Genomic DNA, 65,478 nt, shown 5'->3' on the forward strand with positions numbered 1-65,478 from the left:
CTCTGGTTTTCTCCAGGCTTTTGGTTTTCCTGAAACACTTAAACCTGTCACGTACTTAAATTAGCATAGTTGTTAATAGTACGTAAAGCACAAACAAACCTAATAGGAACGAGGCAAAATATTGCTTCTATTGCGAAGCAATCGACAGTCCCCCACCTCTAAACTTCAAGAGCAGCTAGTACAGTTGTTTGTTAATGGCAATGTATAAAGCAACTTTATAAATCATACACATTTGTTAATGGCAATGCATAAAGCAATTTTATAAATCATACATGTTTGTTAATGGCAATGTATAAAGCAACTTTATAAATCATACATGTTTGTTAATGGCAATGTATAAAGCAACTTTATAAATCATACATGTTTGTTAATGACAATGTATAAAGCAACTTTATAAATCATACAAGTTTGTTAATGGCAAGGTATGAAGCAACTTTATAAATCATACAAGTTTGTTAATGGCAATGTATGAAACAACTTTATAAATCATACCTGTTTGTTAATGGCAATGTATAAAGCAACTTTATAAATCATACACGTTTGTTAATGGCAATGTATAAAGCAACTTTATAAATCATACATGTTTGTTAATGGCAATGTATAAAGCAACTTTATAAATCATACATGTTTGTTAATGGCAATGTATAAAGCAACTTTATAAATCATACATGTTTGTTAATGGCAATGTATAAAGCAACTTTATAAATCATACATGTTTGTTAATGGCAATGTATAAAGCAACTTTATAAATCATACATGTTTGTTAATGGCAATGTATAAAGCAACTTTATAAATCATACATGTTTGTTAATGGCAATGTATAAAGCAACTTTATAAATCATACATGTTTGTTAATGGCAATGTATAAAGCAACTTTATAAATCATACATATTTGAAATGGAATTATTGTTGTACACACCTGACTTTTGTTATTAATGTCGATGTCCATCTATGAAATTATTTGCAAAATGCTGGTACATTTATGCTTAATCAACCTACAATTACACGTGTGAGATTGTATCGTACCGTATTTCAGGTTGGTATTTCATTGTACCGATTGGATCCTGGTTTTGTGTATACAATTTACCGGATTTACTATAATGAGCTAGAAATTGTCACCGATTTGTGTTTTCCTGTTTGTTCGTAAGTGATTTGTGAAGACGATATTCAATAAATGTTAAAGATGCCGTAAATACTCAGGATTTTCTGGTAATGGTCGTGTGAGCGATACTGTAGTGGTCAGGTTGCCTGTCAGTGCGTCCTATCGGGTACAGCGTGTACTGTAACAATGCTGTCATAAACTTGATCCGTGACGTGGAATATTGTTGATAGTTGTACATTGCGTGCCTTAATACAATCAAAACAATTGTTCCGTGAGAGTCAAGGAAACTAATAAATTATCTAAAGAGATATTTGTCACATTAATTATCGAATTAGGGAGGAACATTATGGAAGTATTTACACTCACGGTACAACACCAAGAGCACCAAAGTGTGAATAAAACCGTTAGAAGCACTCACAGGTGATAACAAGGGGAGGGGTTGGTATCGGGTTCAATACTCAGATTGTCGTCTCTGTCTACCATGTACATGTAACTCAACAACACGTCCAACCTGTGTCTCAAAATAATAACTCTTCCAACTAGTCTTACTTTACCAAAAAGATCTCCTCTATTGCTGAATATCGGAAAGTTTATTAAAAAGATAGTAATTCATTACAACATATTTTATAGGTTTCGTTCTTGTTCCAAAATTCGTTGATGGTTACATATTACATTTGAACATTACAAAACATTCGAAAATGGTCTCGGGTGAGTGGCAAAAGTATGAGCTGAAGTATTTGCAACTGTAAGATTTACCTTGAGAACTTAGAATAATTCAAAGTACTCACATACCACATTCTGAACAAAACAGGATAAATACCTGATACGAAACAACATTTAACGTGATCGTATTTTGGTTAGACCATTAGCATAGCTAGTAAAACCAAACCTGTGCGGTTTTTGTTTAGAAATGTCGAAACGTCTCCGAGTCTATCCGATTTCAGAAGAGGTCTCTAAATTATTCTGATTAAACATTTCCTAATAAATGCAAAATTAGTTGTTAAATATGATATGGTTTAGTGAATATTAATACGATTATTTCATGTAAAATACAAATCTACCTCATTATTAAAACACAAGTACAAAGTACAAACTCACAGTTGATACGAAAAGGCAACTTCAGCAGCTAAATAGACTCAAAAGGAACCGATATTGTGGACACGACCAAAAAGTGGAAACCAAGTGCCAAGAGAGTGTAGCCATTTCCCACACCATACATTGTACACGGAATGGTACCTTCCCTGAACAGCGGAATCCAAGACATACGGGTCAAACTCTCAAAATAACCTATGTGTAATTTGCGAGAAGGCTGTAAATTGTTTTACATAGGTGTGGGTGTGTGTGCTTCAAATTATTGTTATTATAATGAATATATTATAATACTAATTAAACCGGAAACTGGATCAAATTTCCGGATTTTTTTTTTTTTCATTTTTCACTACAAGACCGTGATAACAAGAGTGCGAAAAATAGTACATGAAATGGAAATAAATTGTTTTAAGAAATAAGAAATATGAGAAATAAATTGCAATGTGGGTTGTAGCTATAGGCAGCTCATCCCCAGACAACACACGAATGATGTATATATATGCCTGAGTAATTAAATATGTTTTACAAAAAGAAAAAGAAAAAAAGATGACGTTTGTTGTGTAATTGTTTTTGATGTATTCCACGTTTTTTGTTTCAAAACTGTAGGTCAAGGTCAAGACAAAAATGATAAACTGAATCTTTTAGACGTGATTTATGTTGGAGAATTTTAAAGGATAATATGATTAATCAAATTTCTCTGGAAAATCTCAAGTGTTTGTGTTTAATTCCATATTTGATTACTGACGCTACGTTATAATCCGTGTCTCATTATGATTGAAATCGGTCTTTCGCAGAGGTGAATATTATGTTTCAAAGCTTAGGAAGTGGGTTTGTTAAAAAAAAAAAGAACAAGAATCAGCATTACTGCATTGTCTGTGTAAGGAATTTTGTACAGTTTAGGGATACAATTTAGGAAAGCACTATATCTGTATAAGTCATTGTTCGGTATGATAAATAATGCGTGTATAGATAGAAAGTGTCCATAGGAAGAACAGCCTACCAACATCGTCTTACAACCGAGCCCCCCCCCCCCCCTTTCCCCTCTGCTGTCAGATTATACAAAGTGTTCACAGACATTTTTTTTTAAAGACAACGTTGATAGAGGAGGTTGAGACAGCTGGTGCGGTATAAATATCTCAGTCAGGTCATGTACAACATACTGGTTTTTAACATACTCAAATTTGCTCAACTAGGACATTCGAAATTTTGAAATTGGGAGCGTTATGATTTTGCGCGCGACTTATGGTACATGTACTTTGTCAAAGTTTCCGATATCATAACGGCAAATTTAGGCTGCTCTAAAATACTAATTTGCTATAACTTTCTAGTAGAGGATTAGTGCTAATTGTTGCAGGTATAAAAAAACACTATTGTCGTAATAACATCTTTTGTTTGGCAATTCACAATTTTCCGTGGACCTTAACTCAAACATTTTTTAGATCTGTGCAAAACTTTATTTAATCCAGCAAGAGATTTTGAGTTCAAATTGAAACAACAATTGTATATATTTATTGTCATTTAAAATGTATATCGGGAGAAGGCGTTGGTAAGTTGTTATAACTTGTGCCTAATCCCTTGTCTATTTTTGGCAAAAAATATATTTAAACTAAAAGGAACATTTACTGTTAACATTGTTTTATCGTAAATAATTAAAGAGGCCCTTTTTAGCAAAACAAATACATATTAGGGTGCGTAATACCGCTCAATGTTTACAAATACAAAACTAAATAACACGCACTCCTCCTGTGAATGTTATTAAGGAAAGTGTTTACATTGAAGGTTGTCACACATCATCACCCAAACCACCGCCAAGGAGCCGCACAATATAGGTCCGACCTTCCGCACAATATAGGTCCGACCATCCGCATAATATAGGTCCGACCTTCCGCACAATATAGGTCCGACCATCCGCATGATATAGGTCCGACCTTCCGCACAATATAGGTCCGACCTTCCGCACAATATAGGTCCGACCTTTTCCTGGCTTGCTTCAAATACAAGCATTGCATGACATTTTAATTATACCTTGGACATTATGACTAAACTATACTTGATGGGACATGAATTTATCTCCTTTGGTGTCAATGTATGTCATTTCAACACGATCGATAGCGGCGTTGCACGAATGTACAATATACAGACTGCATAGCTTATTGCGTCAACAGAGAATATATTTATTTTTACTTCATGATGAGACATGACTGAACTACCAATTCGGCTTAAGAGTGAAACAGAGGCAGACATGACATGAGCGCTGTAAAATGGTTACTTACCTAGCATTGAGACAACATGAGAAATTGATGCGTATCTCAATGAGTGACAGCGTGCTGATAATATATACATACATCTATCTATGCATAAAAACACCATATGTTGAAATGTAACGTATGAGATTAAATACAGACACATGGCCATGAACGTGTCGGAAAATAAGACTGGATGTGTCGGAAAATTAGACTGGATGTGTCGGAGAATAGGACTGGATGTGTCGGAGAATAGGACCGGATGTGTCGGAGAATAGGACTGGATGTGTCGGAGAATAAGACTGGATGTGGCGGAGAATAAGACTGGATGTGTCGGAGAATAAGACTGGATGTGTCGGAGAATAAGACTGGATGTGTCGGAGAATAAGACTGGATGTGTCGGAAAATAAGACTGGATGTGTCGGAGAATAAGACTGGATGTGTCGGAGAATAAGACTGGATGTGTCGGAGAATAAGACTGGATGTGTCGGAGAATAAGACTGGATGTGTCGGAGAATAAGACTGGATGTGTCGGAGAATAAGACTGGATGTGTCGGAGAATAAGACTGGATGTGTCGGAGAATAAGACTGGATGTGTCGGAGAATAAGACTGGATGTGTCGGAGAATAAGACTGGATGTGTCGGAGAATAAGACTGGATGTGTCGGAGAATAGGACTGGATGTGTCGGAGAATAAGACTGGATGTGTCGGAGAATAAGACTGGATGTGTCGGAGAATAAGACTGGATGTGTCGGAGAATAAGACTGGATGTGTCGGAGAATAAGACTGGATGTGTCGGAGAATAAGACTGGATGTGTCGGAGAATAAGACTGGATGTGTCGGAGAATAAGACTGGATGTGTCGGAGAATAAGACTGGATGTGTCGGAGAATAAGACTGGATGTGTCGGAGAATAAGACTGGATGTGTCGGAGAATAAGACTGGATGTGTCGGAGAATAAGACTGGATGTGTCGGAGAATAAGACTGGATGTGTCGGAGAATAAGACTGGATGTGTCGGAGAATAAGACTGGATGTGTCGGAGAATAAGACTGGATGTGTCGGAGAATAAGACTGGATGTGTCGGAGAATAAGACTGGATGTGTCGGAGAATAAGACTGGATGTGTCGGAGAATAAGACTGGATGTGTCGGAGAATAAGACTGGATGTGTCGGAGAATAAGACTGAATGTGTCGGAGAATAAGACTGGATGTGTCGGAGAATAAGACTGAATATGTCGGAGAATAAGACTGGATGTGTCGGAGAATAAGACTGGATGTGTCGGAGAATATCACCGGATGTGTCGGAGAATAAGACCGAATGTGTCGGAGAATAAGACTGGATGGGTCGGAGAAAAAGACTGANACACCATATGTTGAAATGTAACGTATGAGATTAAATACAGACACATTGCCATGAACGTGTCGGAGAATAAGACTGGGTGTGTCGGAAAATAAGACTGGATGTGTCGGAAAATAAGACTGGATGCGTCGGAAAATAAGACTGGATGTGTCGGAGAATAAGACTGGAGGTGTCGGAAAATAAGACTGGAGGTGTCGGGGAATAAGACTGGAGGTGTCGGAAAATAAGACTGGATGTGTCGGTAAATAAGACTGGAGGTGTCGGAAAAAAAGACTGGAGGTGTCGGAAAATAAGACAGGATGTGTCGGAAAATAAGAATGGATGTGTCGGAAAATAAGACTGGATGTATCGGAGAATAAGACTGGATGTGTCGGAGAATAGGACTGGATGTGTCGGAGAATAGGACTGGATGTGTCGGAGAATTAGACCGGATGTGTCGGAGAATAAAACCGAATGTGTCGGAGAATAAGACTGGATGTGTTGGAGAATAAGACTGGATGTGTCGGAGAATAGGACTGGATGTGTCGGAGAATAAGACCGGATGTGTCGGCGAATAAGACTGAATGTGTCGGAGAATAAGACGGGATGTGTCGGAGAATAAGACCGGATGTGTCGGCGAATAAGACTGAATGTGTCGGAGAATAAGACTGGATGTGTCGGAGAATAAGACCGGACGTGTCGGAGAATAAGACTGAATGTGTCGGAGAATAGGACTGGATGTGGCGGAGAATAAGACTGGATGTGTCGGAGAATAGGACTGGATGTGTCGGAGAATTAGACCGGATGTGTCGGAGAATAAAACCGAATGTGTCGGAGAATAAGACTGGATGTGTCGGAGAATAAGACTGGATGTGTCGGAGAATAAGACTGAATGTGTCGGAGAATAAGACTGGATGTGTCGGAAGGATAAACGTCTTTTGTATCCTCGATGACACTCTTCATATAAATCGTGGTCAAACCCAAGTATTACTTGGAATAAACGCTCTGATAATAAGGGTTACCATAAAGCCAAATTCCAATATATTTTCTTAATCATCGTGTAAATGATATGACTTGAAGTGAGCAGGTGAACATTGTGTATTCCAGTTTTCGTTTCAGACAGATCTGGTAAATGAGCACGACGTGTCGCTCGACCTCCGGAGTGGTTGTTTCGTAACATCCCGACCTCCTGGGCCGCTGTACCATAAGTGCAATGCCCTGCGCTTCTGTACTGTACGAGCTGGACCAGACATATCCCATTCCTATTCCCCTATTGTGCACTTTCTCCTATATATTATAGACTATATAAGTAGAAAAATCAATTATGAAACATCTAACTATGTAAACCTGATTGTACGCCAAATAGGGACATGTTAGCATACCAAACAGGCAACACAATCAAAAGTCGGAAATTGGAAACCAACACAGCAAAATAAAAAAGGGAACTCCGAAAATACTTCAAACGAAATGTACAGTGTATATTGATTAGTAAGAGGGCTATTGTATATTGATTAGTGAGAGGGCTATTGTATATTGATTAGTGAGAGGGCTATTGTATATTGATGAGTGAGAGGGCTATTGTATATTGATTAGTGAGAGGGCTAATGTATATTGATTAGTGAGAGGGCAATTGTATATTGATTAGTGAGATGGCTTATGTATATAGATTAGTGAGAGGGCTATTGTATATTGATTAGTGAGAGGGCTATTGTATATTGATTAGTGATAGGGCTATTGTATATTGATTAGTGAGAGGGCTATTGGTGTCATTTGTTATGTTTCCATATTGGATGGCTATTGTTTTACTCAAGAATATCTTCAATTCTGAGTATTATCAAAATTAAATATCCCATATTTAACATCACTCAAAGTCTTCATTCAAGAATTCCAGGAAAAATAATCTATATCATGTTCCTGACGGAGCTCAGTTTCTAAGTGAACCCCATAATATTTCATCCATGTAATGCTCGGTATATCATAGACTGGCCCCCGACTATAGAATATCGATTTTTTTTATAAAAAAAATAACTCTATTATTTTTGATCACTTTAATTGGATGTCTGATTGTAAGTTTTCAAGCTAGGGGGAGATACGCTAGTATACTGAAAAAAAAGAAACGCACAATTAAATTATGCAATCAATAGCCTATGATATTTTGGGAAATTTGTACAAAATTTTAAGGGACAAGTCTATTCTTTACAATACTGTAGAAGAAAATTCTGTGTGACGTCACTCGTGTCATCAGTAGTTACTCAAAGTGGGATACCCGCGAAAAACAAAACGACACTTACCTGGTGTGGGCACCTTTTGCACGAATCCCTGCACGGATTCTCCTATGCTGATGACGATGTGTGGAGCCACCTTAAGGGAATGTTGTTCCATTGTTGTGTTAATGCTGCGATCAACTGGGCGCCAAAATCAAATTTATACACGACAACCAGGTAACAATGAATCCTGACACACTTGGAATTGATTTACAATAATATAATTTGGGATATTCCCCCAATGCTGGTATACAAAAAATGATGACGTCGTTACCGCCGTGTTTGTGGTGGTATTTGTAATTCTAATTTCTGATTGGTTGAAGATGTTTGTTGATTAAATTACTGTGCAGTGATATGTTTTGTGCAAGTAATTTTGTTTTTATCAGATATTAATAACTATTCCTCTGTTATGAACTAGAATATTGTTACCTTCTTTTAAAGTTAAATTATAAGGGATCGCATGATTATTTCGGTTTATACCGTGAAACCCCTAAAATAATCCTTGTTATTCCTTAATTAATATATTACATATTTTCATGATTAAAACCTATACTTTTACATACATAGATATACTGCATTTGTTTCTTAACAGCTCTATTAATCAATAATCAATGTGAATTACAGACGGATAATAACGTGCAAACAATGGTTGATTGTAGGCCCTGGCCCAATGGGGGTATTCTTACATTAGACTATATAATTGACAGTTGAGAGAGATGCCATGTGACAATGTAAAAAGCAAGATACGGATGTGATGGTGTATAGACCAATATCTTACAAAAGAAATGATAACTAGCTAACAAACACGTGGTTTCTGACAGAATACGAATACGTCTTGAGGCTATGGCTTGTTACTAATAGCAGACATAGGAAATGACGGTACTTAGAGTAAATTAGTCAAACATTAGGCGTTATTTTCTTACAAAATCGTCAGTAATACGTCGTCATAGGAAACAGTGTGTATGTTCTAACATTTCGTTCTCCAGTCACCATTTTGGAATAATGAAAAAAAGTACTTATACTGTTTCCTGTCATGGGATACATGGCTTTGAATTACTCGTTCTATATTGTTTGTCGTGTTTACTGATCGACCAAGTGAATTGCCCAGTTCTAGCTGCCATTCTACGTGCCATTAAATAAGGGATACAGTTACCCTGTGACACTGTATACCACGGTACTGGATTTAACGGAAGCTGGATTTTAATGAACCCAAACGATCGTTTAATCAATTATCTCCTAAGAACGTTTCTTTTTTCTTTTACAGCGTTTGACTCCATTCTGTAGACAATGCGAATTTTCTTTTCCAAGAAATGTAAACGGTGTTCCAAAATATTGTTGTGAACTATTTTTTAACCTCTTAAAAAGTAACAATAACACGATAAAAGCCATGACATATACTGAGTAGGAAGTCGTGAACATGATTGTTTCCTATTTGACACAGCCTTTGTCCAGTTTATATTTTACAGATGGCCTACCCGTGGAGACAGTTTGTGTCCCTATATAGGCCGACGTTTTTCCAAAGCTGAGTTTATTGAAACAACCTTTCGTTATATATAACAAATATTTGCATTTTTTTCAATTTATCGTTCAGATATATCGACGACATGGCGTCTTTAAATACCAAGACATATTACCACGTCGATGTCGTGTATACACTGTGAATATCTTGTAATTGACATCAAGACCTCTACTGACTCTTCTACATCAACGGCTTTTCCGTACTCAAAACAGTACCAATAGTGACGGCTTACTTCTATGCTGTATACACATTCGATAATTGATTTTCCGATCGTGAGCTTACCCTTTTATGACAATAACATTCCTGTTCCCCAATCTTCCGTGTTTTCCTGCCACAATTAATCCAAACTCAACGAACTTGCCCGAAATATTATTATACAATTTATATCTATCGAATGATGACGGAAGATTTTACAACACATGGGTTCAAAAGTGTTCATCGATGTCAGCCGTCATGTGATTCGAAGTCGAATATAAGTAATGTCACGTCCTCTCATCGAAAACGCTGGTAGTGATAACATAACCACGATACACTCTAATGAGCATAATCAAAGAAATAGCATATGTCATGCGAGATTCTGATGGCGACAACAAAAAGTGTCCATAATCTTCATGTACCTGCGTGTTGGGAAATTTGTGTTGTAAGTTTGTCTATCAGCTGTCGACATCTACCAAGGACGTCATGATAGTGGAGCAAGCTCTTAATTACCGAATTAATTGCGCGTGTAAACACCGTAAAAATGCATTGATTAAAGTTTATGCTAATTGTATTAATATTGTATATCTATGTACTGTAAAGCGCTTTAGAGTGGCTTATGTTAGCTAGATAGGGCGCCGTATCAAATGTTGTATATTATCATTACTATTACTTAGGGGTACATGTTGAAACTGACCCTGTTGGCCATATGGTACGTACAGATCGAGAACTTCGGCTGCAGTCGAAGAGTCTGTGTTGTCTTTGATTTCAAGTTCAAATACCACTTAATGTAGGATTGGGTATAAAATATATAGTTCCAGTTTTCGCTACGGTAAAACATTTGTTAGTTAATATTAAAAGCATATCGGACAAATTTGCTCAGCTGACGTCTCAGATTGCACGGATCACTATTCTTCATCTATTTCTGTTTCAGTCTTAATTGCAGGTAAAATTTGTCAATACGCGCAATGCAATCAGAGACCTCAGGTCAACACACAATATATATTTATGTATATATATGGCATTTCCTATGTGTGTCTTTTTGTAATATAATAAGTCGATGGCATATTAATGTGATATATTTAAAGTGTCACTCTTTTTAGATGTTTTCTTTTTCATTTTTTTTTCTTTCTCAAAAGCTGTGGGTTACACAAGATGGTTTTAGTTGTTACCTCCTTGCAATCACATGCACAGCATGATAGCAATAGGAAACGCGTGCGTTGTTTTAGACATTGCTTGAAATTACAGCGGTTTGTATTGTGCTGGTAGAGGGATTCAAGCCGTTGGTAGTGACAGAACTAATTATAAAATGATGTAATCACGTACATTCCTTTAACTTTTGGATTTAAGGAACAATTGTTGCAAAAATGAAATGACAATTTGTCTGATTTGGCTCATATATTTCGTTATAATTTGACTAACACTGATTTAAGATGGTTTATGTATGATAACACAATTGCACAAAGATATATGTTTCTAGTAGAGTTATATAACCACACAAAGCAAGATGTTCAAATTATAGAAATGAAACCACACTAAACAGTGTGTTACAGGTAAAATAACACACCAACACAAAACAGTATGTTACAGGTAAACTAACACACCCACACAAAACTGTATGGTACGGGTAAAATAATACACCCACACAATACAGTATGTTACAGGTAAACTAACACGCCCACACAAAACAGTATGGTACGGGTAAAATAATACCCCCACACAATACAGTATGTTACAGGTAAAATAACACAACCAAACAAAACAGTATGTTACAGGTAAAATAACACAACCAAACAAAACAGTATGTTACAGGTAAAATAACACACCCGAACAAAACAGTATGTTACGGGTAAAATAACAAACCCACACAGTACAGTATGGTACACGTAAAATAACACACCCACACAAAGCAGTATGTTACAGGTAAAATAACACCCCCACACGAAACAGTATGGTACGGGTAAAATAACACACCCACACAGTACAGTATGGTATAGGTAAAATAACACACCAACACAAAACAGTATGTTACAGGTAAAATAATACACCCACACAAAACAGTATGGTACGGGTAAAATAATACACCCACACAATACAGTATGGTACAGGGAAAATAACACACCCACACAAAACAGGATGTTACAGGTAAACTAACACACCCACACAAAACAGTATGGTACGGGTAAAATAATACCCCCACACAATACAGTATGTTACAGGTAAAATAATACACCCACACAATGCAGTATGTTACAGGTAAACTAACACTCCCACACAAAACTGTATGGTACGGGTAAAATAATACCCCCACACAATACAGTATGTTACAGGGAAAATAACGCACCCACACAGTACATTATGGTACAGGTAAAAGTATACACCCACACAAAACAGTATGGTACGGCTAAAATAACACACCAACACAAAACCGTATGGCACAGGTAAAATAACACACCCACACAGTACAGTATGGTACAGGTAAAATAACACACCAACACAAAACCGTATGGTACAGGTAAAATAACACACCCACACAAAACAGTATGGTACAGGTAAAATAACCCACCAACACAAAACCGTATGGTCCAGGTAAAATAACACACCCACACGAAACAGTATGGCACGGGTAAAATAACACACCCACACAAAACAGCATGGTACGGGGAAAATAACACACCCACACAGTAAAGTATGGTACAGGTAAAATAACATACCCACACAATACAGTGTGTTACAGGTAAAATATCACACCCGAACAAAACAGTATGTTACGGGTAAAATAACAAACCCACACAGTACAGTATGGTACACGTAAAATAACACACCCACACAATACAGTGTGTTACAGGTAAAATAACACACCCGAACAAAACAGTATGTTACGGGTAAAATAACACACCCACACAAAACAGTATGATATAGGAAAAATAACACACCCAAAAAAAACAGTATGATACGGGTAAAATAACACACCCAAAAAAAACAGTATGATACGGGTAAAATAACCCACCCACACAGTACAGAATGTTACAGGTAAACTAACACACCCACACAAAACCGTATGGGACAGGTAAAATAACATACCCACACAATACAGTGTGTTACAGGTAAAATAACACACCAAACAAAACAGTATGTTACGGGTAAAATAACACACCCACACAGTACAGTATGTTACAGGTAAACTAACACACCCACACAAAACAGTATGGTACAGGTAAAATTACACACCCACACAAAACAGTATGGTACAGGTAAAATAACACACCCACACAATACAGTATGTTACAGGTAAAATAACACACCCGCACAAAACAGTATGTTACAGGTAAAATAACACACTCACACAAAACAGAATGTTACAGGTAAAATAACACACCCACACAATACAGTATGTTACAGGTAAAATAACACCCCCACACAAAACAGTATGTTACAGGTAAAATAACACACTCACCCAAAACAGTATGTTACAGGTAAAATAACACACCAAACAAAACAGTGTGTTACAGGAAAAATAACACACCCACACAAAACAGTATGTTACAGGTAAAATAACACACCCAAACAAAACAGTATGTTACAGGTAAAATAACACACTCACACAAAACAGTATGTTACAGGTAAAATAACACACCCACACAATACAGTGTGTTACAGGTAAAATAACACAACCAAACGAAACAGTATGTTACAGGTAAAATAACACACCCACACAAAGCAGTAAGTTACAGGTAAAATAACACACCCACACAAAGCGGTTTGATTAAGTTATGAGAATATAACAGTTGAAAACGGTATTTTACAGGCATGGTAAGAAAATCATATAGGGGTATGTTACAAATGTAAACATATTACCACACAAAACAATATGCTATATGTATAATAATGCCACCACATCACATGGTATGAACACAACTATGAAAGGTTATTTTTCAATACTTGTCATGAAAAACAAGTTATACATTAAACGACGGACTACATTTGTTCATAATGCATATATTAATTCCTACAACAAGCTTGTCGTACCTTATACTCACAAACGCTTCGTCATATATGTCAAAAATGTCCTCAATCAAGTTTAAGACAATAATCATTTCTTAATATCAATACTAAAATAACAAAAAATGAATGAGAAAAGTGCAAAACTTTTGACAAGAACGCTGGCTGTGAATGTTTGGCAATTGCGTATATGATTTGCAGAACGATCACTCCGTGTAGAAATTGTATGTATGTATGTAGTTTTACACAAATTAAACTTTATATTAGCTAAATGAAGACTTTCCAATAATTAATAACTGAAATCTTTTTCGTCCAACTGTACAAAATGTGGTATAAGAAACGAAATATAAGCTGACATCGCTACAATTTTATGTCTCGCATTAGCTTTTCGCTAGTTCCTGTTGTTTTAGTATCTTTTTTGCTCTTATTGTTTTGGTATCACCTCTAATCCACAGTTCCGTTTGTGTCTGTGTCTATTCGCTTTCTGTTGTCTTGTTGTCTGTAGTTTCCGTTGTTTAAGTGTTTCCATGGCTCTTGTTGTATTTATGTTTCCGTAGTACCTGTTGGTGTTTCTTAAGCTCTTATTGTTTTGGTATCTCCTTTTTATCCTTAATTTCGTTTGTGTCTGTGTCTGTTTGCTCTCTGTTGTCTTCTTGTCTCTAGTTCCTTGTGTTTGGTATCTCCTCTAATCCACAGTTCCGTTTGTGTCTGTGTCTGTTCGCTCTCTGTTATCTTGTTGTCTCTAGTTCCCGTTGTTTTGGTATCTCCTTTGCTCTTATTGTTTTGGTTTCTCCTCTAATCCACAGTTCCATTTGTGTCTGTGTCTATTCGCTCTCTGTTGTCTTCTTGTCTCTAGTTCCTTTTGTTTAGGTATCTCCTCTAATCCACAGTTCCGTTTGTGTCTGTGTCTGTTCGCTCTCTGTTGTCTTGTTGTCTCTAGTTCCCGTTGTTTTGGTATCTCCTCTATTAAACAGTTCCGTTTGTGTCTGTGTCTGTTCGCTCTCTGTTGTCTTGTTGTCTCTAGTTCCTGTTGTTTTGGTATCTCCTCTTATCCACAGTTCCGTTTGTGTCTGTGTCTGTTCCATTTCTGTTGTCTTGTTGTCTCTAGTTCCTGTTGTTTTGGTATCTCCTCTAATCCACAGTTCCGTTTGTGTCTGTGTCTGTTCGCTCTCTGTTGTTTTCTTGTCTCGAGTTCCCGTTGTTTTGGTATCTCCTCTAATCCACAGTTCCGTTTGTGTCTGTGTCTATTCGCTCTCTGTTGTCTTCTTGTCTATAGTTCCTGTTGTTTTGGTATCTCCTCTAATCCACAGTTCCGTTTGTGTCTGTATCTGTTCCATTTCTGTTGTGTTGTTGTCTCTAGTTCCCGTTGTTTTGGTATCTCCTCTAATCCACAGTTCCGTTTGTGTCTGTATCTGTTCGCTCTCTGTTGTCTTGTTGTCTCTAGTTCCCGTTTTTTTGGTATCTCCTCTAATCCATAGTCCCGTTTGTTTCTGTGTCTGTTCGCTCTCTATTGTTTTGTTGTATTTAGTTCCTGTTGTTTTGGTATCTCCTCTAATCCACAGTCCCGTTTGTGTCTGTATCTGTTCGCTCTCTTTGTCTTGTTGTCTGTAGTTCCCGTTGTTTAAGTATTTCCATGGCTCTTGTTGTATTTATGTTTCCGAAGTACCTGTTGGTGTTTCTGAAGTTCATGTTGTTTTGATGTTTCCTTAGCTTCAGTTGTCTGGCTTCGTTGACAATGCGGTTACTTTTATTCTGTGTGATCATAAAAGGATTTAACTCTTATTTCAAACTCAAAATCGATGACACTAGGGACAAATGTAAAGAAAAGAGAAAAATACACGACAACTTCGACTTTTAAATCAAAATATTACGCGTTTAATACGCCATTCCTCACCGGATTTTCTCACGAGAATATATAGCCATTGGAGCTAGGTACATGATTCTTTCACAACATCAATATGTATTAACTGCAAAGCTGATAGACAGACGTTCACGTGTTTTCACGATTATCAAGGGACTGCTCTGAGAATAAAGCTGGCCAATTCTACAGTCATTCTGTAGTGTGATTCACTTTTAATTAAAGCATTATACTGCGGTCAAAGGTAGTGAAGATTCCGTTATTGTAGTAACTTGTATGATCCACAGGTAAATGGCCTTTGGTTTCGTCATGTACAAATCGTAGGTTGCAGGGAGAATGTAGAAATCTAGAGTGTTTGGGGATGATGGAGACCCTTAAATATAAAGATAAGACCAAGTGTTCTGAATGCCAACCATCTTTTGAAATATCAACGACAATTGTCTTGTATATCTTGATCAAATCTATGCCATGCTCAAACTTGAACAGGGAACTAGAACACTTCTGCAGCGTTAATCTCTCGACACTTTGTGTAGTTAAGTTATCTCTCAGAGCTTGACATCCATCACGTAAATTGTGATATTTTGATCAAGCCTGTGACTATCGAATGATCTTTAACTTATAAATTCCCCGCGAGAGGGAAGCAGGGGTGATATTATGAAAAGAAACGTCCATGATTGTAAATTTCACATCTAGTGATAACCTGTCCCTGTTGGTCATGTTGAAAGTGAACATTGACGTAGGTTTCTGATGTAGAAGAGTAGGTCTTCTCTTTGATATCTAGTTCACCGAAGATATATACGATCGAATTGGTATATTAATACCTTGTTATTTAAGAAATAATCGAAGTATATGCTTGTATTATGGAAGAAGATATAACGAAGATGAGAAAATGTTGGAGAAAATAATGGATGCATGTAATTATTTTTCCAACATTATAAATTCCGCCATTATATACTAACATATGTTGATTATCTGCCACATCTGTAAAATGTAATGAAAGTGTGTTTTTTATCAACCTTATTGTTCATAAGCCTACATTATAAATGATCATCTAGATAAAAAAAATAAATATATTTAAATCTGGCTGTTTTTTTGTGCGTGAAAATATGTTTTACATAATGTACGACAGGGTACGTGTTTTTACACTTTCTTTTGCTGTCAGTTTTCCTATTAACCTTTATATCCTGGCTATATGCAGGAACAAGTATATGTGCCTTTTAATTTGTTGCGTTATCTAATACATCGTGCTGACTGCCGAGGCGTGATCCTTCTAACTGAGCAATTTCAGCGATTTTTTTTGTGTACGGCTGGTGAAAACAACATGGTTCATTGGTCTTGATGAAAAGACATTTTCTCCAATTTCTCCAACTTAAAAACAATATTTTGAGTCAACATTATGGAAACATTGGTGAAATGATCTGATCGTGAGCTTGACAGAAATTTAGATCTAGAGTTAAAATAAAAAAAATCGTTGTTTTGACAGAACCCACATCAGATCAGTACCCAAATCGGATCACTTTTTGCAAAAATACTTTTAAATCAATAAATATGTCAACATATCAGTTATAACAATAATGAAGCCTTAGAATAGATAGCTCTGCACCATTTGTTGTCTACAGATGATTAGTTTCTAAGTTCAAATAGCACCTGAATGCGTAATTCAAAAGTCAGTGTTTTGTCTACGTTTTCAGAAAACGGCGCGTGCGACGACTATGCATTCTGTTTTGGACTATAGAAATAAATAAACCCTAAAGAAATACTTGGTTTCATATAAATTCGAAAGATCATCTTAAAGTGTTAATATGCTGACATAAAGTATTTATTTGAAGTGTACGATACTGCAAAATTCAAGCCTTGATCCGATTTTAGTCCTGCTATTTGCAAAAAACGGAACCGCTGATTGGTGACTTCAGAGCGTTATATAAGTATCTCACGTGAGTCCCTGGTGCTAATTCTGTTTTTGTAAGATACAACCATAAATGAATATAATTCATTCTCAGAATTTTCAATGAATTAATTAATGATGGTTTGGTGATCTGGTTTGGGTACTGTCACCTTATATGTACAAAATAATGGTTGTACCCCGATTCACTAACTCCCAAGGTTTGATTTTTTTACCTTTTCAAAACAAGGAAGGTTTTTTCCAGGTACGTTAGCATCAAAATACAATAAAAGTATGTATGGCACCAGTAAGCTGAATTAATCTTCTTTTCAAAATCACAAAGATATTGTCAACAGGGTCCTTTTCATCAGTCTTTCTTACCTAAAATCTAAAATCTCTAAATTCCACATTCCACGAATTCCATTTCCGGAGTGTACAGTATCACAATATGACTGTAACCGGGATCACATGGTACTGAGGATGGTTGTGGGAGGTGAATGGATTGGTTTAGTAATTAGCAAAGCCGGTATTAAATTTTGTTTGTAAGAATTTTAATGATGTTAGGAATTCAATGGAATCACGGTTGTAACGTATTGCTATCACTAAACGTTTATCTGTATCTTGTCACAGCACATGTAGATATGGTGTTGAGGGGAATAGGTCCAGTTTGATAATTTGCGATTAATAATTTTCAGATTTTCTCATATATATGTAAGTTTTGATTATTATAAATTCCATTTGTGATTAGCAAAGTATTTGAAATTCAACTCATTGCTTACTGGAAACTGCCACATATTCTGTCGAATAAACGTGAACGAGACGCTCGTCGAGATATGCGTGTATTAATCGAAGATCGTTAGACAGGGGGTCGTTATGTGTTGTGTTAACAAACAGATGAACCACATACCGATAGGAATATAAAACTTTAATAGTAATGCATTCTGATGATACCAAACGCAAAGGCTTTCTATCTCTGTTAAGAAGGAACAATTATCAAATAAAGAATTCTTTATGTCTACAAGTAAAAAACCACTTAGATGTACAAGCCTACTCATTATTGTCGATGATTTCCGAAGCAGAGACGGTCCGAAGATTTACACTGCAATTAAAATTTTACCAAACAAAGTGAAATACACATTGATATTTGATTGCTACAATACAAAATGTTCGCAATGTTTTCAACGAAACCCGAATCATACTTGAGTAACTGTAATCTTACAAAGTCGGTTAATTTGTCCCTGTAAAACACTTTTTGCTGAACGTTCTTACTTTTTTTGATTTGAGATAACATTTTATTTTCCGTATCTGAGTAGGTTTGAATTGGAACCATGTCCGTTCGAGTTTCTCATCAACTGCCGACCAAATGCCACTCTCGTCTGAATGGGAATGTTGTTTTGACGGTAGGCCCAAAGATGACTGCGTTTCCGTTCAATACCACTGTCTGAATCCTCTCGGCTTTCGGCAGAAGCTTCTTTTCTTTCAACAAAATCTTTGACATCAGAAAAAATAATATATTTCAGTATTTCTTTTTCAACATCTGTAAAGTCCCGACTTTCCAAGATTTCGCGAAGGAGGTTCCCACTTGATATCGGAACTTCACCGGAGGCATCCGTTGCGTCAGTGAAGGAACTGAGCATCGATATCAGGCATAACATCACAGGGAGCACTATCTGTCCGTGCATTGTGGCTTCTGTAAACAAACAAAAGAAAATATTAACGACGGTTCCCTGTAGACAATAAACGTTTGAGAATAACGATAAATGTTCATTTTTTTGTATATCTATACTTGTAATACGGTTCCCTTTATTTGAAAATACATGAGACGGAAACAGACAGCATGTTCAGCTTCTTCATCTTGAAGGACCGTTAGTTACATTTTCTGTATCATACAGACTGGTCATGTTTTATGGAAGTAAACTCATTGTATCAGTACACAGGCAAGTATTACACAAAATTGACAGTGTATCATTCCGTCCGATTAAAGCTCCATGGTAACCTGGTATTGATAATCCAAATATGTGTTATTCCGCTCAGTTAATATTATATCAATCAGCTCAAACTACAATGTATTATTCCGTCCTGTTTACATTGTTTTATTACACCTAATAAACAGAGTAGTATTACCTACAATTAAAAATGTGTTCATCCTCCATGTCATTATTGTTATATATTATTCCGTCCGGTTGACGGGTATTAGATGATTAATTTTATATATCATTCAGCACGGTTAACATGTTATTTGCACAACCAATTAACAAAGTATATTAAGCTAAGTTAACATGTATTCATACGTTCAAACACACAATGCCTAAGGTAATATAATGAAATATACATTAATATAGCGTCCAATATAGGTTTTATAATTGAACTTTTAGAGATTAAAAAACATTAAAAGTCATATTATTATGTACTCTAGAATTAATATGGACACACTACCCTCGGTTAACAGGGTATCAATACGGACGTTTTAAAGGTTATCGGTTTGTATATTAAACAGGTAATTAATTTACTGTACCTTGTTAACTTGTCATTAATTTACCAGTTTACGATAACAACTTTAACAATATTTTGTGTGTCACCTTACGGTTGCAATTAGAGAGCGTTCGACTTAAAGAAACGTTTCAGAGACATGGAAAGTAATTAACAGATAATGTTAAAAGTTAACGCTTTGTTTGATGTATTTACGTCATCGCTATAGTAGTATACTATTATCAAGAACTGTACAATTGTTCTATTTAGGATTGCGAGATACCCCGCACATTACTATTATATGGTATGTAAGTAGCCTTGATTAAATAAGACGTTTTTCCCTTAAAACTGTTTTTGAAAAGCTGATTATACTATGGCCATCCATGTTATATCCTTAAAACATTTTACTTCTATAAGTTTATATAATATATCCAAATTAGCATGACAAATATATTGAAAATCCCTCATGCACCTGTAATGTGTAAAACAAGTATAACATGTGTATGTATGTATATGGTTATATTGTACATACATATCATTATGTACGTTTTTATAGTTGCACGTTAAAAATGACGAAAAATAAACAACAACAAAATACAAAAATAAATCGTTGTTATATGTATATCGGATTAATTGTTTGTTCTTTTATAAGATATAAATTACTCCTTATACATGATATGTAAAGGAATGTATAAAAAGTGATTCATGTGTTCTAAATCTTTAACAAAAATCATAAATGTTCCTCTGGTCAGCCAGAACATTTACAGGTTGTTGACAAGAAGATGATTGACAATATTAAGCCAACTCTGCAATAGAAGTCGATTTGGAATTAATAATGTTGAATGACAAAATAATTGCTCCTCCTTGGCTTTCCCTGCTATTTTCATAGTTGCTATCACCATTTATTTCTGTTACAGCCGCTACAATATGATTAAAAATGATTTACGGATAGAAATTAATCCGACGGAGTCGTGCCACATAAACAATGTTAAAGATTTGGTACACAGATGAATTAGGTCACATCTGATAAGGTGATTGTTTTTCGTTTCATCAATGTGATTTACTGAAAAAATATCTCAAATTCTATAGCGATATGAAGTCCAATTCAATGCAAAACCTTCATTCAAAGTTAATGAAATACATGTATATCCCCTAGTGGTGGCCAAGTGGTTAAGGCTTCTGACATTCTGCAACCACTAGCCCCCACCGCTGGGTCGCGGGTTCGAGATCTACGTGGTTTAGTCCCCAGGTACTAACCGTAGCTCGGTGGTTTTTCTCCGGGAACTCCCGCTTTTCTCCACCATCGAAACCTGGCACGTCATTAAACGACCAATGCTGTTAATAAGACGTAAAAACCCAACAAACACACAAAGAAAAATTTTCCCCTAAAATTTATTTTTCAAACGCCAAGGGTAGGTACTACATATTTTACTTCAGTGTTTGTGAGTTGAGCAGAGAGGCGTTCTCCAGAGAGACAGGCACTGTACAATCGTACAGAACTGCTGCTATATCTGGGATATCTGTCTGGAGAACACCGAGACGCTCGGCTATAGAAACAGATGTTTATGGTGTAATCTCGCAACCCTGTTGTGTCAAATATATTGAAATATTATTGAACATTATCCCCAAAGATTTGCCATGTTCAATCAATAATGTATTGTTGGAGTGGTTGTTACATCATGAATCAATACAGTAAATAAAAACTAGAACTACTCAGTAAGCACATATTTAAAGAAGTAGTAAGTCGACATGGAAAACATAACACAGTAAATAATTACTGCACCATGTCGTCACGTCATGTCGTCACGTCATCCATGTCGGACTCATTATTGGTACTAAAGGTCAAACGATTGAAAATCAAAATCCTGGGTGTTCCAAGATGTATCAAAAGGCGTAATAGGAAAGATGCTAGTAAACCCCCTTTACGCCATACCTCTTTAAATCCTTTGACTTCAACATACATTCTAGCTATAAGGCAAACGTTGAAGTCTGAGGTTCAAACAGCAGAGACAACTCCCTTCACGATCAATGACGACAGGTGTTTGATACACGAGTAGCCGTGATGACCAGTGACAAATTGTATTTATGTTTCAAATTTATTCCTGATGGGATACACTGTTGCAACATCGAGGGTGTGACTATTGTTTATGCGTACCAATTCAAAGAAGAGATATGCCATCCTTTTTGTGTGTGAATGCATATACTTGCGACTGGTCCGTTAGAGTCACGTTCGTGAAATAATGTCTTCGACAAGATAAATGATTGGCAGCTTATGTCAAGATATGCCTCTAAATGTTATTAACCTTAAATAAATTCAGAAGAGTGACTATAGACAAAATCCCGGCATCCTTTTCTGCATACCTTGATCAACTAGATGGAAACCTTAGAGTTTCCTATTCCGTCTTTGTGTATTGCAAAGTGATCTTCTTTTTGAGAAAACGACGTAATTTTCTCGCACAAACCAATGACGTAACAATCAATACCTGCTCCCAAGAGAAGATAACTCTGCAATACGCAAAGACGGAATACACAGAATGTTGTATATTAAATCGAGATCGAGATCAAAGTAAAATAGAGATGAAATATATCAAACTGAAGTACCGTTAATCCCTATAAAAACAGGCAAAAATTGAAGTACCGTTAATCCCTATAAAAACATTTCACATTGAAATACCGTTAATCCCTATAAAAACATGTCGCATTGAAGTACCGTTAATCCCTATAAAAACAGGCAAAAATTGAAGTACCGTTAATCCCTATAAAAACAGGCAAATTCTATCGGATTGACAACGGTCACTAGTAATTTATGCCATAGGAAATATGTCTTACATCTCCCATACCGAAACCCCATGATTAGAAATCAAGTCATGTTGGTGAATACCCAGCTTAATGACCACGGGAAATTTGTTCTGTTCTTACATGCTTACGTAATTTATAGGGCGCATTTAAGGGGTGTGGCAGAATTAGCTCAACCGAGCTAACGTGTGTACGTTTCTGGTATGCGACGGTAGATAAATATTCTTGTATCGTGTATCTCTCTATGCAAATTGTGCTGATGTAAACCAACTGTGATATGCTAGATCCCTAAGTGAGAGATCCTGGTACATTGTATGTTACCGCTGTCATTTTATCTCTCTCTTCATATATAGTAGAGGACAAAATTAAGGTCATAGGAGTTTATTGCTAAACGGAAATATGAAGTACATCCCTAGTTGAAAATCCAATGTAGGGAGACAGTATCACAATTTCCGCATAATCTAATGTTTAATATTAAAGTGATGAATATTGTATGCTTATTGTTAAAGCAATCCAGGCATTAATTCAGTTGTTTTTAATCAATGAGTCACATGTGTCCATTTTTCTGTACTTCAGGAAACCGGCTACCTATTTCACTACTGTGAAGTTTTTCAAGAACAATAACTCTTGCATGCAATTACTACGTGTATATGGTTTTATTATAAAATGTCAATTTTTAATCATTTATAGATAATAAATTTTACACAATTTCAGTATTTATGAAATTGATATACATTAATGCAATACTTATCTATGTTAGTATCATTTTTATTGACATTATTTTGCAAAACATTTTGTTTCATTTTTTTTTTCAAAATTCACTCCTTTTTACATAAATTTCCATTTAAAATCCTTAAAATTCTGACAAACTATTTTTTTTTGTGGCAGAAAATTTTCTCGACTTCAAAGCAATATAACTACAAAATTTGAATACATTCTACTGAGAAATGGCGACACAATCATATTACCTTAATACGATTATAGGGCGTAATCTGACTGAAAGGTGTTACTTTGATAACGAGTTTCATTTTGGGGGCGAAAATTATCATCGTACTGTCAATGAATAACTGGCAAAACTTTCATTTACGTGGAAGAAAGGACTAAATCCATGTACACACGAACATGATTAGAAAAGTCATTTAAATTCAGATTATCCCTAGGAGGGCATGCTTTCTTTTTGTAAAACAATCAAGTCAACGACTTTGGCGATAAACGACTAATCCATGATGGGAGTCATTGCTGTTGAGGGAATATGGGGGTAGGCCACACATTATCAGATGCTCATCTCGTAGTGTTGTTACACAATGTAGCCAAGGTCGGGAAATACTGGAGGGATAGATAAAACCAAGTTATTGTGTAGTAGTCACGCCGAAAACAGTTGTTTCCCAAATTAAACTCAAATTTGTAGTTGCCATAAAGCAGAAAAAGTAGAACAATACAACCAATGCGATCAAAGATTTAAGGACTGAGTAAGACATTCTATTTACGACGATAGCTTCGTATCTTGTCAACACTTAAATCTGTGTCGTGTTACAACGCCACAGTAGTCGTTAAACGTTTACCTATCGTCCTAACTCTGATTATACATGTGTGTGAGCATCTTCTGGACGGGCTCAATCAGAAGATATGTTATTGTAGATTACTATTGTGTAAGCGGAATAAGTCAGGTAGTAGCTGTCTGTGAGTTAATTCCTTCTAAATGAAATGAGTAATAGCACATATTGTTATTGATTGCTCATTCATGTTTGTGAGAAACAGCTGTTTTAACTGAGTAACTCCGAACACGCTCATGCATTATGACAACGTTTTAAATGGGATCATTCATATTTTTTTTTTATGAAATACTCACCAAAAAAGTTCTATGTTTTCATAAAAACATATTTCATACTGTTACTGTCAAAAGATATATACTATCAGGAAAAGTAAAAATAAGTGCTCGGCACTAAACAAGCGACGATGCGGTGTCCCCATAGAGCACTAAGACAGAAAAGAGTGCTAAAATTGCTAGATTTTTAGAAAAAAACATCTAATATTTCCACATATATAACACGAAAATAATCAATTTAAAGCTGGAGGTTCCTTAAAACTGAAACAATAACGCAGTCTCATAAACTATCAAATGCTCAGTACCTTGAACATGTATTTCTGTGATAGAATAAAACAAATAAAGTACTTTTGAGATCCTTTAGACGTCAACAACAGTTTCAGTTTTTTCACAAATATTATAGATAATTTTAAGCTGTAACTTTTGGCGGGGGGATACCAAGATAAAGTTCCAAAATAGAGTTTATATTTTATCCTACGATACGAACTTTAAAAAATAAGTGAAACTAATGTCTGTGTTTCTTACTTTTCCGATATAGCTTAATCGTCCAACATTGATGTGACTTTGGAGAGAGAAAGATGAGGAGTTGGATTATCTGATGTTTATATCGAAAATGTGATGGCTCTCTAGAATTTATGACAAGTTCTTAACGCACAATCTTTAACATTGTACAGTTATGATTACTAATACGGTTACCAACATCTAATCAAATGGCGCTTAATCGACATTTGATTGACGGTTGAATACATCGTAGATTGCTGACGACATGTAGAACAGGAAATGACGTTCGTGCATGCACCGCTGTCCACCTTACCGCGGAATGACTCTTGTGGCTGTGATACTCTCGGGTATAATTTGATTTTAACCTGACGGTATGAATGACGACCTCAATAATGTAAATGGTCGCTTGCCGGAGTTTTGACAGGTGACAAATCAAATAACCGTAGTGTATTCAATATGTCCACACTCAACGTCTGCTGACATGGGAATAGCTAACACATACATACTATATGACTTTATGACAATAAAGTAGAACTTCCAGCTGACACATTGCCATCAAGAAGACATTTAATACTTAGCCGAGGTACTTTTGACGATGTACTTTATATGCTATTGTCAACTGAAGTTTCCTATTTTACAAAACCCTGTTATATACAATATACGAGATAACAAGTTAATCCAAGAGATTTTTTTATCATATGTAGCATAGAACATATTGTTCATATTCGTATGTTTGTCTATACTTGTTTTGAGATATCATGACATGCAGTCATAAAAGGTCGTCAAAGGTTATTTTATGTTTTGGGTTGACAATTTACAAAGGTCATCGCTATGGAGGACACAATGGTCTCGCCTATTTGTAGCTTATTGTAGTTTTCATATGCTGTGTATTTCATGTATAAAACATCATAGAAGGTGGATGCATATAATATACGCTATGATAGTCATGGCATTGGAAAGAGGTTTATATCATATTTACATCAGAGTAATGGGGGTTAATATTATATACACTGTTAAAAAGTACCAAAACAAAACAACGTCTGTTAGAACGTGTGAGTACGTCAATTCAACCCAGATCGTCAGTGAAAGTCATTTCAGTAAGAACGTAGATGCATGCCACCTCGTCTAAGAATAAGGACTTGTGATTCTGTAGCTGTTCTCTGAGTTTTTAGATGTACGCCACGTCGTCTGTGAGTAAGGTTAATTGTGTAATTAGAAGCACGCAACGTTGTCTATGAGTAAGGTGATGTGAGTTCGTAGAGAACGTCACGTCGTCTGTGAGTAAAGTTAATTGTGTAATTAAAGGCACACCACGTCGTCTATGGGTAAGGTGATGTGAGTTCGTAGAGGAACGTCAGGTCGTCTGTGAGTAAGGTCCATTGTGTAATTAAAGGCACGCANTAAGGACTTGTGATTCTGTAGCTGTTCTCTGAGTTTTTAGATGTACGCCACGTCGTCTGTGAGTAAAGTTAATTGTGTAATTAAAGGCACACCACGTCGTCTATGGGTAAGGTGATGTGAGTTCGTAGAGGAACGTCAGGTCGTCTGTGAGTAAGGTCCATTGTGTAATTAAAGGCACGCAACGTCGTCTGTTGGTAAGGTGATGTGAGTTCGTAGAGGAACGTCAGGTCGTCTGTAAGTAAGGTTCATTGTGTAATTAGAGGCACGCCACGTCGTCTGTGGGTAAGGTGATGTGAGTTCGTAGAGGAACGTCAGGTCGTCTGTAAGTAAGGTTCATTGTGTAATTAAAGGCACGCAACGTCGTCTGTTGGTAAGGTGATGTGAGTTCGTAGAGGAACGTCAGGTCGTCTGTAAGTAAGGTTCATTGTGTAATTAGAGGCACGCCACGTCGTCTGTGGGTAAGGTGATGTGAGTTCGTAGAGGAACGTCAGGTCGTCTGTGAGTAAGGTTCATTGTGTAATTAAAGGCACGCCACGTCGTCTGTGGGTAAGGTGATGTGAGTTCGTAGAGGAACGTCAGGTCGTCTGTAAGTAAGGTTCATTGTGTAATTAGAGGCACGCCACGTCGTCTATGGGTAAGGTGATGTGAGTTCGTAGAGGAACGTCAGGTCGTCTGTGAGTAAGGTGATGTAAGTTCGTAGATACACGCCACGTCGTCTGTGAGTAAGGTGATGTAAGTTCGTAGAGAACGTCACGTCGTCTGTGAGTAAAGTTAATTGTGTGGATAGAGGCACGCCACGTCGTCTATGGGTAAGGTGATGTGAGTTCGTAGAGGAACGTCAGGTCGTCTGTGAGTAAGGTGATGTAAGTTCGTAGATACACGCCACGTCGTCTGTGAGTAAGGTGATGTAAGTTCGTAGAGAACGTCACGTCGTCTGTGAGAAAAGTTAATTGTGTTGGTAGAGGCACGCCACGTCGTCTGTTGGTAAGGTGATGTGAGTTCGTAGAGGAACGTCAGGTCGTCTGTGAGTAAGGTTCATTGTGTAATTAGAGGCACGCCACGTCGTCTGTGGGTAAGGTGATGTGAGTTCGTAGAGGAACGTCAGGTCGTCTGTGAGTAAGGTGATGTAAGTTCGTAGAGAACGTCACGTCGTCTGTGAGTAAAGTTAATTGTGTGGGTAGAGGCACGCCACGTCGTCTGTTGGTAAGGTGATGTAAGTTCGTAGATACACGCCACGTCGTCTATGAGAAAGTTGACGTGAGTTCGGAGAGGAACGTCAAGTCGTCTGTGAGTAAGGTGATGTGAGTTCGTATAGGAACGTCACGTCGTTTGTGAGTTAGGTAAATTGTGTAGTAAGAAGAACGTTACGATCTCTGAAAGTAAGGTCATTTGATTATGCGCAGACACGGATGAACTGTCAGTACAATTTCGCCTGTTTGGTAGTTTATTGTGTTTGTAACTGTGAAAGCAGCATGGACATGTCCGTTTATATTGTTTATATATAACTATAGAAATAGAGGTTGACCATACGGACAGTTTAAGTGCTGAAAGACAAGTTACGGCTATATTATCAAACAAGGTTTAGCGTTACGATTTTGACTACACGATGTCCATTTGACAACAGGAAGTCGTTCATCTTAATTATTGGAGGTTTCATACAAATGTGAATTCTTATTGATCGCAATGTATCGTTTTCTCGCGAGAGGGCTAATGTAAATAGACCAGCCATTCAGAAAAATGCTGAGACATGTATATTGTCCACCAGGAGGCGTGGACGCTGTTAAAGAAGTAGCACGTGTTATGTTCAGAAGTTACACGCATCCTAGTTGATTGCTGATACTACATACACACCGCAGACAAGCCTAGATATTTCTCTGTTGCAGCATACAATTTCATTTGAATAAACATAAGATTGGTCGAACAGAAACAAAATACCTTCATCATCACAACGGCCATAACCGTGTCCTTTTTCTATCTTTCATTAGTTTGAATGGGAAGTGGTAAACCCAGTTTTATATCTCCAGGGTGTTGATGTAATTACCTCTCAATTGTTTCATAGTGTAATCAGGCTATTTGTCTAATTGATCGTGGAAAGTGTTTGTACAAGCTGAGATTTCCCTGGGAACTATTTTAACATGTATAACAAGTACCTTTTAATTACTGAACTGTTTGTATGTTAATGCTAGTTTACAAAACATTCCTTTACAGCTGAAGCCCTGATTAGGTACCAAGTACAGACAACACAAGGACAACATATATCAAAGTGGCAACACAAGGACAACATATAGCAAAGTGGCAACACAAGGACAACATACATCAAAGTGGCAACACAAGGACAACATATATCAAAGTGGCAACACAAGGACAACATACATCAAAGTCGCAACACAAGGACAGCATACATCAAAGTGGCAACACAAGGACAACATATATCAAAGTGGCAACACAAGGACATCATATATCAAAGTGACAACACAAGGACAACATATATCAAAGTGGCAACACACACGGACATTCTATTACATAGTGGCATCACACGGCCAACTCATAACACAGTGCCAATATATTACACAGCGGCAAAACACTCGGATAACATATACCACATTGGCAACACACACAGAACACTTATTACACTGTGGCAACACACAAGGTCGACATGCATCTCATCTTCATCAAATACGGACAATTTATACCGAAGCTTCAAAATAAAGGAACAAAATTTACTACAGCGTCAACAAGCAAGGACAAAATACNTATTAGTATAACTAATCCTTTTACGTGCAAAGTAAATATAGCATAGGTATATCATGGTGATCGAGGACGGGATAGCAATGTATAACGTCACACCGATCCGGATCACATCTGTTGGTCGTCCTTCCCTGTCTGGAGTATTGCTGTTAATTTGTGACATAAAAGAACGTTTGATGTTAATTAATAGACTCACAGAACATCGATGCATCACTTGCCGTAAATCGAAAGAAATGAGATTCTATTTCAGATGATAAAAATGATTATAATGTCCGTTTGAAGGCTTCCGAATTGGCCGTGTTATCGCCGCTGCTGGGTCGGAAACAAAGAGTATTTCCCTTACACAGATATTAACCAGGCATGTGTAATCCCTCGTAGTCATCACAGGTCGTACATCTCGCTCTAACGGAATTCCCAATCATAGCATCAATGTATTTCAAAGCCGTTACAATCATACGCACAGTATTAGATGCTTTCGTGAAAGAACAATACCAAAAACATGAATAAAAAAACATAACATTTTCTTCAAAAAATAGAAAATAAATGAATTTTTTTTTCTAATAAGTGTCAATTTTGCGTGTCGTGTTAGCGCGTGTCGTTTTAACTAGTTTACTAAGATGAATATAGATAATTGAAAGAAAATAAAGTTACTTATTTCAATAAAACGTCATTTGTTTATCTATCTTCATGTCAATATCCATGCTGATCAGTTTTATAGTGATTTTTATAAATAAGCACTACATTGTACACACATATCCCAACTAAAATAGAACTCGTGAAATGTAGGAGAGTAAGGCTCAGCGTGCACATCAGAAACTACTGTCTAAAAGAAGGCAGCGTTGTCCATTTTGAACATTTGACTTAAGTAATCCACAGAGCGACCTTGCAGTGTAAGACTGGTCGTTTCTTTCTAAAACCATTGCATATTATATAGGCTTACCTATTGACGTCTGCTACTGTTGTATTTTAAACATATTTGTTTCCCAAAATTCTGCTTCATAAACCGGAAGTATTGTGGAACTGGAATACTAACTCCCGGTCAAAGTATTAAACACTGGACTGATCCCTGCATTGCTTAAATATTTCGATTTGGAAAACTGTCTACGTTGCATCGGTTAAAGACATGACATTTTACAAAATAGAAATAGAAACTTCTATATAAAATCTCAGCTTTTGTAGCCAGCCTTAAAATGAGTTATTGAAAGTGGATGGTAAGGAAACGTGTAAACGTCACATATTTCATAAATAAATTATAAAAGGCAGGCTCCGATCTCCCGCATATGTTTCGAATCCGTCTGGTGTGTTTTCGTTCAGACTGTCCCTTAGAGATTTGGCATTTTTAAGAGACAATGTCGTGTTTTGGGTTGACAATTGACAAAGGGCATTGCTATGGAGGACACAATGGTCTCGCCTATTTGTAGCTTCTTGTAGTTTTCATATGCTGTGTATTTCATGTAAAGAACATCATAGAAGGTGGATGCATATAATATACCCTATCCTAGACATGGCATTGGAAAGAGGTTTATCTTAGCATTGAACTGTTTTTGTATGGTATTTATGATCTATTTGAATGACACAGCTTTGCAAGCAAACAAATCATAATGCGCGCTAAATAGATCAAAAATACCATACAAAAACAGTTCAATACTTATATTTACGTTTTCTCTGCCTCTTATGTTCTTTTTTAACTCATAATTTATATTTAAAATTAAAAATGCCATCCTTATCGACAGTCCACACAATTTCGTTCAATAGTTTGAACAGCGTATTGTCTCGTGCTGATTGGCAAACAAAGTAGTATTTTGAAATTTTAAAAAACACTTCAATTTTATTCCACAATTCAGTATCAATACAATTGCGTATGCTATGTCTATAGGGTGATTTAAGTTTATCAATAGAGCTCTGAGCTGAAAGTTAGATTTAAAATTGTTTCAATTTATGTATTTGTTGATTGTATGGGAACCTGACAACAGTCGGTAGATTCTATAACAGCCTCGTTATTTGACATGTCGTCAGAAACTGAGGAACCGTGGATGCGAGACGCGTGAAACTGATAGCGTTTGAATTGAGGGATCTTGTGACGGAGCACAGGTTCGATACAAATGTCTGAAATGTTTATGTGTGCTGTGACTCATATCAGTAGGTCTGTAACATATGTGTCAGTAGGTCTATAGAATATGTGTATTTCAGACTTTTGTAACGAACCCTTGTTGATCAGTGCAGTGTAACAGACGATATTTCTGATAAATTGCATGAGCGTTAAAATTGTTTCCATTGCCGGCATTGGTGATTTCAACCGATGTGCATTTTGTACGATATTGCAGACCTTGGTCTTGTTTTCGTTGTAATAAAAGTGTTTTATATTTTATTTTTTATTTTGCATATAAATTTACAATGACATTGTCAAATCTCACAATGCCCAGCGATATTTCAGCAGCCGTCATGTTTATTTATATTGGATATTGTCGTTCCGGTCAGTCTGTTCGTTAGGTTAATTGTTAAATAAGAAGAACGTCACGATCTCTGAAAGTAAGGTCATTTGAGTATACGCAGACACGGATGAACTGTCAGTACAATTTTGCCTGTTTGGTAGTTTATTGTGTTTGTATCTGTGAAAGCAGCATGGACATGTCCGTTTATATTGTTTATATATAACTATAGAAATAGAGGTTGACCATACGGACAGTTTAAGTGCTGAAAGACAAGTTACGTCTATATTAACAGAATATCAAACAAGGTTTAGCGTTACGATTTTGACTACACGATGTCCATTTGACAACAGGAAGTCGTTCATCTTAATTATTGGAGTTTTTTTTTATATAAATGTGAATTCTTATTGATTGCAATCTATCGTTTTCTCGCGAGAGGGCTGATGTAAATAGACCAGCCATTCAGCATAATGCTGAGACATGTATATTGTCCACCAGGAGGCGTGGACGCTGTTAAAGAAGTAGCACGTGTTGTGTTCAGAAGTTACACGCACCCTAGTTGATTGCTGATACTACATACACACCGCAGACAAGCCTAGATATTTCTCTGTTGCAGCATACAATTTCATTTGAATAAACATAAGATTGGTCGAACAGAAACAAAATACCTTCATCATCACAACGGCCATAACCGAGTCCTTTTTCTATCTTTCATTAGTTTATGGCAAGTGGTAAACCCAGTTTTATATCTCCACGGTGTTGATGTAATTACCTCTCAATTGTTTCATAGTGTAATCAGGCTATTTGTCTAATTGATCTAGGAAAGTGTTTGTACAAGCTGAGATTTCCCTGGGTACTACTTTAACATGTATAACAAGTACCTTTTAATTACTGAACTGTTTGTATGGTAATGCTAGTTTACAAAACATTCCTTTACAGCTGAAGCCCTGATTAGGTACCAAGTACAGACAACACACGTATATCTATCAACTATTGTTTATTAATGTAGGACGAACACCATACATATCTATAAACCATTGTTTACATTTGTGCCTACTGATATTGAGCAGTGGACATTTATCGTTATCGATGTCTAAACTAGCTAAAATAGTGTGTAGTTGAAATGGAAGACACATATACGACATATTTAGAGTAATGCTTTTTATTTCAAAGAAACAAGATATAATCTATTCAGAGTATGGTTATTATGAAAGTCTTATGTATATGTAAGGCTATGTCTAACGTATATATGAACTCATTAATAGGATTTATTTAGAGTATAGTTTATATGAACGGGTAAGCTAGATGTATTTAGAGAATTGTATATATGGATGGGTAAGCTATCATATATTAAGAGTATTGTGGATATGAACGGGTAGGCAAGGATATATTTATTTAGTGTAATGTCTATATGAATNACAATTGACAAAGGGCATTGCTATGGAGGACACAATGGTCTCGCCTGTTTCATAAAAACTATACTCTAAATACATTCTAGCTTACCCGTTCATATAAACTATACTCTAAATATATCCTAGCTTACCCATTCATATAGACATTACACTAAATAAATATATCCTTGCCTACCAGTTCATATCCACAATACTCTTAATATATGATAGCTTACCCATGCATATATACAATTCTCTAAATATATCTAGCTTACCCGTTCATATAAACTATACTCTAAATAAATCCTAGCTTATGAGTTCATATAAATAATACACTCAATATATCTAGCTTACCCGTTCATAAAAACTATACTCTAAATATATCCTAGCTTACCCGTTCATATAAACTATACACTTAATATATCCTAGCTTACCTGTTCATATAGAGAATACTTTAAATATATCCTAGCTTACCCACTCATTTAGACAATACACTAAATATATCTAGCTTACCCGTTCATATAAACTATACACTTAATATATCCTAGCTTACCTGTTCATATAAACTATGCTCTAAATATATCCTAGATTACCTGTTCATATAGACAATACTTTAAATATATCCTAGCTTACCCGCTCATATAAACAATACACTAAATATATCTAGCTTACCCGTTCATATAAACTATACTCTGAATGTATCTAGGTTACCTGTTCATATATACCTAACTCTAAATATATCCTAGCTTACCCGTTCATATAAACTATAAACTAAATATATCCTAGCTTACCTGTTCATATAGACATTACACTAAATAAATATATCCTTGCTTACCCGTTCATATCCACAATACTCTTAATATATGATAGCTTACCCATCCATATATACAATTCTCTAAATATATCTAGCTTACCCGTTCATATAAACTATACTCTTAATATATCCTAGCTTACCCGTTCATATAAATGTAATGTAACGGAGATGGTACATGTATGTCTACTGGTATCTTGTCCACACTCAGAAGGCCCCTCATCCATTCTTCAGTCTTGTATTTCGCATTTAATGCCGTACTAACCAGTCTCCACGCATACTAATTTTTCGCATTGTATCCCTAGCCTATAACAAATAGTCAAAAACATAAATTACACGGCGAACACTTTAGGAAGGATACGGTACTGTTATTTACTTTACATTCAATACACCTCTGACGTTGCATTATTAACATCCAACGCACGACCTACCAGATTCTTCTGCCAATATATTAAGTTCAACTGTGTCTTCAAGATCTGTTTTAAGTTTTATACTGTATATACCTGAGTGATTATTTTAAAATGTATGTTTGATCTCTATCAAAAAGATAAATGTTATTTAATCAAGAAAGTCATTTTACAATTTCATCAGTTGATGTATTAGTCCTGAACTAAAGAAACACCTTTTCCCCTAAAAGTCTGGTCGCTACTTTGTTCCCTAGAAATACCAGTACACCAGTAGATCGGAAAAGGGCCAGCTCTACGTCTCTGTTCCTTTAACTGATAAACAAGAACCGTGCTAATGTGTGATGGACATCGTCTCGTCTTTTACACATCATCTATGTCGTCTCGTCTTTTACACATCATCTATGTCGTCTCTTCTGTGACCAGTCCCAGCCAGTTAGACAGTTGATGCGGTGCTTACTACAAAACACCATTATCTACTTGATCGAACACGTCGATTATGTAAGTGTCCAAATCACAAATTCGCTTTATAAATGGCGAACCCTCTGAATGACTTTCGCAGTCAATTCGTGATCCGATAAACAAATTAACCGATATATTCCGATTCAATATTCACCCGGATGTCCGGTCAAAAGTGCCACGTGCTCAGCTATCAATGAAGAGTCTATTAGACCCCGAATCAGTCACGGTTATGTAAATGTTTACGTGCCGTTCTGTTAGAGCAGTCGTTTAAAGATACATAAAAGATATCATATGTAATAGCTATCCCCGATATAAGTGAGTTGTCCAGTGGTGGACAGTGGCTAAGGGAATCGACACTCATTTAACGCACATTGTTTCCTAAACAAAAAAGTTGGAGCCCTGGTGCCTGCAAGAGTCACGGACGAGACTTAATGAATTTGAAATTAAATTCATGATGGCAACTGATGATATACTTAAACAGTGGACAACATCAATATCAATTTGACGTCTGACTGGTGACAACAAGACTGTACTGTGAAATTCGACGTCTGGCAGATAATTAAGTCTAATAAANTGTTGATTAGCAGCCATATTCCATAGGGAATATCACTGTACTATTAAGCATAGAAACATTATCTCCTTGTCTCAAAATAGATTGTATAACGTTCAGGACCTCACATTTCTTATACCACCACCACCACCACCACCACCACCACCAAAAAACAACTGACTTTAAACAGGGTTTTTTTCCACATATTCACAGCGCGAACGTTTGCTATAAGCTAAACACAATTTAGTATTTTTAAAATGTTTTATTTCAATAACGTGTTGATCAATTTTCAAAACAAGTCAACAACTACAATAAAACATTCTAACTTTTCTACCAGTATCTAGTTTATAGCTATAACTCTAATAGTGAAATACTGACATGGCTGTAAACCTAGATCGGACACTTGTTAGCAACCTTCGCTGTCAAAAGTTCGAATATGGACAGCTCTGTAAATAATTACATTCGAATGAGATGTTATCAATATGACAAAACTACGTACATGTACTTACATAAACTGTTCTACCTTATCACTGTAAAGCAAATAATCCCGTTTATTTCATAATAAACACATAGCGATATTCTGAGTTACGAAAAACAAAAATCAAAATTTTCCCACCATACCGTAGCACTTTTGAAATATCGCGTCTGACGCTTGCATGTAGGTGCATAAATGTGAGATTATAACCAACATTGTGTCTGTATTCTCAAGACCTGTATGATATTTGTAAATATGAGTATTTATATAAATATACAAAACAAAATGTTATACGCCTGGTACTGGACTTACGACCTGAACGTTTTATATTTCCATCACTTTATGTTCAAGTATGGGAGCTGATTCTCATAAGGGGGAACATTGTAGGCGTGATTTCAGGAAAACCATTACACTCCACTTTTAGACGCTATAAACTTTCCGACATTCAGTACACATAAAATGAACGTGGTTATTTATAAATGTTTTTGAATTTGGCAGTGTCAAACATGGCGAATTTGGCAGTGTAAACATTCATAGAAACAAATGTTATTGCAATTGTCAGGAGGTAACCGTTGAACTCGTTAAACATAAAAAAATGAGCTGTCAACGAGGGAAAGTTTTTGGAAGAACAGATTATTGTCTTGATTCAATTCTGTGATTTCTGTGTTCAGATGATGAGTATGGGTCACATGACCGCCTTTGTAGGTTTTTCACCAGTCGCTCGTCTTACCTTTAACATTAAGACCCCTTGCACTCTTCCAATCGAACCAACAAGAACCTGTTTAATAATTTTTATAAAATATATAAATTCATGTTTGAAACTATTGTTTTTATAAAATTTACTGATCTTAATAAAGCTATCATGTCCTTTCCGACTAAACTAAGCACGACATTACATAAGCTAGGAGGAGCAGGTGATTGCATTACTTACCTAACAATTAAGTTGGCTGTTAGGACCAAAGGGACATACGGGAGCGATTAAATTTTAAATATTTAAACCAATCATCTTGCCTACGTCAATATTAATGACGTATCATCAGCTTCAGAGACAGACAGCTAGGAATGGTTTATGTCTTTTAAGGTAGATATGACATATCTGCGTCATCAAATGTCTGTGAGTACTTTCAGCTGAACATACGCACAAAGCAATGCCCATATAGACACTCTGGTGGAACCGCCAAAGTGTGTAATATAACCATCGACTATACTCTTTCATTTAAATATGTTTAATGAAAGGAACACAATCTGAAGCGTAAGTCATCGTTATTTTTCTACATCGTATTGTATACATGTTCTAACCCCTTTTACCTTTATACAAAAAATAAAAATTGAACTTGAAAATATTTTAATGATATGTAATAATTTGATGATTAATTCTAAAAATAAGGAATAAGTAACGAAATGTATTTTAAACAAATTAAAAAAGGAAATAAATATCAAAAGAAAATAAACTTGAATTTTGCTTTTGTGAACAAAAACATGTCTCCCCTTATTAGCCAATAGAAAAACTCCGGTATAAAAAATTAACAAAAGGACATATCGCTTTATATAGTGGGGCACGAGACCCGAATATAGAATTTGACCCTCCTACTTACCAAGATACATTAAAACTTTAGAAGTTTGGTCAACGTAGGTGGAACTAGAACACTGACAGGTCAGTAAGGGCCCCGTCTTGTGGCAATATATCCCCATAATCATCAAGAAGCAACCTGCCTAAATAGCTGAGCTTGAAGTTTGACATTTGGACAAAAAAAATCGCAAGGAAGCAAAAGATACATTTTACATGTACTATGATGTGCGTCATGTTTCCTTCCACTTCCATATTTGCTTGGCTAACAGAAATGTAAATACCGGTGCAATACTCATTTGTTAGCTTTGATTTATTTTATTTCACCTTAAATACCACCCCCATCAAGAGCCAGGGTCAAAGTGAGAGATCCACTTTGTCTTTGACCTTTGGATCCAAATGACTTGACCTTTAACCCAGTGGTCAGTTGACTCATTTTTCAATTCCGACCAACTTGGCTTCATAATATCATAACAAAATGTTCATCTGGGAAAAGATACAAAATTTCACCTTGACCTTCGGTCAACTGACTCCTTATTTAATTCTGACCAACATTGCTCCAAAGTGTCAAAACGAAATGTTCACCAGTGAAACGATACAAAATGTAACCTTCACCTTTGACCCAGTGACCTTGATCTTTGGTCAACTGACTCCTTGTTTAATTCCGACCAACTTTGCTTCAGAGTGTCATAACAAAATGTTCCCCAGTGAAAAGAAACATAACTTGACCTTAACCTTTGACCCAGTGACCTTGAGCTTACGTCAGTTGACTCTTTGTTAAATTCCAACCAACTTTGCTTTATAATGTCATAACAAAATGTTCATCAGGGAAAAGATACAAAAATTGACCTTGACCTTTGACCCAGTGATTGACCTGGACCTTTGACCCAGTGACCTTGACCTTTAGTCAGTTGATACCTTGTTTGATTGTGACGGACGGACGGATGAATTAGTATAGGGCACCCGCATCTTTCATGCGGGGCCCTAATAACATGGAAGTTATGCCGTGGACAAACTTCTGTATTAAATTTAAACAAAGGGCCATAACTCTGTATATAGTGGGGCATAAAATCTTATTTTAGTGTGAGAAATTCTGCCTTTCCAAGATACATCCATTTGGTAAGAATGGTCAACGTAGTTGAAATAACATAGAACTTATGCTCTAGACAAACTTCGGTATTAAAATTAAACAAAGGGCCATAACTCTGTATATATCTTTAACGGTTTGAAATTTACGGCCCGGACAGGTCAGATTAGAAGAAGAAGAAGAAGAAGATGAAGAACCAGTACTAATACAATATGTCTCCCTTCATTCGAAGGGGAGACATAATTAAAGAAAACAATTCCATTAGCATAGCGTTACCACTATGCGACTCTCCAATATGCAGTTCCATTCGCAATCAAGGAAACATGTCCATTATATATAACAAGTACAAATGTTCTTATTACACAATGGCAGGCTAATAGTATTTAAACGATTAATTGTAATAGAAAACAATACAGTTCAAATAGCTTGTTATACTGCTACCAACTTATAGACAAATAGGACAAAAAAGGATAATATACCGATAAAGGTTTATCCCAAGGATTACTTTATGTATCAATAAGCACGTGCTACGTACTATTCCATGACTAAAACACTCCTCTGCATTAAAGTAGGACGTTTGACGTGTTTCAACTGTACACCAACCAACTAAACCGTAGTTGTCAAAATAACCACAATCTGCATTAAGGTATTTAACTTCTTTCATTTGGCATGACATACGAATTGAATCGGGATTACAGGAACACACTCCGTGAAGTTTTCATTTGTTACCTATTACGATAGCTGAAAGCAGTTCAATGATTAGTTGGAAGCGTTTTGATTAATTAGCTTGTCATTATTTCTAGAAGTGTAGTACGTAATAAAATACTCTTTATTAGAAACGTGCTGAAACATTTGAAAAAAAGTAATAAAGCAAGATAATACCTTATGACTTAATCGCTACACGAATGGGAAGGCATACTATTATATAAGCATGTTATTAAGTAAAACCGATGTTCAAAACTCTATTTGGGCAACCATCCTCTGACTTGGATCTATAAACATATTGTTTTGCTACAAGGATGAAATGGTATACGCCATGTTTCCGTTCTGAAGCGTGAACGTATCGTCCGTTGGCCTTCTCGATTTTCTAGATTTAATGGTATACATGGTAGACTTGGGAACACAACCAGTGATAGCTAAAGGGAATCCGGTTATTACTGCCCGTCCCTGCACGTTTAGTTCACGTGAGATCCTCGTTAAAGACCAGCCCTGTAGCATCAGCAGTATCAGGATGAACAATTCGACAACCGCCCATATTTATATACTCTGTTCACCTTTTGGAACCTAGATATTTTATCACGAGAAAAGTAATTACTAAAACCAATGGCATTTGATCACCATCATGGCAGTATTGGTTAATAATGATAACCGCGAGCTAGACACAGCTGGTTAAACTATCAAAAAGTTACAAACACGTCTCCAGTTAGGCTTGGCATAACGATTCCTATTAGTAAGTAGGTACACTGGATATTAATAACATATTTCATCTTATTGAAGCAAACGATAAACGTATTCAGCGAATAAATATAGTATCGCTCTTTTTTATGATCAAAGTGTCTGGAAACGATTTGTGTTTACTGTTACAAGAGTTAGGCTTTAACCTTGTGTTTGTTGATATTTTTCTTATTTTCCATATTATTCTTATTATCGTTATGATCACCATATTTTGATTTTTTAATTGACGGACAATACTATAATCAAAGAATAACTACAGACATAGATGTTTTCGAGCTGGAGATTGGTCAGTCTTTCTGTCTCACGTTTAGTGATGTTAAACTCTAACTTTAAGGGTATTTCAAATAGTGTCTGATTGATGTTTTTACCCCTACTGGGAAATGGTAATCATAGAAAGCAAGACACTGTTCCAGCAAAGTTAGCTGGGCTACCATTTGGTAAAATGTTTTTTAAATTAATTTACAAGGAACAAAAAAAAAACACCAAAAAAGGTAAAATAGAATGCCCTACGTTGTTTTGAATGTAAAGAGATGCTTATTTCAAACATTTATGATGGTAGGGAACCAAGGTGCTTACCGGCATAGTCTCCTAGCTCTACTTCGCACCCTGGAATAAACTTGTATACATCTGGGCATCATACCATCTTTAGATTAGAAATACTCATCAAGTCTTGAAATAGTATGTAAATTCTTTTAGGTTACACAAATTGTATCCAGATATTTGCGGCAAAAATAGGCAGACACGTGACGCCGAAAAGAAATGAAACCTAAATACATCTGACGACTGCATGCTTTACCTGAGAGGTAAACCAATGATAATATACTATGAGTGGACTACTGTTTGTTGTGTTAGCTCTCGTCGTGTCGTTAACAGATGTGTATGGATCACATATCTGCGTTCAATCACTTGATGTATCCGGAAGTGGCCGGATAATAATCTCTCAACGACATCGCTTTATCACTACGCATGATGTTAATCATTTGAGGACATACGGGCAATTTCACCACTATTTTCCCTGCACCATTTCACCTAACATAGGAAACAAATGGAAATGTTGACAACTCTGTTCTGAAAGATGCAAGGGCTACCATTTGATGAGGGGGGCATGTAATGGTCTTCAATGTGTTTACGTAAATGAACTGCTTTTCCTTGTCAATACGGTAATATATTTCTTGACACACAATTGGATGATAAGGTATGAATGCTTTTTAGGTATGATCAAATTGATAGAATTTCAACAGAAATCACCTATTTCATTAAAATTACAAATAACAAGAGCACACGGGCATTCGACCTTTTTTTCTTTCTTTTTTGTTGTTTTTATTATCTCATCTTTAAATTTAGGGTTGGTTTAAAAACGTAAATGGCGTGTGGTAAAAAGTCACAATTTATCGCTAACGGTTTCTCAGCATACCAATGCGAACCTATTTGAACATTGTGCACTCTATTATATAACATCTGGGCATTTTTCTGTAATCATTCATAGTCAGCTTTTAAACCGAAATTCTAGTCAGAGTTTTATTTTCATTCGAAGATAATTATGAACTACACTTAAATGTCAGTACAAACAAAGTCCTTTATGTTTCAAACAAATCCTAACAAGTTCATTTATATTTGTATTGTTTAGTGTGTAAGTTTGGCGCCGGGACAGCCAGGAGATAACGGCTCTGTATGGAACATGCCTTTAGCAACTGTTGCTGTAATGGTAGCTGCTGGTGGTTAAAGGAATATTCCTTTTTGTTTTTATTGCGTTAAGTGAGTTAATTGAGGGATTGCACATAAGTCATCAGGAACAGGAAACGTCATGTAAACGGTAACAACAACACAGCTGCCATATTTAGATACAGTACATCACATTATGGATTAAACGTTATTGTGCTTAACAATTTAAATATTTTTTTAAAACTCTAAATTCGAAAGATTTAATTTGTATTCATTATCATAATATACAAGTTCTCCATCTAAGGTTACTTGCACTACGTCATACTACCGCTTTTATAATTTCGCAAACTAGAACAACAGGATTTAATCATTAATTAGGCGTCATGATCACTGTTGTTGGAGACAAAATCTCTGATGTAAATTTCAAACCACGTACGGTGAACTTTGGAGACCGATGATTTGCGTAATGAAGCATCCATTTTGTGGAAAAGTTTATCATTTGCTACCATGGAAATTGGAGACCCTGAAAATGAAATACGCTTCTGTAACCATAGACTGATTATAATATATGTACTTTTGCAAATTGTATATCTACCCCTTCGTATTCCATCTGGTTAATGATCTTTTGTACAAGACATTTTCTAGTATAGGCAGTACTCGTCTCATTTTTTGAAATTTGTGTAATTAAGGAGTTATTACGCACCTCCCCTTCTGTTTCAATGGTACTTTAGGCTCATTTCTATAGCCGCCGGTTTGGCCCCTAGCATCACTTATAAAGTCATATAAGGATGAACTAGCTGTACGGTGCAGTGTAATTAATTTTGAAATACAAACGATGTACTTCATCTATAATAATTTCTTTAGGTAAGGTACATGTATGTGTGTGTGTGGAACGTTCATTGTAAAACGAAACAAGACTTAAAACGATCTGAACTCTAAACTTTGTATGACAGGATTTAAAATATCTTTTATACGCATATATTTACCACAAAGCACAACTTATCTCGAGTAAAGGTGACATTTTTATAAGAAAACAATAATGATAAATATGTAGTTTTTACAAAGAATGGTGCGATTTGTCGCGGACAACGATATATTGCAACTGTAAGATGATACTTTCAAATCCAGTGATAAGTTATAACGATTTTGTACTAGGTACTACAACGTAAATGTACAAAAACAGCAATCTCACTCAGACTAATCACGGGAGATGTTACCGGACACTGATACGACAGTAGTGTGATCGCAGGGGAGAGTTTAACATAATGGAGTCCGATAGTTCCGACCTGATGGGGACATTTCCCACACGTGCCATGATCCCATGTTACATGAAACTCAATCTGACTGCGCTGTCCCTAGGGTTTCTGCTCAGTTCTAGATAATTAGTACGATCGTACATTCAACTCGGATAATAGAATCAACGAGTTTAATCGACTTTGAACCGAATGATCGCCCTCGTAGGTCTTGTAAATGCCATCACTGAGAATCCCTGGACTGGAGTATTTATAGGAACGGGCGATAAAAGATAGTTTAGTTTAGTATACTTTGAAATATATCGTAGAACTGGATTAAACATGTTAATGGTCATGAATTTAGGATTAACCTTAAGCCCTAGCCATGCGGGGCTAACATTGTTCGGTCATTTTAAAACGTAATCGTATTAAAATATTTATTACCTCAATGATTTCCCATGTTTATCAACTCCAAGGCCATTTTTAAACGGCAAAGATGTTGTTTTAAAAAGGATGTCATTCAGCTTGTTGATTAACACCTCTGATAAGTTACCCTTGTGACTTATGTTACGTGGCGGTATATATACAGGCATTTATTGACATCGTTATCCACCACCACGTTGGGTTTTGGTCCGCGATGTTGTACCGTAATATATCTGCTTAAAAGAACTTAGTCTTATGGATACAAAACTGATTAAAGCCGAACACTTGCAAAATATCTGAACAATGATGTACAAAAATAGTAAACATAAGAAACCCTTATATTACGCGATGGAATCAGTGAAACGGTGCATCGTTGATATACATTTTACCTACATTTGCTAATGATATAGATTAAGAACTGCATAGACAGTTCAATAAACTAATACCTCGAACAATTGTTTATAATGTTTGGGGAAGTAATTTTTCACAGTTGATTAAGCGTTGATTAAGTCGTTAGATCTGTGTGATTTACTATGTTTCATGTTTAATGTTACAACTAGTAGGTCGTTTTCCGAGGAAAAGGTTGTATATGCGATATAATTATCAATAATGACGCCTGTTGAATTAAGTCAGCATAATGGTGAAAATCGACACATTTTTATATCTGCTCATGTCGTCCGTTAACAACAGCATACTATATATTTTCTTTTGCAATGTTAAAGGCCTTGGCTAGGTTCCTATCTAGATACTACTTACATAAGGCATCAACACGACTATCAAATCAGGGCCGATCATTTTACTGGAAACAGTCATATAAGTATTGCTGTTGTCGTTAGTAGGGGTTTGATTTCAAACATACTATGTACGGGTGGTTTCTCCAGGATAATGTTGTTACATTTAATTAGTTATAATCTCGTAATAGTCATGTTAGTGGTTGTATATTTTATAAAGACTTCGTTTGAACCTCCTACTCTGGACAAAGTTTGTTAAATCGAACTTGCACATAAAATGCACAATTTCCTTAAATAGATAAAAATGATAATTTCAACACTTTCAAGAGCTGTGTTTTTGTTCGATTATACAATAATAACTTAATTATTAGTTTGTTACTGTTCACGAACAGAATAGTGGTATAGTACATGTATGTACTTTCAGCTGCCATCGTTTCAGTACTTTGTTATGTAATACCTGCGCTTTTTAACAACTATCAACACGTGTAATACACACTCTAGACTCATAAGCGTATGAGTTTTTTATGAAACGTACAGAATTCTTTTTATTTGCCAATATAACGAACAAAATGTTGGAATGTGCTTTACAATGCAACATTTGCTTTTAACTGCATTGTGATTAAATCCCAATTAGATTAAATATGTTTATTGCCAATTTATTAATCCCTTTCTCCAATCATTCATTTACGTTTTACCACTTGTAAAGCACTGGAAGCATGTGTACATAGTTCTCAGATAAAAAAAAATCTGATTTATCTTATTTCATATTATGTCAATTTTGCAATGCCTTTATATTGCTGAAACACCGTTTTTCTGTTTTAAGATTTAATCCTATCCTAACAACATGTTTGTTGTACAATCAGACACCAATAGTGTGTGATTTGTTTGTACACGAGGTTGTACTACTGAACGTAACGTTTTGTCTTATTGTATTTTTAATGAAATATTGAGGAACAATACGTATACTGATTGTAAAGATACACCGAGTAAAACAGAAACACATTCTCATTTGAAGGACACCACGACAGAAATTGTTCTCAAACTCGATACAAGTACAGAACAATAGTAACGGATACACCAAAACAAAACGAAAGACAACTGCACAGTTAATAGACCGCTAGTACTGTGGAATGATAAATGGTCCATGTGTGAAAGCAGCTATTATATAACAAAATTACTGTACTCGAAATGTACTTAATGCGGAAAGGATGAAACATATATTCCATGTTCGACCTCTCAATATAAAGGAAATGCATGATATTCATTTACATATAAAATGAAGTAACGTTCTACATTTATATATGGCAGTTTTCAGTAAACAAAAATCTGTTACACCATTAAACGACCTGCTTGTAACTTAACTACCACCACAAAGACTGATGCTACTGGTACGTGTACTCCGAGTTAACGTTAGGACCTTAACGTCATTAATCAACTGATCAACTGATTATATAAGCATCATCGTGGGGGCGTGTGCGTCGTTTGTGTGGTTCTGTTCTACTTCTGGCTAGGTATAGTTGGAACCCATGCTTAATCCCGGTTGACAGCATGCATAACTGTTAGTCTTGTAATAACATCTGTTAGTACAAGTGAATTCACAGATGACAGCAGTCATAACTGTCTAGTAAAAGCGGCTGATAGAGACGCTATCTTCTCAGATGCCAACATCCTATATCTGTTAAATATTTATGATCATTTACATTAATGAAACAATTTTATTCCGATATTTTCTTAATCAATACATGCATAGAATTAATTGCTAAACACTTACCCAGGGATTTCTTCTTCTACTGTCTCATTAATGTTTCTAAAAGAACGAAACACTGTGTGATGCAGTGTTACTCATTTTGACAAACTGTATCGATTAATTAAATTCTTAAGGTGCAATATTCTCTGTGAGGGTTATGTTCATCTCTCAAGATACAAGGTGGTAGACTCTGCAGGTGGATGATTGTTTCTAGTGTCCTGGGTTCGCCGTGACCTTGATGGCCATATTTATAGGAGGCACGGTAGTCTAGTGGTAGGACGCCGGGCTCGTGACCGAAGGGTTGCGGGGTTCGAGTCACGGCAAGTCACTGTGCTGTAAATGTATCTTTGAGCAAGATACTTTACTCCGCTTGTTCCAGTCTACTCAGCTGTAAATGAGTACGTGGTTGGGCAGTGCTAGAATTATAGAATGCTAGCTGTGAGCGCCGAAATGGCAGCACCAGCTGTATGCTCCCCAGGGAGTTGGAACGATATTGGCTGGTTGCAAATGCCCTATAACCACGGATAATAATTTGTGAACCGCATTAAGACGACTTACGAACTAGGTTGTGATAAAGCGGTATAAAGAACCTCGGATTATTATTATTATTATTATCTCAAAATATACACCTTGGCTAATTAATTGTAAATTAACCAGTGCTCTATACTCTTGAAATTAATAACCAAATGTTTTTGTGCACCTCCTCTTCTGTTTCAACAATAGTTTAGACCTATTTCGACTTCAAAATGTTTGGCCTCGAGCATCATCGGTGAGTCCTAGAAGGACGAAACAGCTGAACGACGCAGTGTTATTCGTACTGGGCCTACTGGGTCGATTACTTAACGCTCAAGGTACAATCACCTGTGTGTGAGTGTGTGTGTGTGTGTGTGTGTGTGTGTGTGGTTGTGTATGTGTGTGTGTGTGTGTTACGCTCATTTTACAATGCACGATGATCTCAATAACTATTTAACAATATTCTATGTTAATGGATCGGCGTAACCCTGTGTAGCTTAGTTCTTCTGTCCTAAATAGACCCAACGGACATATAGTAAAATGTTTTACTTTGTTTGTACAGTAAACGTTTTTTATAGGTGTGTCATTTCTTTGTATTTCTAGTGATTGTTTTATAGTTAATAAAGAATCTCACAAAAACTATTACACCCGACCTTATGATATAATAACAAACAAGCATGCTGCTACTTCATATTCCTTACTCATCACTTATTCTCTGTATCTATCGAAAGTTCCTCGAAATACCATTACATATCAATTTAGCTGTTTTCAGATACATTCAGTGAAAAGAGGGATGGGATTTTTTAACAATTATTATCTTATATGTATTTTACAAAGTGTGCGATACAATACTGCTTCTACCGAAACTCTATACATCTGAGTGTCATCTACCAACACACACTATACAAATAGCGTTTGATACACTGATTGTAATACCGAGAACATTGAGAACATATTTAAAGACGTATGGCCCATATTAACGGTAACTTTAAATATTATGTTTTAGGTGAGGTAACAATTTAAATCTCAACCGACACAACATATTCGCCACTGAAATTATCTTGATGGATGACATTTGAAAACTCAGTTTATTACGAGGTTAAGTTTGTGTACTATAGCGGTTTACCGTTTATTACGAGTTAAGTTCGTGTACTATAGCGGTATACCGTTTATTAAGAGGTTACCTTGTGTACTATAGCGGTATACCGTTTATTACGAGGTTAAGTTTGTGTACTATAGCGGTTTACCGTTGATTAAGAGGTTAAGTTTGTGTACTATAGCGGTATACCGTTTATTACGAGGTTAAGTTTGTGTACTATAGCGGTTTACCGTTTATTACGAGGTTAAGTTTGTGTACTATAGCGGTTTACCGTTTATTAAGAGGTAAAGTTTGTGTACTATAGCGGTTTACCGTTTATTACGAGGTTAAGTGTGTGTACTATAGCGGTATCATTTTTTTCAAATAAAATGTACATTAATTGCAGAAGTAACAATTAGTCTGTAGCCATATTGTAGCTTATCCTTGTTTTAGGCGCTTCGATGTTCTAAGACGATGTTCGAGTTGAGCTGTTTCTGACTATTGTATTACAGCAAAGCGATTCTGTACAGTAGTATTGATGTAAGATGCAGTCCACTTTAATACTAATACTGATCCACATTTTACCGACTTACACTTTAAGTAATGGAATTATTTGGGATTATACGTTTGAGAACATTTTCCTTTTTATCATTCATTGTCACAATATTTCTTTTAAACAATAAAAGGTAAACTTATTAACACGGTAAGGAATAGCGATGTAAAAGCAGCTCTAACTCCATTGACACTGTGCTGATCTGTGCTATATATCTCAATCAGTGTTAAATTGAAAAAAGAAACAATGCTTCACTGTACGTTGCCATTTTAAGATTACAATATCACTGACAATAACGAAAAGAGGTCACTTATTTAACGTTGGTGTCTGACATAACGTTTCAACGCGTTAAGTTTAAGTTACATAATAAGAAGACATTGGGTAACGGGTCCATTTACTTACAATAATCGTTATTGAAATATTTGAATATGATAGCTCTACTTATGATTGAACTATTTCATGGTTTATAGCGATTTTGTTCCGTCTTATTTAATGGGTTATAACGGGATACAACTCATTGCAAGCCTACCATTCTTGAACCGAATCAACATGGTAAACGATCGGAAACATATGCTGTCCAATTAATGTTCATCTTTCCCCTAGGAGATAGTTAGTCGCGTAACGAACCATTTTTAACGTATGTAATGATTTGACAGTGTAAGTTACTATCATTGCTATAATCATTCCCCTTAATTTGATTTTAATATTGTAACGGTGAAAAAATGTCAACTATGTGAAACGACAGATGGATGCTGGAACACTATCTAAAGCTTATGTAGATGGATTCCTTTTTACATCATTTTTTAAAAACACTCGATTGTGATTTGCAGATAGGGCGATATCGCCGCAACCTTACATTGGCATCATATAGAATAATTAATCATGGAAATAATTTAAGTATTGTTTAAAATAATAGTTGAATATATGTGTAATCTGTATTTAAAAACTTTAAAATGATGATTGGCCTGTTCACGCAAACTTTAAAAAGATATACTTATCATATACATATCATTGTGTTACATTTAACATAGATATGAATTCGAGATAATTATCTACTCACGTGTATGGAGGAAGCTGTAACTTAGTAGAGGCCAGAAGAAAGTTCCTGAATTGAGATCCCCGATAGTGTAATAGACCCACGTGCACAGTGTTGTTAATGAAAGAGAGATTTCTATCCTGTCGTCTTTTAAATACTTGTCACCATCCCCGTTGTAGGCAGACCTTCGCAGCGTTAACAGGTGGTGGGCGAGTATACACGCCCAGGTATCCAATCACAGACCGACACCACCAGCAGCGTCATCACCTGTTTGGCTGCAAAGACAGTAGGAGAAGTGATTTCAAATGCTTTATCGATATGACGGGAAAAATCATAAGAACTATGTAACATGGAGGCTCTGTGGATAATCATAGCGCGTTGACGTAAGCAATTATACGCTAAGTACTATTATGTATTATAGACACGCCGGAGGAGACACCCAATGCTAGATAATCTTATGGAACCAGTACACTGAACTGTTGCTCGTGTTGCTCGGTACAGCGCATAGCTCGTGTTGCTCGGTACAGCGCATAAATATGGGAGTTATGAAACTTCTACTGGGCAGGCTAGGAAACTACGCCTCAATCGAAATGACCATCATAAGTAGTAATTGATAACACGAGATTATATCATTTCAACTCTGTATTCTGCCATAGATAATACTACGTATTTCTCAAAATGTTTTTTAAAGAGAAATTATGAAAAAGGGATCAGTTTAGCCAGGGAAGAGCTGGAAAAAACCGCCGATCAAATACTTTGAGAAAACCAATGACCTCTCCTCTTCCCGTATTATACTTCTTTTGATATTGTACTTACGTACTCCCTTCGAATCATATTAACAATAAAATTTCGGTTCAAAAGATTTTGACCAGCGGTTTTTATTTACAACAAGAGAAAAAGAAACAGATGCAAAATGCGAGAAAAGTCATACAAATCAATAAATATGCAAACATGTAATAACGGTCGTTAGTACATACACCATTGCCTAGTTACGGGCAATCGAAGGTGTCCGCTCCTAAATATTGATGTTGGCGAGAATTTTAAGGAGGTTACCGGCCACGTGGTACTGTGACGTTACTGGCTTACCTTGGAGTCAACAGTTCGTGTAAATATTAGCGTACATGAGCTATACATATCAAATCACGTTCTATTGAATTTTCGAAGAATAAAAAGTGACCAATTGTTTTTTGATTGCTTAATTGTTAAGGATGTACACCTCTGAGAAGTCAAATAATTCCTGTATTAAACTTTTTTGTCTTATATTGATTTTTGGAAAAAGGAGATAACGGCATAGTAGAATATGCAAAAAAAAATATGTCCGTGTGTTCGTTTTTGTGCTATGATCGGTCAAAGATACCAATTTAATACAATAGGTGATTTTAGGTTAATTTTCGGGTTTTGACCATTTGCAGAATAAATTCATACAATTTCTTCCAAGTGTGTTATCAGTTATGTATGAATGTTTGTAGAATCGATTAAAATATTATTTTCATTTAAATTATGGAAGTAAAATATCTTAATCTTATTCATTTTACTCAGAAATGCGATTTTAGTTACCCCTACCCCTTATTTTTTAATGAAAACGCTTGATATAAAAAAAATCCTGTATTTAACTTTTTTAGTATTCAATGAATCAAAAGAAAATGTGTTTCTCTGTCTAAAACAGCTACAAAAATGGGGGGTCGGTGTGCTTCTTTTTTTGTCCCATTATTATTTGTGTTATTTTTCAGCGCTTTCGGGGTCAAACATCAAAAGTGCTTCAGTTACCCTAGTATGTAAAAAAAATACCAATAATATATATTTTTCCATTGTTTTGCATATTATTTTAATCATATTGAACATTATAAAGTTGTACAGCAAAAATGAACCTGCTACATTTAAAAATGGTGACACAATGACAACTTAAGTGATCAATCTAGTGTCAAAAATGTGAAGTTTTGCCCTTTGTGAAGCGCAAGAAATTCACATAAATACACTTTTTCAAAATGGCCGCCAAATTGATCATTTTTTTTCAAATACTTGTAAAAAATGTTCTACACACAACAGACATCTAGTTTTTTGACATGTTTTTTTCAGTTAAACCTATCATAATTTGTTAAATATTACAAAAAACCGTTACACCAGATCAAAACGAGACTTGAACGTGACTGAAACCTCAGAAGAGTACATCCTTAAGTTTAAAGAATTTTTATTGATCATGAGCAAATGTAAATACTTTTTCATGCTAAAGATTCTATTTTACTTTTTATACCATTTCCTGCCAAAGTTTCATTTTCAATATTTAAAAGTATGCGAAAAATGACCATATTGTGAAACCTTAACAATTGTTTAAAGATATTTGAAATCTAATGAGCCGCTGGTTTTCCCGGTTTCATAACCCATTAGGCTGAATTTCCCTATTCTACAGATGAAAGAGTTACATTATTTATAGATAACCAATGTACGTAACTGTTCGTCCTTTAAGTTAGGTTCAAATGATTTAGCATCTCCATCCAATTTATAAAATATGATGAAAGAAAGAAAGTGAAAGAAAGACGAATGTTGAATGAAATTCATCCTGTGAGAGGCCAACACATTGTCAAGGGGATGGTCCCAGGGCTCCTCAACCCTGGCATCCTCCGTAAACTTGCTGAGGAAGTAATATTATAGATAACCACTTTAAAGTCCAAGACTTCATAACTGCGCATATCATAATCATTTGAAGGGTTCAAGAGTTTTAGCAAATTGTCATCCTTAAATATAGTATTCCTTTGACACTATCAAAACGATATTTAAACGCGAATTCATATTATGATCTGTTGTGTTTCAGTTAAACTAACGGAATAGGTGTATGAAAATCTCTCCGATACTTGGTAGTTTGCTGGAGATATTAAACAAGCAGTATAACACATTTTGTGTAATGGTTAATATCCTAACGAGTAAGACGGTATGGTGCCTATAGCTCATACAAGTATTACTCACCTGGTGTGATAATTATATGCAAGATCTATATTTTTTCAGAACAGAATATTTTTAAATATACAAAATTAAATGGTTAAATATTGATTCATGTTATTGAACTTTCACAATTATTTGTGTCCACGTCATGCTCTTACTGATTCTTTCTAACCATATAAAAGTTTAATCTATCGTTTTGTAATACCTATGTGGGTCGTACATAAGTCCGTATATAAGGTAATTGTGTAATATTCAACAACAATAGCTAGATGTAATTAAAAAAACACCATATGATTTATACATAATATTTGTGTATATGAGTGTGTAAACGAGTTACATTTACTGATACTGTTAAAGCACTATTGTAAGTCTACAATGATTTTCGTGAGTGTTTTTATACTTGTCCCTCGTCAGGCACGCAGAAAATTCATTGATTATGATATCAAACAACACCTGACAAGGTACGGCCAGATTTTAATACGCTAATACATCAATACTGTTTGTCTACTGTGCTAGAGGCGTCCGTTATGTGCGAGCAAATCTGCGCTCATTATCACCTCTCGCTAATTATATATTAATTCGTAAATCAGGCATTACAACGGGTCCTGCGGCTGTGTCGATAACGTACTATGTTCCATTGCCAGCTATTATAACCCGATAACAGGTTAACAAAACTGTCCTTAATGTTCACCTACCAACGTGGTGATTACTGTGTTAGTATTCCAATATCAGCATCATGATTCGATTGTTACTCCTAAGAAGACATGTTCTTAAACAAAATTGAGAAAAATAACGTGTCTGATAATGAACAGATTTATCAACATAGCATCAGACCCACAAGGCTTGGTTGATTTACAGTACTGTAAACAGAAGTCATCGGTGTGGACATGTCCTCTGTCGGAGCCAAGTGATGGAGTCGCTGATTTACTAATGGACGACCTATTACGCTGCTAAATGGCCATTTTTCGCCTCGCCTGGGAAGCCTAATGAGGAACTAATATCCTACATTGGCTGCAACATTGAATACTAATCGTAATTGATGTCTTATTTAATTATGATACGTTCATGTTGATGCAATTGTCATACACAGGAGCACATACGTAGCTGGAAGCTTAGCGTTATATCTGAAAAGGATTAAATTTAAACTTGTTTATTTTTTAGAAAAACATATAGATAGATTAATAAATCATAACTATTGTCGAGTTTTGTTTTTGTGATATCAATCATCTTTAGATGTGAATACAAGGATGGTAATTTAATTTTAATACTAAAATTATCACCGCTGTCTTTCACATTTATTTTTGTACTGTATCAACGGGGTTAATGCATTTTGTTCCAACCAAAATTCACTGCCGTATACATCTTTTTCATTGATAGAATTACTGACTATGAGTCACTACGGTAATTGATTGACTTAATGTTGTCTACTTAACGATTTCATTCTTAACCTCAATGTCGCTATTTATGACTACAGGAAATTTGCAGTAAAAACTGAACTAATATTTTGACAACTTAAATATTAGATACCATATTCCAAAGGTGTTTTAATCAATTTTGTTTTTCATTTATGTGACTGAGTGAATTAATTGTCTTCAATCTACTGTAGTATATATCTACATGTAGATATAGCTACCGTTGCTATCTAACTGTTAACAACCTATACGATACTGTACTATGTAGGACATCCTTATATAAGAATGTTTACGTGTGCATTGTTTACGAAACGTAAGGATTAACCTTTTTATTACATTAATTTTCATCATTTTAGCAACATAAGTTTGGTAAATTACTCTCTGATACATGGTATTACTCCGCGAAATCATTGTCAATTCCCGCTAAGCAGTCAGTTTTACGGCATTTTCAAACAAAGATAACAATAATAATAACAACACATTATTTCCTCAATAAATATAAAATTAAACTTATGAACAAATTTTGTTTGCAAATGGTTCCTAATGTAATTACTTTATAGAAATATCCAACACAAAAAAATGAGACAAAAATCCAGGTGTGCATTAACATTATACCACTGAGGGAGCCTGGTGAGAGAGTATGTTATTAAATTATATTGCTGTTTATTAAATTATATTGCTGTTTCGTCTATCGGCTATCAGAAACACTTTGTTCTGGTTTATTTGGTTATCATTCTTATAGTTCTATTCAGACTTAATGACTATTTATAATATACATATGTTAATATTACATATAACTTGTACCAGATACTATTATACATATACAATTTGTATCTAACGTGCAATTAGCTTGAACATTCCATGTTTTTTATTTCCATATTATTAGAGATAACAAAGTCAAAACAATGTTCCATTTATTTTATCTATTTCTTTTTAATGAGATTTATCAACAAATTTTCAACATAAATTGATAACTATCTGTTTGTGTTTGACGATGGCTTTGTCAGCAAGAGTTTAAAACCTACACTTACTCAAATAGATAAATATGACAAAAAATGTCACCTCATATAGATAAATACATTTGTATGACAACATCTGTCACCTCAATTAGATACATATTAGATCTGAAAATGACTGTGATCAGTCGTCATTTTGAATATCTGTCATTAAGTTAAAAATATATAGTGGATACCTATTTTTCCTGCTGGCAACCTCTTAACCATTCTAATAACAGTCAACCAAACGTCCATAGTCCATAATACTAACACTCTGAAAAAATGTCACCTGGATCACATGGTGTTGGTGAAACCATGACAGAATGGACTTGCTGACTCCAAGAACACCAGACGACTGTTCTGCCATAGATGTGCACCTGGCAATACAAAAAAAATCAGCAGCAGACAAGGGAAAGTTGTTTGCTGATTTTTTCCCGGTGTAACAACACTATTCATTTGTACTCTTAAAAACAGATTCATTTATTATCAAATATATCCTATTATCAAAGATAACAAAGTCAAAAATAATTATTTATTTTATCAATCTCTATTTAATGAGATTCATCAACAAATTGTCAGCAAAAACTGATGCCTATCTTTTTGTGTTTGGCGATAGTGGCCATGGCTTAATCACCAAGAGGTTACCACCAACAATTTTGGCTGTTAAGCGTAAAATGAAGCATAAATTATAGGTCAAAATCAGCATACGCAATATGCATTTAAGTAAAGCAACCCTTTATACACAATTGATGCAAGTAAAATCAATATATCACTTGTAGTAGACAAGATATAGATAGGAGCAATTCTTCTAAACCTTACATGAAGATAAGAGCACTTCTTCCTTACCAAGTCAATGAAGTGTAAAATATGATAAATATGAGCATCCGGAATATGCATTCAGTAGAGCAACCCTAGATACACAATTGATGCAAGTATAATCAACATAACACTTGTTGTAGGCAAGATGTAGATGAGAGCAATTCTTCTTAACCTTACATGAAGTTAAGATCAATTCTTCTTAACTAAGTCAATGAACGGACTCATGGACGGACGGACGAACCCCAATTCTATATCCCCCGCCGACTCTTTGAGTGAGAATAATAAAATAGCAACATTTCGATAAAATTGGAAGGGAAATGACTACAATGACCAAGAGACAGTTTTTTTTTATGTCAAACAGGCCAGAAAATCATTACACTTCACAATAATATAGCAACATCATGTTCAAATTAGTAGGAAATCACTACCCTGACCAAAAGACGGTTCTTTGCGTCTAATATACAAGAAAATCATTGCATTTCATAATAAAATAGCAACAATATGATCAAATTCGTAGAAAATCTCTACCGTGAACGACTCCGTCAACCCCGTCATAAAATAAAAGGGTTGCTGGAGCAGCCAATACCACAATCGCCACTAGTTGACAGTACTATTTATACGCACTCTGGTGGTTATTCAGATAACCCCCTTGACTTTCATATGTCCACTTGGTAGGAAGTATTTGGGACAATATAACACAAGTACTAGGTAACAGAGCCCTAATTTCAAAATACAGAGCAGCATCCTTGCTCACTAGCAACTTCTGTGCAAAAATTGTAGAGTTTGAATTACTTGAAGGTCAGCCTGACTGCTACTCTCACAGCATACAATACAATATTTGGTTTTGATTTGATCATCCCCCCGTGTACACATTTTGGAGAGTTTATTATTTTCTTAATCTGTCTGTTAAATAATATATACAGTTCTACTGTAATGATAAAATTAGAGAGGACGTAAATGTTAAGGTACAAAAACTAGATATGTGCTTATTTCACTTTTAGAATAGTGACCAGGGCTTTGCTACTTTATTAATTCAGTGTCTATAATGAGTATGGCCTTTTAACCGTCCCCGACCTTGGTGACCAATAAATTTGTCTGGATTTGACGGGAGACACAATGTCGGCAAAACCAAACAATAGAGGAAATGCTTACTCCTCCAGAGCATTTCAGTTTGCCTGTAGGTTTATGTCATCGCGTGATTTTCCTGTCCTATGTTCCTCCTCAAATCCTGGTGCTATGTTTACTGTTCTGCTTTGAGTTTGGAATTTGTTGTTTATGTTGGTACAATGGAATAGATACGGAGGTTGTTTGCTTACCTTTGACATTTTGGTCACAATTCATGTATGTAATACGAATTCACATCATGAAATAATAAGATTTTTCAACATTCAAACCACAATCAGAATAAACATTTGAGTTGCACAGAAATGTACGATCGGCTGTCACGTGGATTTGATTTACGCGAACCTACCACGTGGGCGTGTTAACGTACAAACCATTGTCATCTAGGCGTCCCTCAACAATCATCCACACATTCTGTCGCAATGTCACAACCTGTGACGACATTAAAAAGTGGAAAATATTAAGACATACATTTGACTTCTGAATCACTTTACTAATTATATAGATGATACATCAACCTAATTACAGCATGGTGGTCGAAAAATGGAATATCAGCCTGAAAGTATTTTTCTAAATAAAATCGTATTTTTTGCATCCTAATACTTGGAAAAAAAGCATTTTCTTTCTTGTAGTGCTTTGATTATATATTTATCAGAATGTGAGTTTAATCGAACATTTTGCGAAAATTTTAATGAAAGATATAGGATTTTTTATTTTTTTTATTCGTGTATACCAAAACTGTTTATAGTAGGAAGAAGTGGTGTTTTTTTAAATATGTATGCAAAAACTCAGTCCATAACTAGAAATATGTCCGAATGACATGAAAGTCACCCCATCTCTGTGTGATCATTTTCCGATAAATCATTGAACAAGCTACAACGGATATATTTCCACCTGTCAATCAAAATGGTAAACAATGTCCAGGTGTAAATACATACAAGCTGTTCAGGTAGCCATGCCAACACATGGAATTAATAAGAAAGCGTGTCGCAAATATAACGTTAGCGTTGACTGACACCTCGAATACGGGGAGATCTGCGCGCTGACACGGTCACCTGGCATGGGCAGAACAGGTAATTGGAATATAACGATGTTGAACAATAAGTTTCAGAAAAGATTCAAACTTATATCCGAATATTTTTTTTTTATTTTTTTGTTATGAAATACACTTTTCCAAGTAGTTTCCTGATCGTCTGCAAGTCCGACTGAATCGGTCATCGATATCGGCAGAGTGTGTACGCCTAAAGGCAGTCACTCAAACAGGTCCGACGAGGACCGCCAACAGCCGGATTCGCGAGACATGAAGAACACCTTACAATTGTGATTTCAGCAATTCTCCTTTGAAAAGAAAAGATAGAAATGTATTTGGCTGTTTTGAACCCATAAATATTTATTTTTTAAACTCAAAGTTGTATCAGTATCGGTTCAATTCGCATGGATGTCACCTTGTAAATTCCTGCTGGTTAATAGTATCACGCGACCTTCACTCTTTGCGGTACACTTACTTGCTAACTTCGCCACTTTACCAATGTCGTTTTGACACATTCCTACTGTCAAGATTGAAGAGTTCAGCATGATTTTAAGAACGACATTTTTACCCCAGAGTGCTAAATGTGATGCAATTCTTCGTTATGTTTCCCCATGCGTGGTATTTATCCATTCACAACGTAAAATCCTGAAAAGTTGGGCCTACTTTACTCGAGTTTATTTATCCGATTCCATCGTATAATATGACTTTAACTTTCAACTTTTCGTTATTGTTAAATTGGCAATGTAATTATGAGTTATTCAAAGAAATTTAGCAGTTTATTGCTGCGAGGATAATTCAAAACATTTCCGAAAATCCTCGAAAAATGGTCGCGACCAAGGCTTGGTTTTGGATTGTTCTTGAGTATCGTGTACACCCCTTTCTAGACACTTAATTTTTCCTTTAAAAAAGTGCGCACTATACGCAAATATTAACGGTATTCGTTGGTCAGACCTACACAGATCTAAATAAATCAATAGCAATTTATAATACGACAGTGAACCCCTCCGGGAACCTCAAAGGTGCCTGATTCATACTCGGAACATCTTTAGGTTATATGTAATACCCGTGTGAAATTTGGAACGCCTTAAGGATTTATCCTTTTCATGTTTAAAAAGGAAATCGATATCTGAGTTATGCAATAGCTTGTAATTAGCGCCTGGTATATTCCGACAGAAGCACACACTTTACAGCCCAAGACAACAGAGGTCAAAATCTGGGACTGAAACCGAAATTAATAGTTCCCACTGGGGTTCCCCCAGGGGTGACTAAAAAGTGGTTTCAAGTATTCATTTCGCACAACAAAGTACCATGTGTACCCAAAAATGTTGTAATTAAGTACTCAGCTCTATTTGGCATTTCCCTGCCATGTATTTCAAAAACCTTTCATTCTGTAGTTCAAACAATAAATAAATCTATAGTTCCAGTGTTCCTTGGTCCTGACCATTTGAGTAGGGAACAGGTACTTTCACACAATACTTTGTTCTCAGAAATATTCATTGAGGACAAAGTGACTGTCTTAATAGATGGTACATATATTTATATTAAAAACATGCTGACAACAAGCATCAGAGATATCTTACGGTGGCTAGAAGAAGCGTAATTATCTTAAATTTATTAGCGTAACTCTACTAGATGACTACATTTTGGACACAGTTGGACCATTCTCTGGAGGCCAAAATGATGCAAGCATTACACAAAAACGTCATAGACAAGCTCACATGGTTGGAGCATACGACATTGTAGTCGTTGATCGTGGTTTTAGAGATGTCCTGTTAATGTTAGAGGCATCTGGTATTAATAACAGTATGCACTCATATCTTAAGACTGGTCAGAACCAACACTCTGACCTACAGGCACAGCCTAACATTGACATAATAGTTACAAAATCCCACTGGATTGTAGAGTCTTATCATTGCCGTCTTAAGCATTGGATATTTTTTAGAACTCAATTAATATCAAATTGCTTCAGTGATATAATTGAGGAAATGCTAAAGATTGTGACTGCATGTCTCAATAGGATATGGGGACTAATTTATCAAATATCACCGGGAACTGACGAAAAAGGGAGAGAACTCGAACATCAAATGAAGTTTCTACTTACAAAAGCAAACTGTTTGGCTCAGAGGCTGAAAACAACCAGGTCTCTCCAAGAGAGCAAAGTCAGAACTCGTAAATATTATGAAATATGGGTGAATCAGCACTCTCTAGACGTCATCCGTTGTCAGATTTGTTCCAGACACAAAAGCCAGACTAAATATAATGCTTGGATTCAGTACAGTACGAAACCAAATGAAAGTAATCCAATAAAAGATTACTTATGCCCAATTGGTCAAAGAAGTATAGGAAAGTGTCTTCCTACAAAATGTATATCAATTAGACTTTATTATCTTGGCTATCATAACAATCTCCAAAATCCAAAACAGCAGAATCTAGAATCACCAGTTTGAAAACAAACTGAAAACGTATGGAATACTCGTATGGAGTGACTGATACCGCACTATGCTGGATACAGTCATACCTGAGTGAACGACAACAGTGTGTTGCCATCGGATCTGCCACCTCACATGACAAAGTACTAGATTTCGGGGTTCCTCAAGGGTCGGTGTTAGCACCACGAAAATATTGTATGTACTCCAAACCGATTGGAGAGATTTGTCGTCGCAATAGCCTTCGCTATCATTGCTATGCCGATGACACACAAATTTACATGGTCATAAAACCAGTTGGAATAATCTTTACAGTCTCAGAAAGTCTGGAAGCTTGTCTGACAGATATCAGTATCTGGATGAACGCCAACATGCTTAAACTTAATCAGGAAAAGACGGAACTAATCGTCTTTTCCCCAAAGTGTCAGCAAACAATGGCTCTCCAGCTCAAGGTTGGTGCCAGAACTATTGAGACTGTTCCAGCTGTTAAAAACCTAGGGGTATACTTTGACAGTTCTCTGAACATGGAGAAACAAGTGAACGCTATTGCCAAATCCTGTTACTACCAGATCAGGAACATCGGCTGTATTCGGCAGTTTCTAACTGCAGATGCATGCAAGATTTTGGTGCATTCACTTGTTACCTCTCGGTTGGATTATGGTAACGCCCTGCTCTGTGGTATATCTGACAAACTAACTAGTCGTCTGCAGAGGGTCCAGAACACTGCAGCACGGCTAGTTACTCGTACTCGAAAGAGAGAGCACATCACACCTGCGCTTTATTCGTTGCACTGGTTACCTGTACGATACAGGTCGCAGTACAAAATTCTGGTATACACATACAAGGCACTGAATGGAACAGCTCCTCAGTACCTACAGGAACTTGTTACCCTGTATCAGCCGTCAAGATCACTGCGGTCGGAGTCAGAATCTTTGTTGTGTGTCCCAAAATCTCGTACTGTGACCTACGGAAACAGATGCTTTGGGAGGGTTTCGGCTACGTTGTGGAATAGCTTACCATCTGCTATTAGGAAGTCAAATACCCTGGCCAAGTTCAAGAGGGACATAAAAACTCACCTCTTCACGTCTGCATTTTAGAATCTTTGCAAAGACGTCATGTAAATACCACCCTTTTATTTGTTCAATTATGTGCATATTGCTTGTTAAATGTATGAAAGTGATTGCAAGCCTTTGTTGTTTGTTTTCACAATTATAACCATTACTATTATCCATATGTTGTAAAAGCGCCTTAGAGTTATTTTACAAATTATATAGGGCGCTATATAAATGCTGTATATCATTAAATTATATTATTATTATTATTATAAAGCCTCGCATCATTTTTGTCTTCCTTCTTTTTTCCATGTCTGCCATTTGGACACATTTCATACGCTTGCATATTGCAAAATATTATCTGTAAATGTCATGAGCTGTTAATACACGTCTAACTTTAATATATATATATAAAAACAAAGTGACAATCAAACATAAAATCTCTGAATTCCATTGATATTGAAAGAAAACTGTCTGGGACTATGACAACTGATTAGGCAGTAGAATGAATGTTTTGGTGGCCATCTTGTAAAGGAATAGACCAACGAATCTTTTCCAAACATGTTCTCTGTTGATTAAATATTCATTCCATCTAAACTGGAACAATTTTTTTTTTTCTTTTCTGTCAGTTTTCAGTCACAGCATTAGAATATACAAATAGCCATGAATTATGATGTATAGACCATAGTCATTTGATCCCTTCTTTAAATATGTTCCACCACATATTTTGGATTGATATTTTCGTCACTGGTGGTTCATGACCTAGTCCTTCTATAATTAAATAATTCTGGTATTCAAAAGTTTTAAGATGAGCACAGTTTTGTCTGGAAAATATCATTGCTTGAGATGGCTTCCGGCTGTTGATTTGTAAATTGTAAAATTGTAAATATCTGATAACTCATCATAGGGAGAAGATTTTTACATGTATACTGTAGCATATGATTCCTATTTTTGGCTGCACTAAAAATGATCCTTCAGTGCATTATTAGTTTGACAAAATTCGTCTTTTGGAGAGAAAAAAACCTCGGACTTTTTGAGAATTTCACTTTTATGGTTCTACGAAAAATGAACCAAGTGCTCATTTGAATTTTAGTGGGTGTTTTTGTTGTGATAAGGGTTAGGTTTTCACCTCACCAAAAGAAAATTGAAATGAAAGGAGGGGCCTTTTGGGAAAAAAACACCTTTATAAATAAAACCAAAAGCGTTTAATTTGTGAGAATGAAAGAATGAACATATTATTACTAATCAAACCAAGAAACTAAATAAACTTTAGGATTAGGTTAAACTTTGGCTAGTATTTATCCTGGTGCCTGTGTTGACACTGAATACAAGTAAACGATAGATTGCCGTCTACGACAACTGGTTTGCGGTTATGTCTCGATTATGATGGAGGTAACGGAATGTATGATACGTAATTATTGTTAACATTGCCCCTGTAATAATGCGAGCGAAACGTGTAAATCACACAGCAGTTGTTATACAAATAGTAACGGTATGACTCCCTCTATGATTCTGATACAGAATCCTGTAAAGGCTATCGGGAACCCAATCAAGGCTAGTACATTTCTCAGGAGATTCCGGAATTAAATCCAACCCAATCAAGGCTAGTACATTTCTCATGAGATTCCGGAATTAAATCCAATCTAATGGCGTCGGCATTACCATTTTTTGTAAATTTTATTATCAAATTAAAATGCGGGTAAACGACATTAAGTTCACCCTAAGTAGGTCCTGTGAGGACGATTAGTCCGATTGTAAAACTTTAAAATGGCATTGTCTTATTTGTTAATTGTTAGTAAACGGAAGGACCAGACAGAAGTTGTACTGTTGCTCAGACTTAACGTCTACCACATTCTTATCCTGCTCGTTCTTAGTTGCCAAATAATCAGGCTAACATTTCACTGATTAAACCAACAACAGCAATACCTGCAGGTTTGCGGTGTTCTCTCTATAGTTTAGTTACTTGCCTCAACGGTGCAGTTGACCTATATAACTAGGTAACCACAAACTAAAGCGCTGGTTAGATTAAACACGTTTTTGCGATTTATTTATTGTCGACACTCTACCGTCTGTTGACGTCACTTTATATTCCATTCCATTGCTGGTTGATAGGATATTTTAGGTAAACATCCACGGTGATTAAGTTTTTTTACCAACACTGCATATAAACATGTAAAGGGAATATGAAGCACTTGATTGAACATTTTGTAATCATATTTTTTATTAAAACATGACATAAGAAATCTATCTTTAGATACCATGGCATTCAAAAGTAAGAAGAGAATACCGATGTGTTATCAAACCATGAACTCTGAGGGTAAGCGTTATAAGGTGCAGTGGTATCTTATTAAGTGTCGTTTATAATTCAAGTAAATTAACCTTTCCGTCACGAAATACAAATATTGTGTCGAAATTGGGTCGATTGCGTTGTGATTTTGACGTAGGACCTTGATTTGACCATGTTCTCTGAATGTTTACGTGTTGAACAGAAAGCTATTTATAGTTGGATAAACGCTGACTAATCAACCCTATAAACACAAAACCGTTGAAAACATTTGTATTAGTATAATAACAAGACATTTGACTAATACCTATACATGTTGTAAACTAGAACGTAAAAACTATACATCTTCTTTGGTTGTCAATCTTAGTTAATGGTCATACCATACTTTGTTCATTTGAAGTCGTGTGTTTCACCTCACCCCCTGGGAAATATAACGGGGAATGTGTCACTGAATACGGGTGATCAGTACCATGCTATAAAGTCAATGAACGTGCTGTGTGCTAGGTTTCGAGGATCGCGCCGATAACAGTTTCCTTGGCATATATACAGTTATCAGTACATTTGCCATAGTAATATGTATACTCTTCTGATAATTGCATGTATAAATAGGTTAGCGGGCAATATTTACCCTCAGATAAATTACGATGTTAGAATATGTATTGCCTGCTTCCATAATACATTTATAGAATCAGCATTTAATATTTCCGGATCCTAGTTTAAAAGAAATCCCAAAAAATGATTTATTTTGATTTTATTTACAATAAATGTTAAATAATTTTAACCGAAGGTGTTGCCTTCCAAAAGAGTTTCATTGGAGCATACTGCGACAAGAACATACCTCGCTTCTACTTACAAACTTCTGAAGCGTCAACATTCTCCATTTAACCGAAGGCCTTATATCAACACATTGGCCGAAAATCTTCACTGCAAATTCATAGCTCATCCATTAGCATCAAATGTTTCCTCCATGGGGCACAGAATCTCATAACAGTCATACATACTATTTTTAGAAATAATATATATATAATGCATCAAGATCAACAAACCTTATANAATTTTTTTTTTTTTTTTTTTTAGTTTATTCTTTTATTATTTAAATTCTAATTGATAAATTCAATGTAAAAATCACACTTCAACACAAATGGTTTTTTAAGTTCGGATTTAACTAGTCATGATAACACTGCTATATAGGACTTATTAGGTTAATTAAAAATAATATCGTTAGCCTAAAATAAATTAAAACAAGCAATTGATAGATGAATCATTACACGTGATGTCTGTCAATAGTGTCGATATATAAACAGAATGACAAACAAGGACTCAATATTGATAGGACAAGACACCAGCAGATATAAAAAGATGTCACTTCGTCAATACAAAAGGACACGATTTGTCATAGGGTACAACTAAAGAGGATGAGGACACTGAAACATAGCGAACGACATTCTGAATCTCCAGAAACAAAACCAGGTGACAACACCAGTCCTTAAGGATAAGCCTATGACTTGTGAAAAGATTCATATAACACAACAAAGCCTGTTTATATATGACGTTTCGATGACTAGTACGGTATGCACTCGATTCAGCTACGCTTTGTTTCAAATTTGGTCATAGATGACAGGTCACATATAAACACGTTTTGGTTGTGTTACATGAATCTTTAACAATCCATACTTACCAACCTGAAGAAAATGTTCAGAAAGAAAGAGGTAAGCCTATGACATTTTGTAATTGTCAGAATGTCTGGCATCAAATCAAAGAACAATCACACAGATGACAAAGAAAAATATATCATGACAGACACTGATACTTCATATCTAGAAATTCGGTCCCCAATGGAAGTCTCTCCAGTACGGAAAGAAAATTGATGGCTGTCAACGAGGTTAAATATAGAAAATGCTGAACCTAAGTACTATATAGGTGCACGAGACATTATACATAGACTATACTGAACCTGAGTACTATATAGGTGCACGAGACATTATACATAGACTATTCTGAACCTGAGAACTATATAGGTGCACGAGACATTATACATAGACTATAGTGAACCTGAGTACTATATANATAAATAGCCCGATACACAAACTCCTGATGTTTAACTACACAGAATGTTGTAAACAGTTTCTGTTATGCTTTTTTAATGGGTTGATTGGTACAATGTACAGTACTCACCACTGCTGTTGTTAATTACTGCGGTAATTAGGCTTCGCATCAGGATCATTTCTTAAAATGGGCTGTTTTCCTTCCACATTCTCGCACATCCGGTACGCGTACAAAAAGTATAAGCGCGCCGAATATGAATGCCACTACAATTGTATTCGTACTGCAATAGCGTGTGACAGCTGGGATCACACACCTTTTATTTTGTATCCACTATGGTACAGGCCGATATTAAGAAGAACATTTTTGTGTACCATTTTTGTGTAATGCTTTCACCAGCAAGGGGACCGCGGAAGCCGAGTGGTTAAGGCGTTTGAACGTCTACGACCACTAGCCCTCCACCACTGGGCCGTGGGTTCGAGACCTACGTTGGGCAATCGCCACGTAATGTCCACAGAT

At 35.9% G+C, this 65,478-nt stretch overlaps 1 long non-coding RNA gene across 1 annotated transcript; it reads right to left on the minus strand.

Moving 5' to 3' along the window:
• Positions 1-18,033: 18,033 nt before the first annotated feature.
• On the minus strand, positions 18,034-49,116 carry LOC110463059. The gene is made up of 2 exons (XR_002464344.1): positions 48,864-49,116; positions 18,034-19,183 (listed from the first exon to the last, which is right to left on the minus strand). It is a non-coding gene; the product is annotated as an uncharacterized LOC110463059 (long non-coding RNA).
• Between the last annotated feature and the right edge of the window lie 16,362 nt (positions 49,117-65,478).

The sequence above is a fragment of the Mizuhopecten yessoensis genome, unplaced genomic scaffold (assembly GCF_002113885.1).
Source record: "Mizuhopecten yessoensis strain PY_sf001 unplaced genomic scaffold, ASM211388v2 scaffold10863, whole genome shotgun sequence".
Classification (NCBI taxonomy): Eukaryota; Metazoa; Mollusca; class Bivalvia; order Pectinida; family Pectinidae; genus Mizuhopecten; species Mizuhopecten yessoensis.